This window comes from Schistocerca piceifrons, chromosome 8, assembly GCF_021461385.2.
Source record: "Schistocerca piceifrons isolate TAMUIC-IGC-003096 chromosome 8, iqSchPice1.1, whole genome shotgun sequence".
Taxonomy (NCBI): domain Eukaryota; kingdom Metazoa; phylum Arthropoda; class Insecta; order Orthoptera; family Acrididae; genus Schistocerca; species Schistocerca piceifrons.
The window spans coordinates 333374569-333446657 of record NC_060145.1 but is presented as its reverse complement, the minus strand read 5'-3'; positions in this window follow the sequence as shown (position 1 = coordinate 333446657).

The following is a 72089-nucleotide window of genomic DNA, read 5'->3' as shown; positions in this document are numbered from 1 at the left end:
GCTTCACTGAAAGGGTTTTCTTTAAATAAGTAGCTGTATTCCGCTAGTAGGGTGGCTTGGTTTGAAGTAAGCCTGGGGATATAAGATGTTCGATAGCCGCGAGGAATATACATTCACGAAAATCTCTTTACAGCTACCGTGAAGGTGTCATAGCATGCGAGTATTGGTTCTATATAAGATACTTCAATGTCCAGCAATTCCGCAAATCTTGACCAATCAGCCTTCTTAAAATTAAACCTTCTCCGAAAAGATTCCTTCTGTGGTCTTATAGCAGCAAATAATTGACACATTATTGGTCTATGCTGTGAGATGGGTATTGGGAAACAGACAGATTTTATACATTGTTGGCTGATACTGGTGCTACCAAAAATTAGGTCAGGATTGTAAGTTCGCCTCCACCTGCCGCTGTTAACAGATCCAGTCAGTTTTACATCATGGATTAAAGTCAAGTAACTTGTTTCTATCCGCACTTATACTACTGTCCCATTCTCATCTTAATGGTCATAGCCCTAAAAAGTACTATGGCTGTTGAAATCGCCGATCACAATCTGCAGATGTTTATTTAGAAACTTGGGTAGTTTGTTAACAGTGAATGCAGCACCAGGTGATTTATAAAGCGATGTAATTGTGCTATTAACTGTTTCTAGAGTAAGAATTTCAATGTTGTTTTCCTCCGTGAATGCTGTGGATAAGATCTGGATATCTGGATGAACAGAGATAGCACTTCCATATTTATCGTGTGGTCTTTCGATGGCGCCGAGCTGTTCTAGGCGCTTCAGCACGGAACCACGCGACCGCTACGGTCGCAGGTTCGAATCCTGCCTCGGGCATGGATGTGTGTGATGTCCTTAGGTTAGTCAAGTTTGAGTAGTTCTAAGTTCTAGGGGACTGATGACCTCAGATGTTAAGTCCCATAGTGCTCAGAGCCATTTGAACCATTCTTTCGATGGCGAGACGCATTCCGTCTATTTTTGGTCGGCGTATGTCACAACATCTATATGTCTGTTTTATGCACAGTATATGGCACTGGTGCTGACTGCATAGTTCTCGTAACAGTTCTTCTTTATGCCTTCTATGTTAATACACTCCTGGAAATGGAAAAAAGAACACATTGACACCGGTGTGTCAGACCCACCATACTTGCTCCGGACACTGCGAGAGGGCTGTACAAGCAATGATCACACGCACGGCACAGCGGACACCCCAGGAACCGCGGTGTTGGCCGTCGAATAGCGCTAGCTGCGCAGCATTTGTGCACCGCCGCCGTCAGTGTCAGCCAGTTTGCCGTGGCATACGGAGCTCCATCGCAGAGTTTAACACTGGTAGCATGCCGCGACAGCGTGGACGTGAACCGTATGTGCAGTTGACGGACTTTGAGCGAGGGCGTATAGTGGGCATGCGGGAGGCCGGGTGGACGTACCGCCGAATTGCTCAACACGTGGGGCGTGAGGTCTCCACAGTACATCGATGTTGTCGCCAGTGGTCGGCGGAAGGTGCACGTGCCCGTCGACCTGGGACCGGACCGCAGCGACGTACGGATGCACGCCAAGACCGTAGGATCCTACGCAGTGCTGTAGGGGACCGCACCGCCACTTCCCAGCAAATTAGGGACACTGTTGCTCCTGGGGTATCGGCGAGGACCATTCGCAACCGTCTCCATGAAGCTGGGCTACGGTCCCGCACACCGTTAGGCCGTCTTCCGCTCACGCCCCAACATCGTGCAGCCCGCCTCCAGTGGTGTCGCGACAGGCGTGAATGGAGGGACGAATGGAGACGTGTCGTCTTCAGCGATGAGAGTCGCTTCTACCTTGGTGCCAATGATGGTCGTATGCGTGTTTGGCGCCGTGCAGGTGAGCGCCACAATCAGGACTGCATACGACCGAGGCACACGGGGCCAACACCCGGCATCATGGTGTGGGGAGCGATCTCCTACACTGGCCGTACACCACTGGTGATCGTCGAGGGGACACTGAATAGTGCACGGTACATCCAAACCGTCATCGAACCCATCGTTCTACCGTTCCTAGACCGGCAAGGGATCTTGCTGTTCCAACAGGACAATGCACGTCCGCATGTATCCCGTGCCACCCAACGTGCTCTAGAAGGTGTAAGTCAACTACCCTGGCCAGCAAGATCTCCGGATCTGTCCCCCATTGAGCATGTTTGGGACTGGATGAAGCGTTGTCTCACGCGGTCTGCACATCCAGCACGAACGCTGGTCCAACTGAGGCGCCAGGTGGAAATGGCATGGCAAGCCGTTCCACAGGACTACATCCAGCATCTCTACGATCGTCTCCATGGGAGAATAGCAGCCTGCATTGCTGCGAAAGGTGGATATACACTGTACTAGTGCCGACATTGTGCATGCTCTGTTGCCTGTGTCTATGTGCCTGTGGTTCTGTCAGTGTGATCATGTGATGTATCTGACCCCAGGAATGTGTCAATAAAGTTTCCCCTTCCTGGGACAATGAATTCACGGTGTTCTTATTTCAATTTCCAGGAGTGTAGATATAATCGTTAACTGAGGCCCTGAAAAGGGCTCAGGTATATATATGTTTCTGGTGTGAAAGGATCAGCCGTCAGATTATTTCGAATCATATTCTGAAGTTGCCCAGGGTACACCCGATTACTTTCACCATTCTGATCGCAGATCTCGGAGGCTCCTTTCGTGTACCCCATTTCAACAATGTACAGTGTACAGTTCATCGTTTATAGCTGTCTGAATTGTTCAGTGAGTTTACTGCGATTGAAAATGGAGAAAACTGAGTTTCGTACTCTTATTAAATATTTTCATTTGAAGCCCTGGTCTGCAAAACAAATCAAAACAGAATTGGATGAAGTTCACGCGGACTGTGCACTATCACTGAAGAACATTACTCTTGGATTGAAGAATTTAAACGCGGTCGGACAAGCACCGAAGATGAAGCGCAACTGAGGTCGCCGTGAAGGAAAGCACAGACAAAATCCGTGATATGGTAATGCAACACCGCCGAATAAGAATTCGTGAGATTGCAGAGACTGTAAGGATCTCAAATGAGAGAGTACATAATATTTTGCATTATCGGCTACGAAGAGCTGTCTTCGAGGTGGGTGCCACGATTGCTCACAGTCGTCCAAAAGCGTATCCGGCACAACATTTCAGCACAATGTATGTTGATGTTTAATCGCAATCCGCAAGACTTTCTGCTCCGATTCGTGATTGTTGATTAAGCCTGGATCCATCAGTACACGCCAGAGTCAAAACGGCCATCAAAACAATGGACAAAGGCTGCTGTAAGTGCTCCGAAAAAGGCGAAGACCATTTTGTAAGGGGGTAAGGTGATGGCTACTGTTTTTTGCGATTCCCAAGTAATAATGCTCATAGATTACTTGGGAAAAGGTAGAGCCATAATTGGGTCCTTTTATTCTTCATTGTTGGATCGTTTGAAACGTGCATTGGCTGAAAAAAGACCAAGGTTGGCACGTGAAAAAAGATGCTCTTTCATCAGGATAATGCACCACCCACACATCAGTGTTAACAATGGAAAAAGGCATGAATTAGGTTTTGAATTGGTTCCGCATCCATCCTATTCACCAGAATTAGCCCCAAGTGACTTACTCCTGTTCCCTAAGTTGAAAATTTGTTTTTCTGGAAAGGAACTTTCATCAAATGAATAAGCGATAATTGCAGCCAACGCGTTGTAGAGTTTTTCCGATGCGATGAGAAAGCTGGAGGATCACTGGACCAAGTTTATATCTCTCAAAGGAAACTATATCGAAAAATAAGGTGAGCTGTTTACGAAACGAGCTTTTTTTCTTGCTTTTTTTGGCACACTTATAAAACTACCCACGTATTCGTAATGTTAAAACCTTACTAACTTTACAAAATTTTAACTTGCCTATGTCTGCATAACAGATACCTATTAGAATAAGAAATCGCAGGTAGAAAAACAAACATAATAGTTTGTACTTAACGTGCAGTGACAGCATTAATTACCACATTTCAACATGTACAAACAGACCATTTCTTAGCGGCACAACCAAACTACGCAACAAGAACAAAGACACAACAACTTGTAGTTGAGATATCTTACAAAAGTATGAGTCTTTTACGTTCAGAGAAACTTACATGTAATTAACTGTTCCTGAAAAAAATTTCTTTTAACTTACCCGAAAAAACAATTACAGAAACATTAAAAAAACAAAAATAATTTTCTTTGTCAATGAATTCAAATACAATTAAAATTTTGAAAACATCGAAAATATAAAAAAACTTTGTTTTCAGGACAATAAATTTTGTGTTCAATACATATTTCCTTCTTATAAATGTATGACTATTTTATAAATGTATGACTATTTTACACCAAATGTAAACTATTATTTACATTTTACTGGGTCGCGTTGTAAATTTACGTACGTATCAGACACTCCAGAATATAACAAAGAAAGTTCATTGACCACTTCCATCAGCGGGTGATAAATAAATGCATTACACCTCTCCAAAGGCTTCTCATAACAATAAATGATTGAGGTTCACCATCTGTCATCTGTTTATAACTCGCTTGGAGATGCAAACAACACATCAGGTGAAAATGACTTTTAGTACCGTGTAAGTGTCACGTCGGAAAGCAAATCTGATGATGGAAGTGTAGGGAACTTTAACAAGTATGGCATCAAACATGGAGACATATGTTTTAGAGCATGACTGCCATCCACTACGCTGCTATACGTAACAGATATTCACGGAATGGTGGACAAATACACAAAGCTCTTTGACGTGTCCAGTACATTCATTAGTAAAACTGGTCGGTCTAATCATTTTTAAGAAACATTGTGTAAAACTTGAATAATTTCTAGTTTAATCCACATTCTAGCTAATCTACTTACTAGTTTTTTTAATTAAGTTTCTAGTTCAATTCATTTTCTAGTTTTTATCCACCTTTCAGTCCACAAGCTTACGGTTAAAAAATACGAAACATTCAGAAATAGTAGTGATCTATTCTGCTGAGACTTTTATTTGTCCATATGTCATCTCTTAATTATCTTCTTAAAGTTGATGCCACTGTCTGACAGTGATTATGCTGAGATTAGCGATGAAGCTTATGGATAAAGAATCGTGATACAACTGTGCCACAAATTATATAGACCGCAGAGGATACTGAACTGAGTACAGATTAATCATTACAAAAAAGTAAAAACAGCAATTAACTACAGTTAACAATACCATTTATTAGGAGCAAATGGAGCCATTATCGGCTTGGAACCGACAGCTTCATCATCAGGGGTCTGTTCACGTTTAAAATTACTTTCGGCTTGCACTGTTCATGACATGTTGTATTTTTCGAAGTGACTAGTACAGCACAATTAAAAAATGTTGAGCCGCGCGGGATTAGCCGAGCGGTCTTGGGCGCTGCAGTCAAGGACTGTGCGGCTGGTCCCGGCGGAGGTTCGAGTCCTCCCTCGGGCATGGGTGTGTGTGTTTATCCTTAAGATAATTTAGGTTAAATAGTGTGTAAGCTTAGGCACTGATGCCCTTAGCAGTTAAGTTCCCTAATATTTCACACACATTTGAACATTTTAAAAAATGCTGACTTCTTATGAAAACATTCATATTTCTGTGCAAGAGTAACAAATATTCAGTACTTTTATGAGTTTTGAAGATGCAGAGCACCACATATACACCTAAACAATATATCGTCTATACAAATTGTAGTGTCACCGCCAGACACCACACTTGCTAGGTGGTAGCCTTTAAACCGGCCGCGGTCCCTTAGTATACGTCGGACCCGCGTGTCGCCACTTTCAGTGATTGCAGATCGAGCGCCACACGGCAGGTCTAGAGACTTCCTAGCACTCGCCCCAGTTGTACAGCCGACTTTGCTAGCGATGGTTCACTGACAAATTACGCTCTCATTTGCCGAGACGATAGTTAGCATAGCCTTCAGCTACGTCATTTGCTACGACCTAGCAAGGCGCCATTACCAGTTACTATTGATGCTGTAAAACATGTACCGTCAAGAGCGATGTTCACCAATTATGGATTAAAGTTAAGTATTCTACCAGTTACCTCCTTTTTTCTGAAGCCTAAAATCCGTGTCCTGTTCCAGACCTCACGTCAGCCTGCGTGAGCTTAAACGCGTGCCTTTCGGCTTCCTCATAGTGGATTGGCTGTCTTGCCAATCCACGACACAATCATTACATATTTACGTGTACGTCAAAGCATATGCTATAGTACAGTATGCGCGCGCGCGAGTGTGTGTGTGTGTGTCTTCATGGATGTTAGAGAGCTCTTGACAACTCGCACGTCCCTTATTTAAGACATACTATGAACGTGTTATTCAGTTGATCCCACAGTACATCTCGTTCACTGTTGATCAGCTACAGTGAAGATGACGAGTATCTCGATCTAGGGGCAATCAGCGGCTTGGTTATCAACGCCCATACAGATTCCCAGTCTTTCTACTGCCCAGTCTTACCATTTTCCCGAATAATGATGAAGTGACGAGGACAACATAAACATCAAGTCCCCAGGCGAAGAAAATCCCCGACCGGGCCGGGAATCGAACCCGCGATCCCGTTATCGAGAGGTACCAATGCTAACCACTAGACCACCTACACTCATGAGCCAGACGATTTAGCCACTGCACTTCGTGACACTAAATGTTTCCTGCTGGCGTGGCGAGAACGTGACGCTCTGAGGAAAGTATACAGGGAGTTTCACAATTTCTCTTATATTCTCCTAGGAGCTGTAAAGAGGACTTCGTAGATAAAGTTTTTATAAGGAATGCATGTCCGAAAATGAACCGTTTGCATGTAACATAAGTTTAAAAATGGTATCACTTTCAACCCTCCCGCTTCACGGTACACACACAGAGGGGACAAAGAGCTCTGATCTGTGCTGTAGAAGCACATGTCAAGGGCAATGTTTCGCGAACTCGTCGCCAAGTTCTCTTCTACATGCTGAAGGATGTGTTCTTCAAAGACAATGGTGCGGCACGTTCGTGGAGCACCACAGCCAACCTCCTTCACTGATCAGCCAAACATTATGACGACTGCCCACCACGACGTTGGATGCCACCTTGTGGCGTTGCGGACACGTGAGGCGATAGCAAAATATATGTAAGCGGAGCAGACAGGGACGGGGGATCACAGTAGCGAAGACGTGGACTGCAAATGGGGAAAGCCATTGAGATAAGCGACTTTGACAAAGGCCAGATTATTATTACGCAGAGCCTGTGAACGAGAATCTCGAAAACGTCAAAGATGGTCGTATGTCACGTGCTATTGTCGTGAGCATCTACTGAAAGAGGTAGAAGGGCAGTGAAACTACCATTAGGCCCTAAATAGTTGGATGTTCACGACTCTTCACAGAACGTGGGGTTCCGAGGCTTGTCTGCTGTGTAAAGTAGGATAGATGGCATCACTGCCGAAAGAGCGTGATGCTGGTGCACGCACAAGTGCTTAGCAGCGCACTGTTCATCGTACATTGTTGAACATGGAGTTCCGCGGCAGACCACGCCAAGGGGTTCACATGTTGCACAACGACATCTTCAGTTACGATTGTAGTGAGCATGAGACCATCGGGATTCGACAGTCGATCAATGGAAACGTGTGAGCTCTTCGGGTGAATGACTTTTTTTTCTACTCTAGGTAGCGGGCCGAAGTGGCCGTGCGGTTAAAGGCGCTGCAGTCTGGAACCGCAAGACCGTTACGGTCGCAGGTTCGAATCCTGCCTCGGGCATGGATGTTTGCGATGTCCTTATACCTGAGACGCTTAAACAGTGATCCGACTAAGACCATGACACATCATGACACACATGGATGTTTGTGATGTCCTTAGGTTAGTTAGGTTTAACTAGTTCTAAGTTCTAGGGGACTAATGACCTCAGCAGTTGAGTCCCATAGTGCTCAGAGCCATTTCTAAACTAGGTGCATGGTCGTCTCCACAAACATTGTCATCGAGGTGAACGACGGCTTGAAACGTGCAGCGCGCGATCGGATGCAGGCTGGTGGGAGCCGTGTTATGCTATGGGAGACTGTCCTGTCCTTGCATGGGACCTGTGATGGTAATGGAAGACACGCTCACAGCTCCGAAATAGTTGCATCCATTTATACCTGATTTCTTCCCCGACGGCGATGTCATCTTTCAGCAGTATAATTGTCCATGTATCGGAGCCAGAACCGTGCTATAGTAGATTGAGGAGCATTATAGTGAACTCTCGCTGATGTCCCGGCGATCAAAATCGGCTGATGTAAATCCTATGGACCCCATACGGGTCGCTATCGGGCACCATCACTGCGTACACAAATCAGCGGCCCGTTATTTACGCGAATTACGTGACGTGTGCGTCGACATCTAATGCCATAGACCTCCACACAAAGCTACCAACAAACTGTCGGATCCATGATACGCAGAATCGGTGATGTGTTTCGTTTCAAAGATGGACAAACACGCTATTAAGCATGTGGTCATATTGTTTTGGCAGTTTTGACAGTTGTGTAGTTGCAAACCAGCATCTCAGAGTCGTTGTTGTAGTCGGTAGGAAATGGTACGTGATGCCGTAATTACAACAGACATTGACGATGACGCCCTCTTCTCAGTTTGTATCCATATCGTGTAGTGGGAGATTTGACGCAAACTTATTCTATATCCAAGCGGTACGTTTCCAGACACGGGTTCCATATCAAACATTTCTCTGCTACATCCCATTTACAACTCCTAAAAGCATGTAATAGTAATCGTGAAACACGCTGTATAAGAGAGGATAGGGTAAATATTCAAAAATGGGGAGATGCACTGACATAACCCACATTGACCAAGGGGAGATGGTAACGGCTCGACGCCTGGGAACGAGCATCTGTGTAATGACGAACGTTGTTCGCCACTGGCGTGCTACGGCCGTCAGCATCTGTGGAAAATGGTAAAAGTTCGGTGAAACCACGTGTTGGCGACCAGGTCTCACCATAGAACGTGGAGGTTGGCGGCTTGCCCCTCTGCAAAACAGTATAAGCGGCGATTGGCGTCTGATTTAACGACAGAGTACAATGCTAATGCTTTGCGGTGTTACAGTCCCTGGTTCCGCTGTAGCAAAATTCAGTTTTCAGTTAACCAGCCTTGCACTCAACTAAATATTGGATTTAATCCTCCTTGACCGTTTTCGGATTTCTGTCATCCAGGGTGTAGGCGACAAGTAAATTTTGGAAGTTTTGTGATAAGCAGTTAGCAGATTCGAACGTCGAAGACCAATTTGCTTGTCGACATTTTAACTGAAGATTGAAATACGCGTTACGCTAATTGAAGATGGGTGAAAGGCCGAAACGCGCATTAGTTTAAACAAAAATACATGAAAGATGGCTGGTTGCTGTATTTTTTAAAAAAATAAAATGAATGATAAAACCTATATCTGGAATAGGGTGTGCCGTAAAAAATCTCTGGCGCAACTGTCGGAGTTTGTAAATCTTAAACTAATTTCAAATATCCGCAGTAATTATCATTCAACATAGATAAAATTACTGTCTTAAGCCCTTGCAAAATAAATAGTCACTGCATGTACCTTGTCTGAGACCACGCCAAGGGGTTCACATGTTGCACAACGACATCTTCAACAGACAACTGAGAATTAAGATAAATACTAGGTGGTTATAATTAAACTTTCGCTATTTACAGAAACGCATTTTAATTTCACATGGGAGGGTAATTTTTTGTTAATTGCGTACCATGTTTCCTTTCCAGGCTACAAACGTTGCTCAGTGTGACGAAAATTCTGCATCCATGACAGCCTGTTGCCATTACTAAGGTGGCACGTCGGCTTCCTTCCTCGCTATGCGTGTAATCGACCTCTAACGTGTATTAGTGTACTATGTATAAACCCCACAGCCAGTAATGACATGGATTAAAATCTAGTGATACTGGTCGCCACCCAGTTTCCAAATCGCTAGTTAATTCGAAATCCCGAACCATGTTCTTCAAGGCTGCTGCGGAAAGAGGACTTCTCCATAGACCTTTAATGCTTCGACACTCGCAAAGAGCAGCACTATCGCTGTTATTTTGATAAAACAGAGCCATGTTGGGTGTCTGCAACTGTAACGCACACTGATGCTTATGTTTCAGTCCTACTTCGCCAAACGGCAAGCCATGACAGACCTCTCGATTATGACCCATAAATGTTCGATGGTATTCACGCCGGGCGATATAGGTGGTCAAATCATTCGCACGAATTGTACAGTGAACACTGTGGCCCGGTGAATGACACATTGTCATCATAAGAATTCCTTTGTTGAATGGCTGCAAATGGTCTCCAAGAAGCCGAACGTAACCGTTTTCAGTCAATGATCGGTTCAGTGGGACTAGAGAACCTACTCCATTCCATGTAAACACAGCCCACACCGTTATGGAGCCACCACCAGCTTGCACAGTGCCTCGTTGACGACGTGGGTCCATGGCTTCGCCACATCGAGCCCTATCATCAGCTCTTATCAACTGGAATCTGGACTCATCTGACTAGGCCACGATTTACCAGCAGTCTAGGGTCCAACCAAATGGTTACGAACCCAGAAGAGGCTCTGCAAGCTATGTCGTGCTATTGAGAAAGGTAGTCGTTTCAGCCGTCTGCTGTCGTAGCTCATTAACGCCAAATTTCGCGGCGCTGTCCTAACGGATATGTTCCTCATAAGTTCCACATTGATTTCTGCGTTTATTTCATGCAGTGTTGTTTCTCTGTTAGCACTGATAACCCAACGCAAATGCAGCTGCTCTCAGTTGTTAAGTGAAGGCCATCAGCCATTGAGTTGTCGGTGGTGAGAGGTAAAGCCTGAAATGTGGTATTCTTGACATATTCTTGACACTGGGAATCCCTAAATACTGCATTCCCTAACGATTTCCGGAATGGAATGTCCCATGCATCTAGCTCCAACTACCACGCCGCGTTCAAAGTCTGCTAATTCCCGTCTTGCGGCCATAATCACGTCGGAAACCTTTTCGCATGACTCACCTGAGTACAATAATGACAGCTCCGCCAATGCACTGACCGCTTATACCTTATGCACGCGACACCACCACGATCTATGTATGTGCATACCGCTATCCCATGAGGTTTGTTACCTCAGTGCAGTATGTCATTTTGTTTTGTTGGCGGATAGCGGCTCTTCTCTGGTTGTAAAACTTGCGTTATTTGTATATGCGTTTTATCTGTTCTGTTTATTAAAGTAAATTTAATTTTGTCCACTGACGTACCTGCTCGTATTTGTTGCAGAGAAACCTTTGCTCCATATTGTCTTTTCCTTCATAGTGATGGAACTTAACAGTCTGAATTACTTTAATTGAGTTAAGTTTTTCATTTGTTGCTATTTTTTTCATTTACTTCTCGGTTCAATGTTGATTGCAGCTGACGAGTTAACAATTTGTTGGATATGTAAAATTTGAAATTTTCCCGGCGAATCAACTGTTCATAAAGATTTCGGGCTTGCAGCCGGTCGTCGTAAAATAAGTTCCTGTTTAACCAGGAATATTTTGAACAGTCTGACGGTGTTGCCATGGACAGCCCTCTGTCTCCTCTGGTGGCTAACCTCTTTATGGAGGATTTTGAGGAGAGAGCAATTGAATCAGAGGTCTGTAAACCAACTGTTTTTTGGAGATACGTCGATGGAGTTTTTTCATCATCTTAACTCCATCCATGAGAATATTCGATTTACTATGGAACTAAAGAAAGATGGCTGCCTTCTATTCCTGGATGTTTTGGTCAAACGGAAGAGTGGCGGCACTGTGGGACATTGTGTCTATCGCAAGCCCACTCACACTGATTTGTATCTGCATTCTTCAAGTTGCCATCACCCATCCCATACCATGAGTGTACTTAAAACCCTTGTACACAGGGCACACACAGTGTCGGATGCAGATAATTTGCCTAAGGAACTGGCACATATGAGGACGGTGTTCAGAGACAATGGGTACTCGACCCGGCAAATTAACAGGGCCTTCTCAACTAGAAGCAGGAGCCGGGAAGTGCATAAAGAGGAGGACGCGCCAGCCAATTCCCTAGCTTTTCTTTGTCGGAAATATCTCCTTCAAGATAGCAAGGATTCTTAGTCATTTTAATATGAAAGTGGTTTTTCGTCCGCCTTCTAAGATTTCGGATTTGCTGGGATCGGTGAAGGATGACTTGTTACTGTGGAAGGCGGGAATTTACAAAATACCGTGTCAATGTGGTATGGCCCATATAGGACAGACAACACGTACAGTGGAAGAGCGTTGTACAGAACATCAGCGTTGCACTCGCCTACTGCAACCCAGTAAGTCTGCAGTTGCGGAACATTGTATTTCTAACGGACAAAACTTCGATTTTAGCCACTGCAACAACTTTTTGGGACTCCATTATCAAAGAATCAGTTGAAATACGCATTGCAGGAAATCTAACGAACCGTGACAGTGGTTACCAATTGAATAACGCACGGAATCCCGTCATCTCCGAAATTTGCTCGAGACGAAGACGCCAGAAGACTTCGATAGCTGCGGCCAGCGTCAATACCGACGGCAGCTGAGTATTGCCGTTCCACCAGCGAGGGCGGTGTGGCCCTTCTGTCTCCGCAATTGCAACGCATGCGCGGCAGTACTATCAGCGCACTATATAAGCTGGAGCGGAGAACGTCAGTCCTCGTTCGGCTTACCTGAAGATGGCTGGCAGGTGTCCAGCCGAAATATCGTGCAATGAAGTTTACGACGACCGGCTGCAAGCCCGAAATCTTTTTGAACAATTTGTTGGATATGTTCGCCCATTCTACCGAGCAGTTTCTGTCGGTACATTTTCATTCCATCCCGTTCATTTCGGAATTATGGAGCTTCTCTTTACACATCCGCAGCTTATATGAAAGTTTGGTGCCTTATCCTGTCCAGTATCTAACAGTATTCCATGTAATTTAACCTTTCCCAGTCCAAGACTTATGTGAGATATAGTCACTGGTGGACTCAGGCTTTGTGGTCGCATCTGTTTAAAAATTGCAGCTGCTGAATTATTCGCCAGTGCTTTTACTTCCTTCTGCGATCTGTACGTAGGTGAAGCTTCACATTACCTTTTAACATCCCACAGTCCCAATACTCTTTCACTGTGCGGTAAATCTAAAGACGATAGTTAGACCTGGAAAATATATTGCCAAATAAACCGGTCTACTCCACATTTCATCCTATTTGCGATTAATTTGGGTACCAGTGTTATCTATGCCACATTTTAGCCGATATACAGGGCTATTACAAATGATTGAAGCGATTTCATAAATTCACTGTAGCTCCATTCATTGACATATGGTCACGACACACTGCAGATACGTAGAAAAACTCTTAAGTTTTGTTCGGCTGAAGCGCAGTGAGACAAAATGGCGACAGGAGCCGAGAAAGCGTATGTCGTGCTTGAAATGCACTCACATCAGTCAGTCATAACAGTGCAACGACACTTCAGGACGAAGTTCAACAAAGATCCACCAACTGCTAACTCCATTCGGCGATGATATGCGCAGTTTAAAGCTTCTGGATGCCTCTGTAAGGGTAAATCAACGGGTCGGCCTGCAGTGAGCGAAGAAACGGTTGAACGCGTGCGGGCAAGTTTCACGCGTAGCCCGCGGAAGTCGACGAATAAAGCAAGCAGGGAGCTACACGTACCACAGCCGAAGGTTTGGAAAATCTTACGGAAAAGGCTAAAGCAGAAGCCTTACCGTTTAAAATTGCTACAAGCCCTGACACCCGATGACAAAGTCAAACGCTTTGAATTTTCGGCGCGGTTGCAACAGCTCGTGGAAGAGGATGCGTTCAGTGCGAAACTTGTTTTCAGTGATGAAGCAACATTTTTTCTTAATGGTGAAGTGAACAGACACAATGTGCGAATCTGGGCGGTAGAGAATCCTCACGCATTCGTGCAGCAACTTCGCAATTCACCAAAAGTTAACGTGTTTTGTGCAATCTCACGGTTTAAAGTTTTCGGCCCCTTTTTCTTCTGCGAAAAAAACGTTACAGGACACGTGTATCTGGACATGCTGGAAAATTGGCTCATGCCACAACTGGAGACCGACAGCGCCGACTTCATCTTTCAACAGGATGGTACTCCACCGCACTTCCGTCATGATGTTCGGCATTTCTTAAACAGGAGATTGGAAAACCGATGGATCGGTCGTGGTGGAGATCACGATCAGCAATTCATGTCATGGCCTCCACGCTCTCCCGGCTTAACCCCATGCGATTTCTTTCTGTGGGGTTATGTGAAAGATTCAGTGTTTAAACTTCCTCTACCAAGAAACGTGCCAGAACTGCGAGCTCGCATCAACGATGCTTTCGATCTCATTGATGGGCACATGCTGCACCGAGTGTGGGAGGAACCTGATTATCGGCTTGATGTCTGCCGAATCAATAAAGGGGCACATATCGAACATTTGTGAATGCCTAAAAAAACTTTTTGAGTTTTTGTATGTGTGTGCAAAGCATTGTGAAAATATCTCAAATAATAAAGTTATTGTAGAGCTGTGAAATCGCTTCAATCATTTGTAATAACCCTGTATTATGATTGTTAACAATTTGCACTTTTTGAAGTAGTGAAAGCCTTCTGACGGCATTTTCTTTCAGTTGCTGTTCAACAACTCAACATCTTTCTCCAATTACTTGCAGCCATTTTTTGAGGTTTGGTGTACACCTCTGCATTAGCATTTTATAAGTTTCTTTCTGTTGAAATACCTGATTGTTGGCTGATCTTATACGCTTTCGTAACATACACTCAGGTGAAAAAAATAATGGGATACTTCCTAATATTGTGTCGGACTTCCTTTTGCCCGACGTAGGGCAGCCTCTCGAGGTGACTTGGATCAACGAGTCTTTGGAAGTTCTCTGCAGAAATATTGAGCCGTGCTGCGTCTACAGTTATCCATAACTGCGAAAGTGTCTCCGGTGCAGGATTTTGTGTACGAATTGGCCTTTCGATTATGTCTCATAAACGTTCGATGGGATTCACGACGGGCGTGGCCAAATCATTCGCTCGAATTGTCCAGAACGTTCTTCAAACCAATCGCAAACAATTGTGGCCTGGTGACATGGCGCATTGGCATCCATAAAAATTCCGTCGTTGTTTGGGGAAATGAAGTCCATGAATGGTTGCAAAGAGTCAACGATCGGTTCAGCTGGACCAGAGGACACACTCCATCCCGTCTAAACATAGCCCACGTCATTACTGCGCCACCACCAGCTTCCACAGTGCCTTATTGGCATCTTGAGTCCATGGAATCGTGGAGTCTGCGCCACACTCGAACCCTACCATCAGTTCTGCCATCAGGTCTTACCAACTGATGTAGGGACTTCTCGGATTAGGCCACAGTTTTCCAATAGACTGAAGTCCAATCGATACGGTCACGAGCCAAGAAGAGGCGCTGCAGGCGATGTTATGGTGTTTGCAAAGGTACTCGTGTCGGTCAACTGATACCATAGCCCATTAATGCCAAATTTCGCCCCACAGTCCTAACGGATACGTTCGTCGTAGGTCCTACATTGATTTCTGCGGTTGTTTCACGCAATGTTGTTTGTCTGTTAGCGGTGACACCTCTAAGGAAACGCCGCTGCTCTCGGTCGTTAAGTGAAGGCTGTCGGCCATTGCGTTGTCTGTGTGAAAGGTAAGGCTCGAAGTTTGGTATTCTCGGCACACACTTGACATTGTGAATCTTTAAATACTGAATTCCCTAACGGTTTCCGTAATAGAATGTTCCATGGGTCTAGTTCCAACTACCACTCGGCATTCAAAGTCTGTTAATTCCGTTGGGCGGCCATAATCACGTTGGTCACTTTTCCACATGAAGTACGAATGACAGTTCTGCCAATGAACTGCCCTTTTATACCTTCTACACGCGACACATCTGTATATGTGCATATCGCTATGCCATGGCGGTCTTGTAGCTATTATTTTTAGCATCTGATGCTGCGCTGCAATTATCGAGTATTTTCATAAATTTCATCAGATCTTCTCATCCTTTATTGCTATTGTGACATTGTCAGCATAAGGTTTACATGTAACATCCGCACCAAAGTTATCTAGTTGTGAAACTTGATGTTCTACTGCTAGCAAAAGGGAATCCAGCGCCATCATGAATATCATCATGGATAAGGGACATCCTTACTTTACGGATCGATTTATATCCGTCAGTTGACAGTTTATCGCAATGTCGCGCGTGACGAACTGCACAGCACGCTGTAAAGGTAATTGTGACTCATTTTCTCAATCGCTTCAAGAATTCGACTCGTAAAATAGCCGCACTTGCTTTTGTTACTAACGTTTCCCCTGTCAAATTTTGTAGTCAATCAAACCCATTAATATAGGTTTGTCATGTATAGCACTTGTCTGATACATTCTTTTCATCTTCTGTTGCAATCTAATATTTAATGCTCTGTTGAATATCTTACGATCAGAGTTCAGAAGTGAGATCGACCTGAACGTACAAGGATCACGTATTTACTTCAAATTTTGTACACTGTTAATAGTCCAATTTTCGGCATGAAAATATGCGAAAATGTTGCGTTAGGCATGGTTTGCATCCACATTGACAGTAGAAAGAAATTTTTTCAAGATTTCAACAAGCTTGGTTTTTCCTTGGAAACTTTGAAGAGTCATTCATTCTATGTAGTAGATGCCATATTAATTTATGTTTTCCGTGTCTACATGAAAAATATCATCCTGCAACATCGAAAGCACATCCGACGATTAATCGTACATTTCCCACATGTTCTGGCATATTGTAACTCGTTGTACTATTGAATAAAGTTACTTCCACCTTTATTTACCGATATTTGCCTTGGGCTACCCAAGACTGTCCTTCAATCCTCCTGTCCAAGACTGTCTTTCAATCCTCCTGTCTCTGCAGATCGAAGCGTCCAGACGAAAGTATAAGGGATTTCGGTAATCGCGACATTTTCAGGAAACTTAATGGGTTTATTCGTTTACTTGTCGATAGTTATAACATTTCGTGTGCTAATAAAATTTAGCAAACTGTCAAATAACATTGAAGATTAAATAAAAGTTCTTGTAGGTACACGTGTCTTTTCATAATATTACGTTTAAAATGTGATATGTATGAAATAATATGACTAGTGTTGGATAAATATAAACTGAAAAAAAAAAACCAAGCGAGACTCAACTCAGCGATAACGGAGCTTGAACGATAACCACATGACCGACGTGTTCAGAGTCACAAAGCACCTATGTATCGCTGACGCGTGAAACTTCCATTGCGAATCGCCTAAGTAGTACGGTCTTACTATTTGCTTTTTATTTTCTCCTATTGCGCTACCAAAAGTGTACGAAGTTTGAAGTAAATCCGGCGTCATTTCCCCTTATTAGATAAATTTTTCGCCTTCATCTCTCTTGGAATGAGCATGACTAGTCCTCCTTTAAAATCTCGAGGCATATCTTCATGTGACAAAATACAGATCACGGCATCAGTGACACACTGTTTTACGTCTCCAAAAACAGCACATAAAAGTCGGTGGGTTTTCCATCAGAGCCTGGTGACTTCCCTTTTACTGCTTGCCTTATTGATTCAACAATTTCCTCGCGTTGAGCTTGTCTGTTACATGAGCTTCTTTCGCATGGGTAACATTCTCTCCATAGAGATGGTGAAAATATTTATGATCTCCTTGTAGAATGCCTTTCTGATCTCTTACCACACTGCCTTCCTTCGTTTGTTCATATTTTACTATCTGGTGATCTCTCCTTTTGTTGTATCTTAGAAGATGGTGAAAGGCTGTTTTTCTTTATCGACTTCGTTGTTTACTTTGGCTCTTACTTTCAAACCATCCAGATGTTGAGATCTGATCCACTCAATTTTAGCCTTTAATTTATTGATATTTTTTCTATCACACACTACACGTGTACATCTGCCGTGTTAAGTCGCGAAGACATGAATAGTAGAAGTTCAAGGTGCCTTCTCGTTCTCTCCTTTTGCAGGTTGGAAATCGTATTAAAGACTTCCTAATCTTGCCTTGCCAGTTTTACCCACAAGTCCAGTGTATTGCGATAATTCTGCATTTGCTTTGTACAAGTCGGCCATACACCATAAAATTCGTGTTTTAATTCTTCGTCCAAGACATTCAGCTTCGATATCCCTTTCGCACATTTGATTTGTTGTGGTTGCATCTTGACACATGTCATGTCACAGCAGTGGTCACAAAAGACGAGAGATAGTATTCCAGAATAACTACATTTCCAGAATGAGATTTTCAGTCTGCAGCGGAGTGTGCGCTGATATGAAACTTCCTGGCAGATTAAAACTGTGTGCCTGACTGAGACTCGAACTCGGGTCCTCTGCCTTTCGCGGGCAAGTGCTCTACCATCTGAGCTACCGAAGCACGACTCACGCCCGGTCACACAGCTCTACTTCTGCCAGTATCTCGTCTCCTACCTTCCAAACTTTACAGAAGCTCTCCTGCGAACCTTGCAGAACTAGCACTCCTGAAAGAAAGGATACTGCGGAGACATGGCTTAGCCACAGCCTGGGGGATCTTTCCAGAATGAGATTTTCACTCTGCAGCGAAGTGTGCGCTGATATGAAACTTCCTGGCAGATTAAAACTGTGTGCCCGACTGAGACTCGAACTCGGGACCTCTGCCTTTCGTGGGCAAGTGTTCTACCATCTGAGCTACCGAAGCACGACTCACGCCCGGTCTCACAGCTCTACTTCAGCCAGTATCTCGTCTCCTACCTTCCGAACTTTACAGAAGCTCTCCTGCGAAGTTTGGAAGGTAGGAGACACTGGCAGAAGTAGAGCTGTGAGACCGGGCGTGAGTCGTGCTTCGGTAGCTCAGATGGTAGAGCACTTGCCCGCGAAAGGCAAAGGTCCCGAGTTCGAGTCTCGGTCGGGCACACAGTTTTAATCTGCCAGGAAGTTTAATAACTACATTTGTTTGTAATGGCCCTGTTACATATATTACACCCAGCCTCTTCACAGATGTATTTGTTACGTGGGTGTATATCGGTCCTGATTTATTTGTTGGTTTCCATGTGTCATGGCAGCCAAGGTTTTCAATGAGAGTCTTTAGTTCTGCAGGAGTGTTGAAGTTTGGATGTTGATCTAGTTAAGGATCTATAGGGAGGGGTGGGGGGGCGGAGGCGGCAAACCGGGCTGTCTGCCCCAGGTGGCAATTTCAGAGGGCGCCAAATTCATATTCTTGAAGGAAAAAAGACTTGTTTCATGAAAAGTCTATCGATTATTCATATGATTTTGAAACGCATCCCTGTTGGCTTTTCAACATTATAACACATTCCAAGTTGATTTCTGAACGAATCACTAGTTGATTTTTGAATACATACACAGTGTGCGTGGTGTCTTTGCCAGTGCAATCACCATCGCCTCAAGAAATAAAAAAATTTTCCTGCACACAAAAGGAGACGGGGCTGTACGAGCTGAGCCCAATAAACCCGCTGCTTGTTATGTGGTTGGTTGGGTGTGCGAGTAATCAGCTTGGTTATAATTATTAGCGAAATCCATAGAGTCAGACTCCCAGTGAGGAAATAAACGACTGATAGGAATAAAGGTAAGAAAGGTTACATATAATCTACTCGGTGTATCCAAGAAGATGAGACTGTGACAGAAAATTTTTACCAGATCGCTACGCTACTAAGGGCCAGTTGTAAAGCCCCTCCGGTTTGCAGCCGCGTAAGTTCTGTTCTCGGAATAGCACGGAAAACGCGTTGTACGAAGACGTAAAAATGCCTAACCGGAGAATAAACGCGCGATAATTGAACCGATGATCCTGGCAGGGTTAGTGAAGTTGACCAGGGAATAAGTTTTGACAGTGGCAGGAATTTATATGGAAGAATATGACGATTCCAAATTCATATAAAAATTTCGTACTACTACTATTTTTCGATCTCATGCTTGAGAAACTGAAGCATATGAACGAAATGTGAAACTATTTCCTAGCATAAAAATTTATGCTTGTAGTAGGTGTTGGATATTGGTACTTCGTCAATTATATTCTGTCGTGTTATTTATGTAAATGATGTAGATAAAAATGACCATTTGTGCCGAAACAATCTCGCTTATTTGGCGTGTACTACAACTGCTGCAATATTAGAGAGGCTTACTTCGTTTTATCTAGCAGACAGTAACAAAATAGATGTAATCAAACCGAGAAACCACACCAGTCTTGAGTACTATCGGTATCAACAGCTTTTTCAGTATTAGACAACGACATTTTGATTTTTCATGTAGCAAAACTTTTGAGATAACTGATTTTTTCGCAGAAAGGACAGCAAGAGGGTGTTAAGATTAGAAAGAAAGAAAGTGCTAGGACCTAAGGATTGAAGAAATGTGTACTGTCTTGTTTGTGTCTTGACTTTACTGGTTTTCTTTCCATATTTAATTTTATGTTACGCAAAAGAGAAAGTTGTTAGTTAATAGACAATAAAGAGTGAAAATTTTCGGAAGAGTTCTTACTCTCCCAGTCACAAATAATCCCGCCCAGTATTAATTGTAAGTTTATTTTTGAGGGGGTAGGATGTCAAACCGGCCGACTGGGGGCAGGAGAGGCACCACAGGACATTTTAATTTCCACTGTCCTGAATATAGGTTTGATGGCTTCCATTACAAAATAAACACTTTCGAATTCCACGGAGCGAAATAGTGACGTGTGATAGAAGAATGCTGTGTGCAGGAGCGTGGCACTGTACGTTGTTACACTTAAGACCAAATAACATGTCTTACATTTCCTCGAACATATATTTTTTTATGGATCAACCTCTTCAGAAAGATGTGCGGTACAAGATGAGCATATTTTTGAAAAATCGATTTCTTAAAAATTTTTGACGTCCTATTTCAGACTCTAGAGTGGGAGGGGGGCGGGCACACTAAGTTTTTTTTGCCCCGGTTCGGAAATATGGTAGATCCGTGGCTGTGTTGATCAGTAACATTTAATATGCAGTTGAAATCACCGGCTACGATGATTTTCCGCAAACTTTTGCGCAACAAGTGTAATACTCCCTTCTTAAAATTTTTTGCTGTCTCTGTTTTGTTACCTGACACGGAAGAGGCATATTATTCGGTACTTTTGTAGAAGAAGTACAGATATTTCACGATCTGAATCCAATTGTTTTATTTCAAAGCATGGAATTCCTTCTCTCACTACTATAACCGTCCCGCTACGTCCAGTCCGGGCCATATTCGAGTGAGATTCGCAACCTGTCACCTGGATTTGCTCTGTACAAACTTCGTGCAAGAGAACTATGTCCATAGCTGAGGAATACAGAAAATCAGGAAGTAATGATATTTTTAATTTGCTCATTACTTTATTTACAGTTATTGTGACAACGGTACAGGTCTATTACATTAAATCGTGACGTGTTTGGGATAGATTTTACAAGAGAAATTAAAAATCTTCCGGTGACGCCCGAGGTTCATTTGTCCAGGATCCGTATTTATGAATGCCACTTATTTGTCCTACGTACTGATACTCCGGTGCATACACAACTTTGACTGATGCATCTACTTGATCTTATTCTGCAACTTACTGTTTCCTTTTGACAGCCCCTGGAGTGTCAGTTCCCTTTCCCATTGTTTTTCCTTGTTTTTGTGATGACTCTATTTGATGTCTGCTTTTGGGTCTTCCCTTATAGCGACTGGTGACGTTGACCTTTTTGGTTTTATCGCGCCGTTGTTCTCTGCGTCACTAGCAAAGGGGAGCTCATTGATTTCACAGTTTACGTCGCACATGCGTTTCCTCCAATTTCTTCGTTCCTCCAATTTCTTCGTAACGTTTTCGCCTGTTCGCTATTTTTTGTCACTTGTAGTTTCCGTAATTTCATGCCCCCTTTTCCGTGGGTTCTGACGACTCACTTATTTGTTGATCAAAGGTACCTGTCATGTCGACTTCATCGATTACTTGGTGAGTATTTTCAGCTCGTTCCATTCTAGTCGCTTTCAATTTTGTTACCGTCTGCTCATTCGAATTTTCTTGACACTTTTGAATCAAATTAACTTCGGCAGTTTGTGGTGTAGTTCTACTCCCTCCACTTGATTCTCTTCACTGGACTGCAAAACAAAGACTTCATTTCATCTGGACAAAATGGTTGCATACGTACTTTGGTATTTGTCTGTTTGTAGCCCGTGTCACATGGAAGCTGCAAAGGCCTTCTTAGATCACAGTAATACTCAAATGCTCCGTTGAGTTGGAGACAACAAGCATGGGGCTGATTTTTGTATGATGCATGTGCTCTGTGGCCACAGATAACCAGATGTGAAGGGACATACTTCTTCAAAACCAATCTAGCTACATTGATTCCATTTAGTTTGCCACAGAAACTTTTCTACGACTATGTATCCTCACTGATATCGAAGTCAGTGCCATAAATCTTGAAAGTATTTCGTATTTTATCAGATATAATTTCAAAGCGCAAGCTCTAAATTTTGAAAGATCATAAATCTAAATTAGCATAAGCACGACGGTATGCTGAAAAGCAATGCCTCTGGATTTTTTAACATGAAAACTCTTAAAACTTTTTAAAATAAAACGAACGTTGCAAATCTTCTACGTATTTATTCTTCATGTCTACATATTTGGTGTCCTCTGCCGCTAGAGGGCTACGAGTTGTAGCGTTTAACGTGGCGGTTTGAAACGTAACTATGTCGGTACATAAGAAATATCGTGCTTTAATTAAGTTACGAAGTCGAGGAGTTCGTCCTTCACCACAACAATGCCAGAACTCAGTGTTACGATATATGCTTCAACCCGACCCCTCGGGTTCACTGTCGTCGACCATCTTCCATATAGCCTCAAATTAACCCAGTTAGATTTTCATCAGTTTACAAAGCTTAAAGGACACCTTTGAGGGCTATATTTTGATAGTGACAGTGATACAACCAGAGATAAGGTTGCGGCTCCATCAAAACAAAGTCAAGCATTCTACAGTGACAGTGTCAACAAACTGGCCTGTTTGAAGAAATATGTTAGTCAGCAAAGTGACGAAGTTGAGAAATAAATACATAGACATGGAGGATAAAGATGTAGATGTTAACAATGTTTGTTTCTATAAAATGCTTTAAGAGTTTTCACATAAAAAAGTAGGAGGCATTACTTTTCAGCACACCCTTGTAACTGCAACTGCTTACTGAACCATCATCGTGCTTAAATTTACCGGTACCGTTAGTATTTTGAAAGATTCTTTCACAAACTTCAGCACTGATACACTTGACAAATACGCTTTTTAATCGTGTCCATTTGAACAATGAAAATTTCCTCGTCATTCCGTTTTACTTCGTGTACCAGCCAGTTTCAAAAGGATAACGCAGATAGACTTTGTAATATCCACGACACTATGTTCTAGCCACATGATGTTAAAATGAACTAAGTGTACAAACTTCAAAAAATATTATCGATACTACGTGTAAAAAAGACTGTATCGTGTAAAAATGACGATAATTATTTCATTATTTCTGTAATAATTTAATTTCTGTGTGAATTAAAACTCTTATCAGAGAACTACATTCATAGACCACGATAATTATAATCTTTTTTGGTTATCTGTGATAATTGTGGTTCAGTTGTTCTTCCTGTGCTAACGGATGAACTGTTGGGACGTGAGACGTGTGACGTCTGTAAAGAGAAAACCTGTAACTATAATGTTAATTATCATTTAAGAAAATATAGTCGCCATTGTCCAGACCTGGATTTGTATTTATTTCAATTGTAATCCAATCTAATTAATGTTTTTAAGTGTTAATTTTCAGCTCCGCAATTAGGAACGCAGCCATCAGCGCTAATAACTTACAGTGGAGTTTACTAGAAGCTGGTATAAAAAATATGACGCAATTTTCATTGAAAATAATTTTAAATGCTAAAGAATAGAGATAAAAGGCTTAAAGAGTTTTATCTAAATATATTAACTTGATATAAAAGGAATCGAGAATAACAATAGACAAATTGACTATCGTCTGTCTGCTGTCATCTTAGCAAAAGTATCTCGGCGGCAATTTTGAATCGAGAATTTTAACAAACGTAAATGTTGTTAGATATAGATGAATGGAAATAAATGTGGACCGGTGGTCCCGAATCTACTTTAAAAGACAGAATTCAACTCAGATTGAATCTTTAAAAATAGTGCTCACAGCACGTTACGTAATATCAATTTCTTATTTGCTATTTGCTATTTCGGACGGTTTACATGAAATATTTTAATAGGAGACATAAGTCCGTGTTGTGCGCGGGTAGTATTTTGTGACTAAATGTTCCTTTTGCTAGAGAAAGGTGCTTTCATCTAAAGTAACAGTTGTGTAATATCTGATAAATGATACGCAATTTAGTCCCACTCAAATGACTTTACAGACAACATTTCTACACAACATTTCTTTAGCGGAGTGACAAATAAAATGTTCAAATGTGTGTGAAATCTTATGGGACTTAACTGCTAAGGTCATCAGTTCCTAAGCTTACACACTACTTAACCTAAATTATCGTAAGGACAAACACACACATCCATGGCCGAGGGAAGACTCGAACCTCTCTCCGGGACCAGCCGCACAGTCCATGACTGCAGCGCCCAAGACCGCTCGGCTAATCCCGCGCGGCAGGAGTGACAAATATTAGCCGGGATAATCATTTTTGAGATCAAACAAATTGTTGTGCTGACAATAGGTAACTGGTTTTATAATTTTTTTGATCTACCTGAAATGTCATTTATAAGTAATTAAAGTCACGAAATACTATAAACCGGTTACGCCACAACGTACGCTATTCGTCTCGATGCTAAACCTCAATGTTGTTTCCCATGAGTAAGATCTTTTCGCTGTACTTATACAATTACAATGGTACACCACTGAAGGAAGCGACGGGTCGGTCCGTCAGGTAAACAGCTGCGCACCACAGCACGCCACGGAAGCCGGGAGAGGACTCGCGGACTCAGCTATCCAAGCTCGTCTCCCCGCACATCTCTACTGCTGCCAGTACATCTCAACGACATTCCAAACTTCACGGCAGTTCTCTTGCACACCTTGCGGGACTATCACTCCGAAAGAATGGATATACATTGTTACCTAGAACATTATGACCATCTACCGAAAAGCCGGGATGTCCATATTTGGCACGGATAACGGCGGTGACGGGTAATAGCATGGAAGCAGTGAGGCATTGGTAGGTCGCTGGGGGGGAGTTGGCACCACTTCGCACACAAGCCATCTAATTCCCGCAAATTCCAGGGAGGGGAGAGATGAGATCTTGACGCGTCTGTTCAAGCAAAATTACTAAAATTTTAAGTGGAAATTGAAATTAATCACAAGATAGAAAACTGTTAAAATCATTTGGAGCAGACGGTCACTGTCGACGGTGGATGCATTTTCGTCAGCGGTCGAACTGAGTTCTAGAAAAATGTTGTAAAATTTAGAGAAGATTTCATCTTTTAATACTACCATCAATTTTACGGGGCCGATATATGTTATCTACGGGCGAAATGGGATCATAGCTTGGAGAAGTGGCCAGTTCACACTTACGGTTCCGTGCTTGAACTCAAATTTGCAAAACGCTTCGTGATGATCGGCAGTTAATCTCGGGGACGCTGTAGTGAGATGCAAATGAATAAAAGGCAGAATACTAATCGTATTCAGCCATTGCATCTCTAGGTCACGATCATTTAAGCTCGAATTGGTCGCTGGCTTTAATAATAAAACAATGCATGTATCTTATATCTATTAGGAGAACTGCTAAATTGAGAACTCACGAGACCTAACTAATTTACGTTAATTTAATTACCAATGGTTCTAAAGCTAATAATGACATCAATTTGTCCATACAAACTAAAGATTAGTACTGATACGGAAGGAACATAGCTATAGTGCGTCCTGTCAGTACAAAGGCTAACAGACAAGATAGAGAAATCCGAGCAGGAACGCTCTTCCCTTACATTCTAAAACAAAAAAGAAGTATTACAATCGATCGCAATCAGCCACAGGCTGATTGCCACTATATCTTTGAAATATTATTTATGAAGTAATAATCACATTTCACAAAATTAATTGACGTAAGTTATTTAGACTGGAAGTTATTTACAGAAATGAATAGATAACTGCACATTTTTCTGCTTTCCGTGGGTTTTGCGACGTTAAATTTGCTAAAAATTAAGTGGATCTGTCCAGTAATGTTTCACTCTGACGACACGTTCAACCGTATCCCAGATATGTTCGATCGGTTGCAGATCTGGGGAGTTGGGGGATCAGCATATCAGTTGGAACTCGCCTCTTTGTTCCTCGAACCACTACATCACACTCCTGGCCTTGCAACGTAGCGCATTATGTTGGTGGAAAATGTCACAGCCGTCGAGAAATATGATCGTCACGAAAAGATGTATGTGGTCTGCTACCAGTATATGATACTCATTGGCTGTCATGGTGCCTTACATGAGCTCCACTGGGCCCATGGATGATCATGTGAATGTTCCCCAGAGTATAATGGAGCCGCCGCAAACTTGTCTCCGTCCAATAGTATAGGTGTCAAGGACTGGAAGACGATGCATTCGCGCTCTCCCATCGGCGTGATGAAGAAGGAACAGGGACTAATCAGACCTTGCAACTCTCTCTCACCACGCCAATGTCCTGTGCCGATGGTCACGTGCCCATTTCCATGGTAGTTGCTGATGTCGTGGTGTTAACATTGGCACGTGCATGGGTCGTTGGCTGCGGAGGCCCATCGTTAGGAATGATCGATTCACAGTGTGTTCAGACACACTTGTACTCTGTCCGGCATTAAAGTCTGATGTTAGTTCATTCGCAGTTCGCCGCCTGTCCCGTTTAACCAGTCTACCCAGTTCACATCCGAATTCTGTAATGGGGGGTGGTCGGCCAACCCCACGACGCTTGGACGTGGTTTCGCCTTGGTTTCATCACTTGTTGAAGACACTCACCACAGCGCCCCTCGAACACCTGACGGGTCACGTAGTTTCCGAAATGCTCGTGCCGAGCCTCCGGGCCATCAGAATCTGACTGCCGTCAAACTCTGAAAGATTGCGCGCCTTCCGGATTCTACGAGTACATACGGACAGCACGCTCACCGATACTGTATGCACCGTGCGTATGTCTGACTATCAGTCATTCCTCGCCATGTGATGCTTACCGCCTGGACGGGCACCTGCCCGCGAAAGGCGCAGATGCCAAGTTCGTATCCCGGCGCGGAACACATTTTTAATCAGTTTGTTTATAGAACTGGAGTACGAGAACGATTCTTATTTCCCTAACCTCCAGTTACGATTCTTATAAACTATTTTCAGACTAGGAAAAATTTTAATTTGCTAAAGAAAACGATACAGCTTGTGACAAATAGGTAATACGCTGCGAATGAAATGGTTTCTGCGGCAACTGCAACACCACTGTGATACAAACAAACTGTGCTTAATCTTTGTTACCTAGTATACAGTATTTTTTTTATTTTCCATCAACAAAAAATGGCTCAAGTGGCTCTGAGCACTATGGGACTTAACATCTGAGGTCTTCAGTCCCCTAGAACTTAGAACTACTTAAACCTAACTAACCTAAGGACATCACACACATCCGTGGCCGAGGCAGGATTCGAACCTGCGACCGTAGCGGTCGCGCGGTTCCAGACTGAAGCGCCTAGAATTTCATGTTATTTTTCCTTTAATTGTACTGTGAAACACGATTCTAGGTCAACGGGAGGTTTTGATAAGTGAGTTTTCGAACTCAAGGGGGAAAAAATGGTTCAAATGGCTCTAAGCACTATAAGACTTAACATCTGAGGTCATCAGTCCCCTAGATTTAGAACTACTTAAACCTAATTAACCTAAGGACATCACACACATCCATGCCCGAGGTAGGATCCGAACCTGCGACCGTAGCAGCAGCGCCTAGAACCGCTCGGTCACAACGATCGGCTGCGAACGCAAAATATATGGCATAAATAACCGTATCTTTTGATTGCATTGACTTCTGAAATTTTTTTACTCCGCCAAAGCACCGTAGATGTACTTGACTTGATACGTGTAACCGTTTCTGAGCAAAAGGACTCTTAGCAGTCGGACAGACAGACAGACAAAAAGTTATGCTATAGTGGGTCCATTTTTACCGTCACAGAGTGATCGCTAACTGGACTGAAAAAATTTCGGAGGGTTTCACGGATATTTTCTGAGTATTTTGGTATTAGGCACCTTTGGTGTCCGGTGGCTCGTTGCACAGTAATAATGTCATTATGAATTATTGGTTTTGTTACAGCAAGTACCTTTGTTTGTGTGACGATAACCTCACAAACGTGAAGGAGCCGGTAATATGCAATCACCGAAAACGTACGACACTAAAATCAGAGTAACGTACAGACGCTAAAGTAGTGCTATGTGGCTGCCTTCGCCGCAGGAACAGCTCGGCATAGCGTTCTCCCACTGCATTCAGTGAACCCATACAAGACGTACATATCAGCCAATTCTTTAACCAGTAAATCTTTCCGTACTGCTGTGTGTAACTGGTAAGGTACAGCTAACACTGCCGGAAAAACTGACACGAGACGGAACCGGGCACTAGTGAACCCAAGCTTGAGGACCACTAGTAAACTGGTCACCACTGTTGTCAACAGCAATTAAACGGGACATGTTTGTCGCCAAACTAGACAGAAAGTGCATGCCGTCGACATCTGCGCTGCTGTGTAGATTTTATCAGTGTAGTACAGGCACAAACGTAAGTGGAGGTAAGAAATCAAATGTAATGCAATTATTCCGCAGGGAGACACTGGAGACATCATAACTCCTACTCCAAAATATTCAGAAAATATCTCTGAACAACTAATGTAATTTTGTCTGCAGAGTCAGGGTTCATCCTGTAATAAAATCTGTATTTCACTCTCAATCCCGCTGGATGAAAAAGCTGCAGTAATTTTCTGTGCGCCTCGTACTTAACTATGGCTGCAAGCAACTACCTAGTGCATTATCAATGGCAAGGGAGAAACAGAGTAGTCTCTTCGTCCACCAATAACCCGAATTCTCTTTTTATTTCTGTATTTAGCCTCCAGAATTTAGCCATCTAAAACATATCTTTACGTTATATAGTTAATTATATGGAGAAAATACATAAATGCATATTTACAGATTTCAGAGCTCTAGCTATCTCAATATTTTCCACAGTAAATTTTTAAAAAATGGTATTAGAAGTAAATTAGACATTTCTGTGCTATCTCCTCACACTATTTCTTAAATTTAATCATGAGCGATACATAAAATGAATATGCATATTATTAAAACTTATAGATTTTTCCCTGTAATCTTGACGATTTACAATCACTTTCTTAAGGCGATTGTCTTAAGTAAACAAAATAGAAGAAACCGATGGAATCAGGTAGTATCCCATAGCCATCATGGTCTTCAAAAATTCGTGTCTTTCAGTCAAATTTGGGGCACGAAAACGAGGTATGGTTTACATCAGCTTCTTACTCGCACTCACACTCACAAACAGGAGAACCGTAGGTGTTGATTCTAAGTAGAGGTACAGAAAAACGGGTGTAGTTAAAGTGGAGTAGAATGACGTTGAAAATCATTGATTGGTCCAAACTTCTTCTCGTAAACCACTGCCTTGTAGCAATTTGAGGTCGTAATGTCGTATAATATCCATCTTTCGTTTGTCGGGACACGTTCCACATCTCTTGCTATTGATGTTTCCCGCAGTTCATAATCTCACGCCGCGCGGGATTAGCCGAGCGGTCTTGGGCGCTGCAGTCATGGGCTGTGCGGCTGGTCCCGGCGGAGGTTCGAGTCCTCCCTCGGCCATGGGTGTGTGTGTTTGTCCTTAGGATAATTTACGTTAAGTAGTGTGTAAGCTTAGGGACTGATGACCTTAACAGTTAAGTCCGATACGATTTCACACACATTTGAACATTTTGAACATAATCTCACAAAGTAGTCTGTATATGTCGATTTCAAAGCGAGGAAAAATTCCTACAGCTTACTTCGCTAATACGTCAACGTCCTCATTACAGCGGATAACAGCTTGGAAATAAACTGAAGTCGTTCCTTTCGCATAAACTGAGCGATTTTCCAGATTATAAGTCTCATAAAGTTTAAACATAAGGATCCACTTCAAAGGTGGTAAAAAAAGGGGAAGTGCAAATATTCTTAACTGTAACTGAAATTGTTGTAAATGCTGATTATTTTTACTTTAAATGAAACTGTATTCATTGGCTTTAATGGAATGGATAAAATGATCTCCAAGCTCAAAAGTTGGTTAACAGTACGTTTGGTGACGAATGATAATGTACGTGGTTTACGTTCATACAAAAGAAATCGTTTTGTAAAAAGTTAAGCGGGCCTCGAATGAAGATGCAGACTAGACCTTTTAAGAATGATAATAAAATAACTAACGATAGAGCAAATGGCGCTCGATCGTTACGTTACCAAGCAAGTCGCTTACAGCTTAATTTAAACAGCAAGGAATTAATTGCATATTTAAATTAAAATAGGAGAGCAGGGGTTTGTCGTTTCACAAAATGAAAACAAGTTTGAAATATAATGGCTCAGTTATTATTGGCAAAATGATGCATCCAGTACACTTACATCCGATACCACAACAAGACATGGGCGTACCCAGCTGCCCCCTATCCCCCCTTTTCAGAAGATATTCGCAGTTTTTTACTAGTTTACTGTTTTATTTAATAAGAAATGCTGCATGTTTTCTCGGATTGTACAAGTGCATTCTTGTATTTAAAATGTTTATTAAAAGCAGTTTTTCACTGGTTTACTGTTTTATTTAGTAAGAAGTGCTGTATGTTATCTCGAGTCCTTGTTTCCTGAGACTAGTATGACCTGCCCCCCCCCCCCCTCCCCCCCCCCCCCCCTAGTTCAGATCCTGGGTACGCCCTTGGAACAAGAACAAGAAGGCACTCTAATGTCGCATCTTTCTCAGATAAAACAACTACAAATATCGAAGAACAAAGTTTGGTATAACATCAGAGGTTTGCAAGATTATGCGTTTTCATAAATGCAACGAAAAGAAATAGTTGCTACTTTACATTCAATGGAATTGATATTATCTCACAAATATTTTAACTGAAATAACATTAGTGATACGTAGCAGTCCACAAGCGGCAATATTAGTTGACATCAGTAATAGTTGTTTTATTCATCCGTAGATCTCTTTTAAAATGGTGTTGGTCGTGTCTTGGTATTACAATTTAAGAACAACAAAAATAAAGTAACTGGCATGTACACATACAATCACAGACTGACTGGTCTACGATAACGAGGGTGGGACACACTATGCTTACAAGTGTCCCAAAACCGGATTTCGTAAACGAATTTCCCAATACCGGTTCTGGTTGGACAGGTAAACAGTCCAAACCGATTCATCATCGCCCAGGTCAAACCGCTAAGGATAGAACTTGAAATTTGTAGATGGTGTAAGCATACTGCAAGCGTCGTTTAAGAAGGGATTGTTCGAAGTTTCTCTCCTAATGGGGTGAAATAGGGGACGAAAGGCATCTTGAAAATGTGTCAATATTGAGGCAATTTTGAAGCTAGAACTACTAAAATCGGTATTTGATTTCTCAGTCAGAAATTAAAAAAAAAAAAAAAAAAAAAAACGTGTTTCAGCAATGTGGGTGCAAACTGTTGTGTCGGGTATCTGGGCCGACACCGTGAAGTGGAGATGGCTGAAAATGCACGCTAGACTAACGCAGACGGGCGTGAAGTACTGGAACAGGATACGTAATTAATGTTAGGAAGAAAAGTACGGAGCAGGATTAATACTTATCTTTAATATCATGGTAGTACATCGATCTTGACGATACACAGTAGACTTTAAGTTCAATCACTGTATGGCTAATGGCGCCTTGCTAGTTCGTAGCCATTAACTTAGCTGATGGCTATTTTGTCTCTCGGCTAATGAGAGAGAAAGGCTTCGTACATCTGGTCGGTAGCTAGGTTCTCGTACAACTGGGCGGTAGCTAGGTTCTCGTACAACTGGGGCGAGTGCTCTCTCGTATCACGAGACCTGCCTTGGTGGTGGCGCTAGGTCTGCGATTACACAGTGGCGACACGCGGGTCCGACATGTACTAAATGGACCGCGGCCGATTTAAGCTACCACCTAGCAAGTGTGGTGTCTGGCGGTGACACCACATTCCTCCCCCGCAAATCGGCGAACGGTCGTGTGATAAGGCTTCCGCCCGCCGTGGGGAGGACCACATGTTGACGTATGCGATGAGGTGGGGAGCCTAACAACAGGCGAGGCTGTGCCACCCGCACCCGGCCATCCGGTCCGAGGGGAGCTAGGAAACGCCTGAAAAACTAGTCCAGGGTGCACGTCAACATGCGGTGTATGCGCCCGTAAAGAGACAGGAGGTACCGAAGGGTCGACCTCCATTGCGTCGGGGTAGCCGACGCGCGATGACGTCATGTGGTCCGGAGCGGTCGGGAGTTCCATGGCGGAGGACAGCTGGTCACGGGAAGCGATCGGCGGCGCGTGACCCTGGGAGGCGCTTGGCGGCTGCAGCGAAGCGTCTAATGCGGGCGACGCCGGCGGGAGAACAGGCGGCGGCGGCGGCGGCTGCTGCTGCTGCTGCGGCGGCGCGTCGCCATGGGGCAAAATGGAAGGCATCGTCGGTAACACCTGGGGATGAGGCGAGCCAGTAGATGGGTCCCCAGGGCGCTGACCGGACGGCACCGTCGCTGAAAGCAGACGGGGAGCGGCAGAACCCGAGCGACGACAGAGGCGCAGCTGATTGAGATGCCGACGCACCTCACCAGAGGCCCCCAAAACCAAATACATCGCGCGGCCGAGGCAGCGAAGAATGCGCCCTGCGAGCCAACGCCGTGAACCTCGATAGTGGCGATAAAATACAACGTCGCCTGGAGCAAAAGCAGGAGTCTGCCGCTGCACAGTAACCTGATGCGGCGGATGCAGCAAAGACATCAAGGTGCGATGAGGACGACCGTGGAGCAACTCAGCCGGCGAGCGACCATCTCGGGGCTGAGAGCGATACGAAGACAAAAAGAGCAACAATGCGTCCTCCCGAGAATGCGACTCTTTCAATTTCAACATCTGCGACTTGAAAGTCCGGACCAATCGTTCAGCGGCACCGTTGGACTGAGGCGAAAACGGCGCGGATGTCAGATGTTGAATACCATTGGCCTGGCAGAATGACTGAAATTCTGCGGACATGAATTGTGGGCCATTGTCGGAAACAATAGTCTGCGGAAGACCTTCAATGCAAAAGATAGCAGTCAACGCTTGGATGGCGGCGGAGGACGTCGTGGAAGACATCCGGACAACAAAAGGAAAATTACTGAAGGCGTCGACCAGAACCAACCATCGAGCATTCCAGAATGGACCAGCAAAATCAATGTGCAAGCGTTGCCAAGGGGAAGTGGCTTTTGGCCATGCAAAGACTTTCCGCGGCGGTGCGGATTGTTGTTCGGCACACGCCGGGCACGAAGAACACATATTCGTAATCGCAGCATCGATTCCGAACCAAGTACAGTGCTGACGAGCAAGTTGTTTCGTTCGCACTATACCCCAATGTCCTTGGTGAAGAAGCCGTAAAACAGAGGACTGTAACGAACGTGGGACCACGACTCTGGACTGATCATTATCAGAACGCAACAACAAAACACCACGTCGAACAAAAAGTCTCTCCTTGTGAGCAAAAAATCGGCGAACCAACGGATCCTCGATCCGAGACTTTGACAAAGGCCATTGCGTAGCAACAAAACGCAACGGTAGCAAGGACAGGGTCAGCAGCTGTGGCTGTAGCTACACGACGAAAATCAATCGGAAACGATTCGACCACTTCATCGGTTTCCGAATCAATGAACATGCAAGCAAGTTCGGAAGAATCGAATGCTTTATCCTCAGCAACAGGCAAACGGGACAACGCATCGGCGTTTCCGTGCTTAGCAGTGGACCGATACAAGATATCGTAGCGGTACTGCGAGAGGAAAATAGACCAGCGAATGAATTTCTGCGCTGTACGTGGAGGTACAGGCTTGGTCGGATGAAAAAGCGATGTCAAAGGTTTGTGGTCTGTGATGATGGTGAAGTGACGACCATACAAGAAATCATGGAACTTAGTAACACCAAACACGAGAGCCAAAGCTTCTTTCTCTATCTGTGAATAATTTCTTTGCGCAGACGAGAGCAATTTGGACGCAAAGGCAATAGGGCGATCATGGGAGCCAACTTTGTGCGCAAGCACAGCACCGATCCCGAAATCCGATGCATCTACCATCAACAAAAGGGGTTTCTGGGGATCGAATGGCGTAAGGCAAGTATTAGATAGCAACGCCGATTTCAACTGGCGAAAGGCGCGTTCACATTCCGTCGTCCAGACGAACGGAACACCTTTACGGCGTAAGCGATGAAGCGGAGCTGAAATGGAAGAGGCATTGCGCACAAATTTATTGTAATAATTAATTTTACCCAACACACTCTGTAGCTGTTTCACATTTTGAGGGGAAGGCAATTCTTGTATGGCACGGAGGTGCTCTGGACTCGGATGTATGCCTTGGGCATTAATGACATGTCCCAGGTATGGTAAGTCACGAGCAAAAAACACACATTTGTCCTTCCTCAAGCGAAGACCATTTTGCCGCAAGACCTGAAATAATGTTCGTAAATTCGCAAGATGATCTTCTTCTGTCTGTCCGGAGATCACTATATCGTCCAGATAGTTTGCTGCAGTAGGGACCGACGCACAAATAGTTTGTAAATATTGCTGAAACAAGGCAGGGGCGGATGCACACCCGAATGGCAGTCTTTTGAAGCGGTACAATCCAAGATGCGTGTTAACCACCAATACGCGCTGGGATGCGTCGTCCACCGGTATTTGCAAGTACGCATCGGCTAGGTCCAACTTTGAAAAATATTTTCCCGGGCACAGTTTAGCAAAAAGATCTTCCGGGCGGGGCAAAGGAAAAGTAGCAGTCACTAGCTGTGGATTCACTGTGGCCTTGAAGTCCACGCAAAGTCTCAATTTTCCGGAAGGTTTTGGCAAAATTACTAAGGGTGAGGCCCAGAGAGAAGCTTGCACACGTTCAATTACACCCTGTGATTCGAGATCGTGTAACGTTCTGGCGACCTCATCACGCAATGCGTGGGGAACATTGCGCGCCCTGAAAAATTTCGGTTGCGCGTTTACCTTCAGTTCTAAATGTGCTTCATAGTTTTTAGCGCAACCTAAGCCCGGTGCAAAAATGTCTGCAAATTCGTCACACAGCCGAGAAACACTGTCTGTAGGCACAGTCTGATTCACTGATAGGACCTGATTTACAATAGACATGTTAAACAACTGAAATAAATCTAGACCAAACAAGTTCACTGGCGTAGAAGAACGAAGAACGTAAAATGACACAAGTTTGGTTTGTCCCTTGTATGTTGCAAGAAGGCTGCACTGTCCTAACACAGGAATTTTCTGTCCGGAATACGTAGTTAACTTAACATTTGCGGAACGCAACGGAGGTTTGCCCAGTTGTTTGTACGTGTCGTGATTGAGCAATGAAACTGCAGCTCCGGTATCGAGCTGGAATGGTATCACTTTGCCTTCAAAGTCTAAGTCCACAAAAAGTTTATTGTCCTGCTGACGACAAGAGCGACTGTTTTGTGCAATTTGAATAGACGCTGGTACAGAATCACTTGCTAATTGACGTGATTTCCGGCGACGTCGACGCACAGTTTTTGTGGGACGATCACAGTCACTGTTAGAGAAAGTGTCACTGGACGAAGTGGAATTAACGACATGAATGTCCATAGGCGAAGGTCCACGAGTCTGAGTGTCCTTGGTTCGATTCCGGCGCGAAGCAAAGGGCCTGGAATGATGTTGATTGTCTGATCTGAGCTTTTTCTGGCAAACACTTTCAACATGTCCTTTCGTATTGCAGAAAAAGCAAATAGCTTGGCGTGACGGGCAATGTTCACGCGAATGTCTAGTAGCACACCGCGGGCACGATTTCACTACATTTGTGGGCTGGCGCGGCACACGTGGCTTAGCGCGCGGTGGCAGCTGTGCGGACGTGCGCGAGGCCCGGTGACCGGGCCGCGCAGCGCGTCCAGCGGGCCGGTTAATGTTACACACGGCTGGCGAAGTTTCAAAAGATTCCTGAGCACAGTCAAGTGTGTCCTGTCTATCCAATATGTCTATCACTTGTTGAAGGGAGGGATTAACTAGTTTCAAAATTTGCTCCCGTATGCGAACATCAGAAACGTTCTGTGCAATTGCATCACGCACCATTGTATCTGAATAAGAAAGACCACAGTCACATTCAAAGGCACAGTCCCTAGTAAGTCCTTGCAATGGTGCTACCCACTCCCTATTAGTTTGACCGGCCGTACGTTTTGTACGAAAGAACGTATACCGTTTTGCAACCACATTAACTGTTTCTTTGAAATAGGCATCTAATGCAGACAAAATTTCCTCGTAGGACAGAGTTGCTACGTCGCGTCTGGGAAACAATTTCACTATCACACGGTATGTGGACACACCGACACAAGAAAGCAAAAACGGCTGCCGCTCATTACCTTGAATTCTGTAGGCTGCTAGATGAAAGTTGAACTGGCGAGACCACTCGTGCCAGGTCTCATCGGCTGCCACGTATGGTCGAAAGGGAGGTGCAACAGCGTTTAGTGGCAGCGGTAGCGAAGAAGCGGCGGCGGCCGCATCGGTTTGAAGGGTACGTTGACCCTGGACGAGCTGTCCAAGGGCATCCAGTAACGCCTGCGTCTGCTGATTCTGCAAGCGATAAAATTCGGACAGCACATCTGGAGAATGTGGCGAAGCCATGACACAAATGTAAGCAATCAGAAAGAACACTTTAAATCGTCGCCAATGTTGTGTCGGGTATCTGGGCCGACACCGTGAAGTGGAGATGGCTGAAAATGCACGCTAGACTAACGCAGACGGGCGTGAAGTACTGGAACAGGATACGTAATTAATGTTAGGAAGAAAAGTACGGAGCAGGATTAATACTTATCTTTAATATCATGGTAGTACATCGATCTTGACGATACACAGTAGACTTTAAGTTCTATCACTGTATGGCTAATGGCGCCTTGCTAGTTCGTACCCATTAACTTAGCTGATGGCTATTCTGTCTCTCGGCTAATGAGAGAGAAAGGCTTCGTACATCTGGTCGGTAGCTAGGTTCTCGTACAACTGGGCGGTAGCTAGGTTCTCGTACAACTGGGGCGAGTGCTCTCTCGTATCACGAGACCTGCCTTGGTGGTGGCGCTAGGTCTGCGATTACACAGTGGCGACACGCGGGTCCGACATGTACTAAATGGACCGCGGCCGATTTAAGCTACCACCTAGCAAGTGTGGTGTCTGGCGGTGACACCACACAAACAGTGGGTGAAAGATTTTTTTGGCAATAAATCATTATTAAACAACTACTAAATCAGCTTCATTTATGAAAATCGGTATTTTATTTCTCTATCCGAAATAAAAAATACGTGTTTCATTGTTGTTGGAAACACAGCCCGATTAAAGGGAGTATACTATGGGCTGAAAATGTTTATAAAATTATTTCATTGTCAAAGCATTTTCAGCCTTAAATATTTGAAAATTTGTGTTTGGCTTCTCAGTCAGAAATTTAAAAAAATACTCGTGTTTCACTGCTTTTGAAATTCAACCACTAAGGGGATGATTGAGGAGATGAAAACTTCTTAGAAAATATTTTTTTGTGTTAAATATTATTAAGGGGTAATCTATGAAAACTAGTATCTCACGTCTGGGTTAGATATAAAGAAACATGTGTTATGGTATGAAAGTTTCTATGGAAATATCAACACAAGAACGCAAAAGATATGATTAACAAAAACTTTGTATTCCAGCTACTAGAATCGCTTACTTGTCAGAAGTACATTCGGAAAAGAGCTTGTTTCTATTACCTTAGTTGGCGTGAAAATCTTAGAAAGTTCTGAGGAAAAAAAGTCTGTGCAGGCCATGTAGTCTACGCGAGCCAAGCAATGGGCGCTAAGCTAGTATCTGGTTATACAAGATTTAATAACTTCACAAACAGAAGAAATGACAGATCGTCCCAACCGCATTTGACATAACAACTTTTGTAATGTACAAAATAGTAATGCTTATAGAAGAACCAATGACTTTACAAAGACAAGAAATGACAGCTCGCTCCAACCGTACTTGTTGGTTGGGGCTAGCTGTCATTTCTTGTCTTTATGAAGTCACTGGAACTTGTACGTGCGTTACTATTTTATACATTATAAAAATACCAGTTATGGCTATTGCATACGTGTGCGCTTGTGGAAATGTATGTTAACGTTTACGACGAAGACAACGGTTTGTGAACGGGCGATGTAATCTGGAACTAATCAGCACAAATAAAAATTTTTGAATACGACTTTGACAGAAACTGGAAAAAAAATTAAGTGTTGGGTCGCCTTTTTAATTTATTTGTCTCAACTGTAGACTTGCATCGAAACAAAATGCAGACGGTAAATTGTACGGACAAGAAGAGGGTAGAGGCTTTTGTAGTGTGGTAGTAGAGAAGAATGCTGAAGATTAGCTGGCTAGGTTGAGCAGTGTAAGAGGAGGTAGCGAATCGAAAGAGAGAGAGAAGAGGTTGATGGCACAAGTGGGCTAAAAGAAGGAACTGGTTGATGCGACACACTCTAATGCAGCAGGGAATAATTAATTTGGTAATGCACGGAAGTGTGAACGTTGAAAACTGCAAGGAAGCAACAATGCTCGAATACAGCAAGTAGCTCAGGTGGATGTACGTCGCTATAGCTACGCTGAGGTGAACAGGCTTTGCTCACAATAGACTACGTGGCCAGTTGCCGGACTACTGATAAAATAACAACAATACTAGCTACAACAACAACAACAACATAAAATGATGCAGCCGATTTGAAAATTTATTTTTTACTTTACATAGAACACTAAGGCTATCTTAGAAATGTGAAAAACTGAGTTTGATATTGAAATATGTAAATTTCGGTGCAGGGCAATAGAACTATGCGAAAATTTAATTTTGTATGGGAATAAGTAGCGCTCACGCTGGCATATCAGGCAGATCGTCTGTGAGAAAGCAAGCCGTTTTCAATTAAATTTACATATGCCATTTGACTGCAAAACAATATGACTCAGTTAAAATGGTGGCTCTGAATATTGCTAATCTTTATCTCTAGTCTTGCAAACAATCACTGTACGAGAACTGTTAACAATCTGATAAAACAGCTTAAAAATTCACAAGACAGCACTTTACTGAAATCTCCTACTGGTATTAAGCCTCTGAACTGATTTGTATATTTTCACAAATACACTCTGACAATCACTGTGTCCTGCAGTGGATATGAACTTCGATGGTAATTAAGTGTATTGGCCTAACTGTGCTCACGGAACGATCGTCAGTTTTGCAGCTCGTTGATCTTAGGAATGACAATGTGACTAAAAAATCAAATTTCATTTGCCGTACTTGCGATGTGCAATGCAACACGGTATCTTGCCAATTTTCACAAAATGCTTCTAAGTACACAACTCACGAAGTGCAATGCGAGAGTGCAAGCAGAGTCACGAAAGGAAAAATGAAAATGAGGAAGTAATCTTATCGACTGATAAATGAGAAAAAAAAGACTCCAAGTTTAACTACGCTTCACTAAGCCATGACAAAAATACACCTTTTCATAAAGTTCTCACATCTAGACAAGTTAAGGAAATATTTCTTATTAACTCTCCTGTGTACAACTGGCTTTCTTGACACTTATTTCAACTGTAAGGCAAAGCCATGTACTTCATTACAAAATTTCTACACCAGTCTTCAACCATACGCAATTTTCTGACAGTAAGAAGCTACACAGTTACAAACATAAAAAGACTGGATTACCTTAAAAGTTGGCTTTTATCATTCTTCCATTAATATAATCTCATTTACTCAATATCTTCCCTCAAAACAAGTACATTGTTAGGCTGTCCAACACACGCTGCTACTGATACTCTCCGACTTGTTCTGAGCAACATCTCTGCTTCATACTGAGTCTTATCAAATTCACAACTTCATTCACATTTACGGCCAAAACTTCCTGAAAATCGTCGTGGGAAATAGGACAGCCCCCTTTCAAACTGCCAAAAAAAAAACGATCTTACTCAAACTATTTTATACGTTTGTTCCTGTAGCAAAGGTTTGTGTATAGTTCAAAATAACGTTTTGCTCCCACATACAAATACTCAGTCTGTAATGCATATCATTTTATTCAAGGAAATCTAACAATGTGATCTCTCAGGTTTCCTCGGCATCTTTATTTAATGATGTCCTTTTGAGTGTTCGGACCAGTTCTTGATTCCTTTTTTCTGCCATGAAATTTCAACGACCAACAAGTCATCGTCTATAGGTGCTTCACCTAAAGACTGCGACTATGTCGGTTGTCGAAATATCGTACAGAATATCGTCTGAACACCAGAAAGCACAGCATTAAAACTGACGTTGTACGTAAAAGTTGCAAGTGGTTTTGTTCCTTCAGAAACGACGTAGGCTGTATATCGCAACTCGATAAATTGTTAAAGAGTTCGATGACTTATATTAAAGGAAGTATGTACTTTATGAAACGCGCATGGAGAAATCTCAAGTTGAAATGTGAAAAACGGACGCATCACACTCACAGACGTGCGGTCAAGCTGTATTATGTAGAAAGTAATCGTAATGATCGATATGTTGTGCAGCAAACTTTGGTAAAAACGGGGATATATACCAGCACGCACAATTATCATACTTGTGATTGCTTTACTAAAACGTTGCAGTTATTTGTCAACGAAACTAAAAAAAGAGACAGTAAAATATAACAATTGTATGATTAACACAGTACATCATGTAGCAAGGTCATTGTCACGCTGTCAGCGCCAGAGGAAAACGACGTAATGAGGTATCAGAAATGGAATCTAAATGACGTGGAGTTCTGTTAGGAGAAATACATTCTTACTGTATATTAACCTAATACTGACAACATATACGTACTTAGGAGCAGTAACGTATCAGAAAACCTAGTATTTGATTGTGGTACGTACCACTTACAAAGTGTTAGGAAATTCCCTTACAAATTTCTAGTACTTCTAGAGGGAAGTAAGTACGTAATATTTTGAATAAGAACGCATGTCCGGAAACGTACCGTTTCCGTGCTATACCCGTTTGAAAAAATGTTTGCTACGTAGCTAAGCAACAGGATAGTCATAGTGGTTGATGGTTACGTCGGGTCAGCTGGTGTCATTTGACGTCTGTCATGTCTCTCTGATGTGGTTCGTGCCTCATTCACGTGTCCGTGAGTGTTAGACAACATGGTTGAGTACACGTTTGCAGAACACCGATATGATCCTTCTGAATGGCGAAGCTCACAGCAATGGAAGAGCAGGTCTTCGCCTATAGGATGACCGTTCTCCACAACTTCCGACTCCATCGCATACCCTTTCCGCCACAATTACGCAACGGCTTTAAGAAAGGGTATCCTCTCCGTCAACATGCGTGACTGTTGTGCTCCAAGGAGACGCCGCACACCCAATCTGGAAGAGACTACATTGCATAACGTTGAAGAGAACCCGTCAGCTAGTACACGAGCAATTTCTTTCGCTGTCAATGAGTAGAACTGTAAAACAAGTAACGCACTGGGTCACGCCTAATCAATTACGTGTAAAAGTGGTCGCGTTACCAACATGTTTTCAAATGGGTGTAGCACGGAAACGATACATTTCCGAACAGGGGTTCTCGTTCAAAATATTTTCTACTCACTCCCCACCACAAGTCTTAGAAATCTGGGACAGGAATTTCCGAACACCTTGTACGCAGAGAGAGACGTAAAATGAAAGAGATATTTTGATGAAAATATATCACCAAGAGCCTGGTTTATTATTTAGTCTTTCGAATTCATATTTCGTAAATGCATCTACAGAGTAAGTGGGAAAAACAGAAATTTTTCAATTGTAAAATTGTAGCTCTGCTTTAATATATATTTTAATACGAGAACATATTTGATGTTGTCATATAGGATCAGTACCACAACGAGGGTTATACTTGACACTAGCGATATTCTCCATCCCACTGCAAGTAGCTCCAAGAAAAGCCTCATTTGTACGATGCAAACTGCTTTTGGGAACAGTTAACAGCCGGCCGATGTGGCCGAGCGGTTCTAGGAGCTTCAGTCCGGAACCGCGCGACCGCTACGGTCGCAGGTTCGAATCCTGCCTCGGGCATGGATGTGTGTGATGTCCATAGGTTAGTTAGGTTCAAGTAGTTCCACGTTCTAGGGGACTGATGGCCTCAGATGTTAAGTCCCATAGTGCTCAGAGCCATGTGAACCATTTGAACAGTTAACATCGAACAAATTAAAGAGCCTTTGGATTATTAGGTATGATTATTCCAAGGAAAGGAAGGTTGTCAAAATTTCAACGGGCGAGTTTCAACTATATACGACGAAGTACCAGAAGAAATTTGTGCTAGAAGGATAACAGAGATAACTATACGGCACGACATTACAACGTAAGGAGAGAGTAGACACACTGTCTGCCGAGACGAAAGAACTGCGGATGAAATCTTTTTATCGTAAACCGTGGCAATCTTACTACTATTGGTAATGGAATAAGTGCACGAAACATACTTCTCCCTCCAACGCTTCGCTAATGAGAAGAGACTTAAAAATTGCTGATGTACTGTTTTATTTCCTGATCTTGGAGCATTTGGGCTGTTTGTTACATGTAGTAATAATAACATTGGTAATAGTAATAATAATAATAGTATTAACAGGAACAGTAATAATAAAAGCAACAGTTATAAAAGTTGTAATTATGACGGGGCTGTTACCATTGTCAACTTCACGCATCCCATATGCCTCAGCTAACAACACTTGGAACAAGAGTTAAAAGATAACAGACATTGCAGCTGATTCGAATTAAATTACAGCCAACGGATGGAAATGGTAGGTGTTATTGGATAAGAACAGGAAGAAACAGGGACTATTAGAGTAGAAAAGTAACAAAAAACGAAGAAGAGGTACGATAAGAGGAATGGAAAACCACATAGTCAAATGGGGCAGAGATTCTGATACACTGTTGGACATGACTCATGACACATGAGGAGCATTGCTTAGATCTACGCCAATATTATTTTCTTCTTTAATGTAGCACCAGTTTGAATCTACGTAATTAGGATTTTTTGTCCCAGATGTCCATAACTGAAATGAACAAAGAGTCAGAGGAAGTTTTAGTGCTATGATGAGGTACAGCTACGACACTGGCCGTATTAAATATGGTATTATGTTGGATGTTTTTACTGTGCATCCCCGCTTTGCACATGAAACGCTGACCCGAAAAACGCAAAAGCTGTAACCAATGTGTCTTACCCAAGGGTTGATAGCGCCTTATACCACGTTAAATTATAAAAAGATTGACAGGATTAGTAACTAAGTAAGTATTTGGTGTAAGTCTGTTCCTAATTTTTGTTGGTCTATAAGCAGTAATGTGTTTGTACTCTGCGGTCGTTCGGCATGTTTTTTTTTCCCATACGCTACTATTTCACTGCGTGAGTTAGTACTATGGCTGAAGAACAGAGATACTGAACGCTGGAAAGACGGTCCATTGCATTCCTGTGACAGTGGAAACTGTTTCGCCACTATCCTACCGGAAATTTCTCTAAAACGTCACTTTTTCGATCATTATATTAGCTGAGTCTTATTAGCAGAATATCAATAATTACATCCAAACATGTTACAAACCAGCTCTTCTATTCATAATTGGTACTATGAAAAATTCCCAATGTGACTACAGAAATGACGTTATTGGAGGCATCAAAATATGTCAAATGGAAAAATCAGAAATCCAAATAATCTGTGATATGCCCAGATTGTTGTTCAGAAATATGTACGCCTTTGTGAGATATTACACAAATCAGCTACATCGTGTTAGCTTTGTCTGTAACTGCTTTAGCCTTCTGAATATGCGAGTGGGTCACCCTAACAGCACTGCCATCACTTATGGTTCGCTTAAATTATAAATATGTAGATATTAAAATGTGAATTGTGGAGAGAACTTACTGATTGCTAGGTTATGAATAATTGTCAATTATGGCTGGGAGTAAAAATAAATTATTTTTAGGTAATTTATAGTTCTTTGCTATAGAACTGTAAAAGAAGCGAAAATACCCAGCACTTACTTTATTGTGTACGAAGTGTAGTAATATTCGATTGTATGGAAATGAGTACCAAAACATCAAACAAAGAAGAAAATGCGGCTAGAAAGGGATGTCTCGTCTTTGTTATGATAGAGCAGCACACTAACAATAAGAAGGGTTCGTTTCGGGTACAAACTATGGGCCGAAAGTGTCTAGAGAAAAATTTATAGATATTATAAGTATACACTGCTGTTACCCATCAGACAGGTAGAAATAAGGAAGTCAGTGCAGATGAACATTTGACAAGTCATCAGGTACAGATGAAATAGCTGTCAGTGCACTGAAAGAATGCATAGACAACATGCAAGCTCATGTAACTAACATGATAAATGAGACCCTCAGCTCAAACTTGAGAGACGAAGCCCATCTTGGTTCAGTCCTAGATTGGTAATTGTTGGTTCTACCGGCTAACCTGTTTACTGTTTTGGGAGGATCGAAAGCTGTCGGTGTGTTGCACTTTACCGAAGTACCCCAAAATAGTACCTTTCAAAAAACATTTCTTTATTTTCAACATCAAAGAATAAACCAAACGAAATTGGAACAATATATCTATTAATATGATCGCATGCGAAGTTTTTAATCAAGCATTATTAAGTATAGATGGCATCAAAGTTGGTTAAATTTTTTTGAAGTTCATTCCCTTTTTCACTTTGAGGAATGTAAATGGCACTTATCGATGGTTACCTTTAATATCTCACAGTGTTTTCTCAGTCTGATCTTTTTCTGCTTCATATTTGCAATATTTATATTCAACCTAACATTACTGGCGAATGAATAAACTTATCTTTAGTGAATATGTTCTAAACAAATTTCCCAACTTTTAGGGTACGCTGGAATTTATTGTATGAAGGTATCATTTCATATGGTTAAAATGAAAACCATATCCTCATTCATAGAGCATAAAAATAATTACTTTGATACTCAAAGTTAAGCATATTTTATTGGCATCTTCGAAGTAACTTACTATTAATATACTGTATAGTAAGTGGATAAGTATCAGCCTTTTGAGATAGAATAACATTTGTGTACATTCCGTCAGCCTTTATTCTAGGGGGGCGATATTTTCTCAAACTCACATAATGAGTTAAACAGAAAAATGTCAGTTTTAGAACCTAGCCCCATCGTGAATAAGTTTCTGCAAACACCCATGTTGCAGAGTTTCTAAAACAAGGAGTCGTCTTACCTCCAAATAAGAGATATTGCTAAAGTCGTAGATAATTTGCTTCTCTGCTCTCGTCATTCCTAAAAATTATAGAATCTATTGTGAAAGGCTATTTGTGGTTGTATTTACACCTGTGCCGTTAGTCCCGTAATCAGTGTGTAACAGTAAGTATCTCGTACTTCCATATTATTTCTGTGTACACTCATTCCTTAGCTATGGTAAAATTTTTGAGTAAAAAGTGAACAAAATACGGCTACAACATTCAAACCACATAAAAGGACCATTTGAATAATAACTAAAAGCAATAATCAGGCTTATTATAAAAACTGTTTAAAGTTTTGGGGATGTAAGTGCTGCATCCGATTACAGAATTAAATACAGATTAACTAGCACTTATCGAGAACAGTTAAATAAAATACTGAAACCAGTATTTGTTCCCAGGGCATTAAACTCTTGCCCAAGAAAATGAACACGATAACTAAAACCAAAGTTGTTAATAAGGCAGTTAAAGGTATATCTCTTAAACGATACATAATATACAGTTAAGGGTTATTTAAATACGAAAATACAGGTCGGCAAACATTTTGAAAATATATTATTCCACAACACACTTAGAGTATAGCGCATGCTGCTGAGAAATTGTTATGTTCAAGTTCTGCAATGGAAAATGGTGATCTTTTTCTATTTTATGAGCTCAACATCTGAATGGACGGATGCTGAGTCAGCTATTCAAATAGGCAAACGAAAGCGCACCACTAATGTAAAGGAGGAACAGTGATATATCTTGGTCCTGGCGTCAGTCGATTGTGTGTGTGTGTGTGTGTGTGTGTGTGTGTGTGTGTGTGTGTGTGTGTGTAGTGAATCGTGATGGGATCTGAATAAATGGTGTAACATAAGTTTTGGAGATAATTAGACTAGTATGTAATTATACATGTACGTGTTTGTTAACTTTTAATTGAGTTTTTATTTTTCTTCAACTAATATGTCCTCTAATTTTTTTAAAAAGAGGAGTGGGTACATACGCGAGTAACTGATGTGCAGTATTATGATTGCTGGCGATATCAGAATCCAAAAATTTGCGAATATCACCCGTCTGCTTTTTCCCTCGATTGTAGTGTCACGTTTTAAGAAAGTTCGATTCCACAGGGAATGCGGGAAGTTACTTTAAGCAGCGGAGGAACTTCTAATGTTCTCAGTATACATAAATAATTCGTCAGACAGGGTAAGTGGAACCACAAGATTGTTCGGTGGTGACGTTGTTGAGTACAGGAAACTATCGCCTTTGGGAGACGTAAGGGGCTGCAGAAAGACTTTAACAAAACTGCCACTTTGTGGAATGAATGGCAGCTATATTTAAATGAGGGTAAACATAAGATAATGATTGCAATAAATAGTAATTACTGCAATAGAGTATCTAATGCAGCCTACATCCTTCTGCATCTGCTTACTGATACCTTCTTCTAGTTAGATTGTGCCATAAATTTTTTTACTCTCCGGTTCTAAACAATACCTCCTCATAGTTACATGACCTACACATCTAACGTTCAGCATTCGTCTATAGCATCACATTTCAAAAGCTTCTAGTCTCTTCTTGTCTGAACTGTTTATAGTCCATGTTTCGCTTCCATACATGGTTACACTCCATACGAATACTTTCAGAAAAGACTTCCTGATACTTAAATCCATACTTGATGTTAACAAATGTCTCTTCTTCAGAAACGCGTTTCTTGTTATTGTCAGTCTATATTTCATATCCTCTCTACTTCGGCCATAATCAGTTATTTTTCTGCCCAAACAGCAAAATTCATCTACCATTTTAAGTGTCTCATTTCCTAATCTAATTTCCTCAGCACCACCTAGCTTAATTCGACTACATTCCTTTATCCTAGTTTTGCTTTTGTTGATATTTATCTTATATTCTGCTTTCGAGACACTGTCAATTCCGTTCACTTGCTCTTGCAAGCCATTTGCTGTCTGTGATATAATTACAGTTTGATCGGCAGATCCCAAAGTTTTTATTTCTTCAATTCCTTTAATTCCTACTCCAATTTTTTTTGTTTGTTTCCTTGACTGCTTGCTCATTGTGCAAACTAAATAACATCGTGGATTAGGATATAACCCTTTTTCATTCCCTTCTCAACCACCGCTTCCCTTTCATGTCCCTTGCCTCTTATAGCTGCCATCTGATTTCTGTACAATTTGTAAATAGCCTTTCGCTCCCTGTATTTTACCCCTGCTACCCTCAGAATGTCAAAGAGATTATTCCAGTCAACAATGTCAAAAGCTTTGTCTAAGTCTACTAAGTTATAAAAGTAGGTTTGCCTTTCCTGAGCCACAGTCTGTGACATATCGTAATGTTCCTACATTTCACCGAAATCGAAACTGATTCTCCCCGAGGTCGGCTTCTATCAGTTTTTCCATTCCTTTGTAAAGACTTCGTGTTATCGATTTGCTACCGTGACTTATTAAACTGATAGTTCGGTGATTTTCTTACCTCTCAGCACCTGATTTCTTTGGAATCGGAATTATCATGTTCTTCTTGAAGTCTGAGGGTATTTCGCCTGTCTCATACATGTTGCTCACCAGATGGAAGATTTTTGTCATGGATGGTTCTCCGACGGCTATCAGTAATTCTAACGGAATATTATGTTCTTCTGGGGCCATGTTTCGACTTAGGTCTTCCAGTGCTCTGTCAAATTCTTCGCACAGTACCTTACCTCCTACCTCGTCTTCATCGACGTCCTCATCCATTTCTGTAATATTGCCCTCAAGTACATCTCCTTTTTATAGACCCTCCGTATAGTCCTTGAGCCTTTCAGCTTTTACTTGTTTGCTTCGTACTGGTTTTCCATCTGCGCTCTTGTTATAAGTTCAAGAGGTTCTGTTTCTCCAAAGGTCACTTCAAATTTCCTGTAGGCGGTATCTGTCTTTGCCGTAATGGTATATGCTTCTAAATCTTTACATTAGTCCTCTAGCCATTACTGCTTAGCCATTTTGCACTTCCTGTCAGTGTCAAAATAATAACAAGTGAAAATAGAAACAGTAATCCTGTTCAGTTTCTTAGGAAATACTATCTCACTCGTGACAGAAATGGACATACAAAAGGAATTACAAAGATTTGATTGCATTCACGGAACAATCTGCAATATCCTCAGAACTCAAGTAAGAAAAAAAATCTCTACTTGACTTTTGCAAAAGGATGTTAGTTCAAGTAGTGACGTATGGAAGTCAGTCGCTTACTGCTACTAACAGAAATGGACAAAGAATACAGGCATCGGGAATGCGATTCCCCAGAAGATTACACTATTCGATCGGAGTAGAAGTGCTGAAATCAGAGAAGAACTGAGTGTGTAAAGCTTCAATGAGTAGATTTAGGAACACGGGAACAAGTCGAAGGACCATGTTACGAGAATGGAAGATGACAGAATACAAAATTAATGCTGAATTATCAGTCAGTGGGCAGAAAAAAATCAGGAAGGCCGAGGAAAAGGTAGAAAAATTAACAGTTTCAATGAAGATAGCGCAACAGGAAAATGCCTAAAACATGCAGAAAGACGAAGAAAAAGAATAAGAAAAAGAATGGGGTGTTAACCATTAATCTAGAGGAACCAGAATACTTAATTATTGGAGAAACTGGTGAAGACCTGACTATAGATTTTAGGGTATTAAAGTCTGTGCACACTCATAAGCATTTTCGAGTTATCATCAACAAATATAAATCCAATAAAAGCGAAATTAAGAACCGCATTGGCCAAAGTAGAAAGGCAACCAAAAATTTAATGGAGTTTTATGGAGCACACATCAAATCAGAAACGAAGATTAAAATATTTAAAATTGTTATACAAAGTATAGCAACGTATGGAGCAGAAACATGGGGAATAAATTAATAATTAAGAGAAATGTAAATAAGTTATACAAACCTGCAATCAGTTACTTTTTTGAATAATTATGTTTTATTCCATGAACCGACTTTCGAAACTTTTCGGGTCCCTCTTCAGATGGTTTCAGGAAGTTATATCATTATTGCTAGCATAATGATGTAACTTCCTGAAACCATCTGAAGATGAACCTGAAAAAGGTTCGAAAACCGATACATGGAACAAAACATAAATATTCAAAAAAGTCATGGTTCTAAAATATCCGTAATGGATAAGTATAATTAAGAGAAAGTTGTCGTTAATGGAGATGGGATTTTGGAGATGTTGCTGTAGTTAACACCAGTGGATAAAACTGAAAATGAAGACATATGTAAGAGAACGAACCTGGGCACCATTGTAATGGATGCAATAGAAGCGAAACGATTGAAATGATATGGGCATATGCCATCTTCAGGTGGACAGATGGCCTAAGACGACACTGGAATGAATACCAAGTAAGGTCCAAGCTTACAGTCTAGATTCCCAGATATATGAGAGGCCCAAAGGCTTGTTAGTAGAAACCAGTACGTTGTCCTCGACTGTTCATCAGAGACCAAGAGTGCGCCAGGAAAGTGTAATAGAAGAGCTCTTATTCTGTTCATACGTAAATGACCTGACGCACAAGCGAGAAGCAATTTACGGCTGTTTGCTGATGACGCTGTGGTGTACGGGAAGGTGTACTCATTGAGTGACTTTAGGACTAAACAAGATGACTTAGACAGAATTTCTAGTTTTTGCTACGACATGCAGCTTGCTCTAAATGTGGAAAAATATAATTTAAAGCTAATGAGTATAAAGCAGATGACGTACATAACGATTGTGCAATCAGTTCTTTATTACTGTTCGAGTATTTGGGACCCACACCAGGTGATTTGAAGGGACACATCGAAGGAATTCAGAAGCGGGCTGCTACATTTGTTACCGATAGCTTCGATCAGCACTTAAGTGCTACGGAGATGCTTTGTGAATTCAAATGGGAATCCCTGAAGGGAAGACAACGCTACTTTCGGGAGGTACTATTGCGGGAAATTAGAGAACTAGCATTCGAGTCGTTACTATGCGTTAATTTACTCATCGTAGTTGGCAATCTGTCGCAGCAGAAGTACTGGAAAACAGCAACTGTAGGTTTTTACTACAAAGAAAAAACAATATTTAAACCAGTATAGTGTTTCATCTGAATATTTATTACAGTCTCAAAGTAAATAAAAGCATCTTGACAAATCTGAAATAAGTTGTATCATACAATAATGGAATGAATTATGCTCAACAAGCTACATGTTTTCTGTCCAAATACACACAAACTACTGACCCCTTTGCCAACGTGGCTGAACTATTTATACTTTCTTAACAATCCCGAACAATCCTCGGCGTTGTTTAGAATCATTTTGTGATTAATTAACAATTAAAATTGACATAGAAAAACTGAAAATACGTATATAAACGTATGTTTACTCAAGAACAGCTAGTACACTACGATATTAGTACATGTCTGTTAGTTTATTCGAAAATAACTTCTCCAATATGTAATTACAATAATATATTTAGGTTTTTAATAATTACTAGAGACTCCCTTCATGGGAATTGTTCCCTTCATTTACAGAGCTTCTACACTTCGAAGTGAATCAGATTAAACACTTATTTTTTCAGTTATAATCTTTTCATGACGAGTTACATATTTTGTTTACATGTGCGATCCTGAACTATACTGGAAAATGTTCGTTTTAAACGGGTCTTAATGGGCTGTTACGTTTCAAGTCCGACTGCAGAACGACTCTACTGCCGTTAACGTACATTTCGCGTAAAGATCACGAAGATAAAATACGAGAAATTAGGGCCTGCACGGAGGCTTTTAGACAGTCGTCTTTCACTCGCTCTATTTGCGAATGGAACAGGAAAGAAATGAATAGAAGAAGAAGTAGAGGAGGACATCCGAAAAGACATGAAGAGAGAGTCAGCAAAGATACGTCAGAGAGAAATTTGCTAGTAGAAACTAGGAGGCAAGAAACGACTGTAATGTCGTTTTAAATCGAAAAATAAAGTGTTTGGCGCTGAAACATTTCGCAGAAGTATCCGATAAATGTCGTGAAAGTAAAACGGAAGGCGGCCGGAGTCAACTATTGCGATGTAAATACCGCCAATGGGGTTCTCTATACGAATTGACTGGGCTACGCTACTAATATTAAACAATATTTCTCTTGGTGCTACTTGTACAACGTAGAGACAGGGTCAGCTAAGACTGATATAAATGGAACTACGAGAACTACGATCCGAGCAGCAAAGATTTAGAATGGCTATTTCGAATCTGTGTACGTACTCACGTTTGAGTAAGCAGTTTTTTATTTGTAACTCGGCGGCCGACCTTCTCCAGGTGGGGCACCCGGCCGTCATTGTCGTTCGATCTATCATGTGGAAACAAGTAAACGCTCGAAATGCTTGGTACGACCTTGGAGCCTGTCACCAGAGCCTCATTTGTCGGTGATAACAACGCAATAGTCGACTCCGGCCGCCTGGTCTTTCAATTTCATCACATTTATCGGATACATTTGTAAAAAAATTCAACACTAACATTAATAAACGATACACCACTGTACACGTATTAAAAAAGTATACTTTTCCAATAAAAAATGTTTGCTTCAATAGATTTCTTGATACAAGAGTTGAGATATTAGCCACGCCACAATCATTCGGAGAGCGAAAATAGAAAAGTTCTTTGTTGTATTTTTTCACAAAACGCTTTTTTAGCGCTAATGTGGACTCGGTACTTCGTTTCACGTCTCTAGACATGTCCAGCTGTCAAGTCACCGAGAAAATGTTTCAAGCATTCGTTGCTACACAACGCCTGGCCTATCCGCCAAGCGGTATAGAAACGAAGAAAGATAAGCGAAAGATTTACAGAAGGTTATTGAGTTGACTAAAGCTACGAACCCTTTGCATGTAATTCCAACGTATAAAAATCACTTTTTTTTATTTGAAAAATGCTATTGAAATATTTTTTTCCAAAATAGGCGTGTAAAATCTCCAAGTGCAGTGTGGACAAAGTGCTTCATATTCATCTACGTTAAACAGCTACATAAAAATCTCACTCTGAAACAGAAGAATGGAAAAATGTCAATATATTCAAAGGCGGAAAGGTAATAATTCATATATCCCATGCCGTACTTCAAAATAATACCAAAGATGTTTATTAGCCGCAAAACAGAAAGACCTGATGACGATGTTGCCACTTGTTCCTTACCAGCACAGTGAGTTTTACAGAAAATTTCGCAACTGCTGACTGCAAGAATGGAGTTGCGTCAGGGACAGAAGTCAATATTGAAAAGTTTAAAGTACATGAGAAATAATTTTTGTTGTCTTCAGTTCTACTTATTTACATTACTACTACGTTTCGGTACTTGTATTATCACAAATAATACGTAGGGCCTCGGTATTAACGGCACTTTAAACAAAAACGTTTTTATTGGCGCTTAGAACCCGTCCGTTGTCTGGTATGGCACATACAATAATAAATTATTTATTTTCTGGTTTATCTCATAACTTTTTATAGTTATAAGGTAAGCAGTATAATTCTGTTGTATCAGAAAAACTAATCAGTTTTTTTCGATATACTTAGATTGTTTACAAAGAGAGATACATTGTTCTTTGATTCTCGTAACAAATGTGGGATTAAGCACTGAGTATGTTGGACATTTCGGATCACTTCTAGTGTCCGATTACACCCTCATCTTTGACCTTTGACGTTCTGTGTGACGTAATGAGTTGTCCATGCGACGGATGTAAACCGCCCCCTAGGCGATCTATAACGCTGCATAATAATACCGCGGTTCGGCATGCTTGACAATAAAGACGCTCCTGCCGTGATAATTGCTCTACTTTGTTGCTAGCGGAGAAAGAAGGTCGGTGAAAAATTCGTTCAGGAACCATCAAAGAACACTCACGAGAATTTGCTAAGAGAATTGAGGCTGTGCGAAAAAAAAAAAATTATCACAGATTTTTACGTGCTGATCGTCCACCTGATACATTACTGTATCTTCCGCCCTCGAATCCGGAGTACAGAACTTTCATTCATTACAAAATTCTCCCACACTTCTGGGAGTTATTTCTTCCGATTTCGGAAAACATATCGTTCAGCCAAATATAGTACTAAGTGGCTGATCGCAGGCAAACGATGCTGTGTATGTTTCGGTGAAAAGTTACCAAGCGGATCCCCCTTACATGCTTCGTAGTTTATTTGCGATATATGTTTGTTGATTTTAAGTATCACAGTAACCAGCTCTAGCAAATATAGACCGAATAACCATCAATTCCCTGGGATATAATAAGTTTTTTGTGTCACCTATAAAATTTCGATATACCGGTTCTTTTAGTTTCCAGTTTAACATAACTTTCAAAACCGCTCGAAACAAACTGTTTATGAAATAGCCTTTTTATGTTTTTTTGTTGCTATTACTTCCAGCAACAATAGGATTGCCTTATCTATCTGGGACCTCGTCGGGACACTCTTCGATGGGGGTGTGTAAATGAAGTAAATTTTCCAGAATGATAATTTCACTCTGCAGCGGAGTTTGCGCTTATGTGAAATTTCCAGCCAGATTAAAACTGTGTGACGGAGTGAGAGTTTCATATCAGCAACACACTCCTCTGCAGAGTGAAATTATCATTCTGAAAACATACCCCAGGCTGTGGCTAAGCCGTGTTTCCGCAACATCCGTTCTTCCAGGATTGCTATTTCTGCAAGGTTCGCAGAAGAGCTTCTGTGTAGTTTTGAAGGTAGGAGACGAGGTACTGGCAGAACTGAAGATGTGAAGACGGGTCGTGAGTCGTGCTTGGGTAGCTCATTTGGAGCCGGCACGGTAGCTGAGCGTGTTCGACCAGACTTCAAGGAACGACATTGTGCAATCGTCAAGAACCTTAAATACTGCCAATATTTTTCTAATTTTCTTTGGAGTCCATTCCGTAGCCCTCCTCTCAGTTGTATTATCCGTGACATGAGAAGATAACCTTCGAACCTCTTTCCAGTTCCTTTTATTAATGAGCTGAACAAACAACGGAAATAACACAGCGACGAGACGACAGTCATCGGAAAATCCGCAGCGGGCTATAGCACGGAGCATTCTTAACGTCGTAACGGGACGACCTTCATTATTATGGTTATATCGCCGAAGAGGAATGGCATTCCTTTACCCATTTGCGTAAAAAAAATTAAAAAACGTGATCTAGGTAACCAGCTGGGGAACTGTTGACTCCGGTTCGATTGCCACTCCTGCCAACACTCTTTTTTATTTTATTTTATTCCTCATGTTATTAGACAGTTAACTACAAAATTAAAATATATATAAACAGTTGAATTGGTTATTCAATTTAGTTACGTTACTACCCTGTCAGCCAAAAGTTGTAGATGGTCATAAAGAAAAGAGCATACACACAAATTTATTATGAAAGTTTGTTTTCATAGCGAGTATCACAACGTTGAGTGTATGTTCAGAAAAAAAAATTAAAGAGGTATTCTTAATTTTCAGAAAAAAGAGGGTTAGTCGCCCTCCGCAACAAAAAAACTAATTTAATGAAATGACGATGAACTTGAACAAGCGTCATAGTACGTCCGCCCCGGACAAACAGAACGAGCTATCACGAACAAAATGAGATTTAAAAAAAAAAAAAAAAAAAAAAAAAAAAAAAAAAAAAAAAAAAAACAAAGGTCCCGAGTCCGAGTTTTGGTCCGGCACAGTTTTAACCTGCCAGGAAGTTTCATAAGTAAAATTTTATTTAGTATATTTACGTTTGGCTTAGAAACCAATTACGTAGAACTTGGGGCAGAAGTAGTTGGTAAACCACATTACTCGGAAGATTTCACATTTTTCAGCAAGTCTTTTTTCCCTTTTACATATTTATAAAATGCCATGCAAGTCAGCTTGAGGTTATACTGGCACTGTCAGACTGATTCCACAGCCCCTGACAGCAGTTTATTGCTTTCATCAGTCCGCTGGACCGACATCAGTGAAAATACTCTTTCCACAGTGCCGTTGTGAGCGGAAATAGAAAACAGAACTTAAACAGAATGAGATTTGCACTCTGCAGCGGAGTGTGCACTGATATGAAACTTCCTGGCAGATTAAAACTGTGCCGGACCTAGACTCGAACTCGAGACCTTTGTCTTTCAAGGGCAGGTGCTCTACCATTCTACCATCTTTTTTTCTTTAATCTCAATTTGTTCGCATTTGTTCGTTGCATCTGCTCGGGGCGGACGTCGTAAGACATCCGTTTCAGTTTGTTGTTGATCGATTAACTCAGTTTTTTTTTTTTTTTTCATTACAGAGGGCAGCTAAACCTCTGACCGAACACGCTGAGCTACCGTACCGGCGTCCTGCAGGTTCGCAAGAGAGCTTCTGTAAAGTTTGGAAGGTAGGAGATTAGGTACTGGCAGAAGTAAAGCTGCCAGGACGGGGCGTGAGTCGTGCTTGGGTAGCTCCGATGGTAGAGCAGTTGCCCTTGAAAGGCAAGGGTCCTGAGTTCGAGTCTCGGTCCGGCACACAGTTTTAATCTGTCAGGAAGTTTCAGAACTTTAACAGATGACAGATCTAGAAGGTGGTTGCATCGTCGAAACAGGATTATGCAAAAACCAACGCCGTCTGTGAAACGACTTTCTCAGCTTAAACTTGTTGACAAAAATAAAACCAACTGAGGCTGCATTTTCATGCTGCGCTTTCAGATGTCGCTACTTCAGTACTTAAGCTCGTAACACTATTTTGCGAAATCAGGACGAAATTGGGTCCTGACGGGATATCGAGACAAGAAAGTCCATAACGGTGACGGTTCCGATACGTCGGGACGGCTGGCAACCCTGAGTAATAAACGTAGACTTCGCAAAAAAGACCGAAAATTTTTTGTGAAGGCGAAGTTGAAGGTGAACGTGAAGGAATTAGGGATCATAATCGACAGGGATTGAAGCTCCTACAATGACTGTGGTGATGAAGGAGACGGGCGCGGCGACAGAGGTAGCGAAAGGTCGCAAACTGATGACTTCCCCACATCGTCACTTTTGGATGGTATTAATGTTTCACCCTGAAGCAACCACAAAATTAAGGGTTCAGTTATTATCCCAAGTTTATAGTATGTCAATTAAATTATAGGCACATCAATCAAATTTACCTTTTCTTCCAAGGAACGTTGTGGATATTTTCTCCTTATATGAGATCGAAAATTTGTTGTGCTTCCACCAGTTTTTAATCAGCTTAGCAAATGGAGCAGTGTACTTCATCGCTGCCACACTTCGCAGAATGCTTCCAAATTTGGGATGGCACCTTTGTGCAATACGACTTATGTCCGAGAACGACAGCAAGAAAGTGTCGTATACACGCGGTGGGGGGAGGTATTCCACTTTGCACTCGAACGTGTGGCGTCTGATTGGTCACACCACACTTCAGCGGGTGTGTTACCGTTTCTGCAGTGTTACACCGATTGTTATATAATGTGTACTTTTTTTGTTGCTAGTCTCTAACCGGAGGCGCTGTTATTAAAATGGTGTCTACAACTTTTCCAAATTCCTATAATCTCCCAATATTTCAAAGCAATGGAAATTTTTTCTTATAAACATTACACATTTACAAAGAAAATTAAATTAAACCAATGATTTTAGTGCCTCTGTGACGGCAAACTAATATGCCGGTTTTCGTTCCTGGTTATTTGTTAAAGTGAAGAAACATGCTAGGCCAAACAAGTACCGAAAGTTGCCAGTTATCTGCATAACTAAAGTAAAGATATCGATTTCAACCAGTCGGTTTTTCCCATCCCTATAAGGAACCACCAATACTACCCACAGCCGGTACAATATTTCTGGGAAGCGCAATATACTTCAAAAGTACCGGTAGTTGATGTTCTGAATATTATTGTGCAATCTCTCAACCTCACCCCTACAAATTCAAAAATATTGTGCATCACGTAATATTGCACACTATTATCGTCCGCCTAGGGGCCGCTTGAGTGGTTCAAATGGCTCTGAGCACTATGGGACTTAACATCTGAGGTCATCAGTCCCCTAGAACTTAGAACTACTTAAACCTAACTAACCTAAGGACATCACACAACACCCAGCCATCACGAGGCAGAGAAAATCCCTGACCCCGCCGGGAATCGAACCCGGGAACCCGGGCGTGGGAAGCGAGAACGCTACCGCACGACCACGAGATGCGGGCCCGCTTGAGTGGCCTCTTATTAAATGTTATCTGTGATTGTCTTAGTATCTGACGTAAACTATGATGTTTATTCCAAATACGTCGCGATTTCCGATGGTGTGCTTCGGCAGGACCCTAAAGGTACAGCTTAAATTACTGCGAGTGCGTCAAGTAACAGTCATATTCATGGTCTTAGTTCTCATGAATATTTGACTGTTTTTCCGAATGTAACACAATTTCCGAGTGTCAAGTTAGGCAGCTAAATAGGTCAATTCTAGTTCGCCATTCCATGGTTCGCTATTTTTCGTGAATTTACACTTGGTATGTATTGTTATTTCTTTTAAGATTTATTGTTTTGGATCTTATCTCTGTACTTCGGGTAGGCCTATAAAGGTTAGGTCTAGTCGTCGATTCTAACGTTTGTTAATCTCGCGCTTTACATTAGCATAGAGTGCGATACGGAAAAGTCAAATCTTTAACGAAATAACAATACGCAACTAACAAAAAAAATCACAAAAAAATAACGGAACAAGGAATCGACAACTAGAATTAACCTATATAAATTACATGTCAATTAAAAATAGCGACATCAGTACTTAAGACCCTAAAACAAAGACCTTCACAGACCTATTTCAAAAACGCGAAAAAAAAACAAACCGTGGTAAACGACAACTATACTTACCATATAAAAGTGAAATCTACTTACTGACTCCAAGGTTTGTTACTTTCCGCGTTTTTGTGGTTGATGTGTGCACTGATTTCTTTTAAGATTTTTTGGGCTAGTTATCTGGACCATTGCCAACAACAATAAAGAGCCTTGTAATCGACAAGTAGATTTGATCTTTATATTCTACTTACCAATTTTAAGGTCTATTATATTGGCGTTTTTACAATATGTGCCTACAATGATTTGTTTCATCATTTGCATTTTTTGTGTTGCTCTCTGTACTACTATGAGTAATAACGAACCTAGGAATCAGTAACGACATTTGATCTACATAGATCGATTCTGGTTGTCGATCGCAAGATTTGTTATACATCGTGTTTCTGCAGTAGGACAGAGAGCGATACCGTACAGAATTAGACTTAAACCTTTAACGAATTAATAATCCACTTCCAATGAAGATAAAACATAATAACAAAACGTGGAATTGACAATTACAGCTGTTCCTTTCTTTTTCTTTACCTCAGTTTAACTCCGATGTAATTTGTGGCTATGTAGTTAATCGCGTGAACTATGCAGAGTATAAACACACATGCGTGTGTAGCACAGGAAGCGACACCGAAAATAGAAATCCTATAACAAATCACTGCACATATCTAATGGGAAAACGCGAAAAGTTATGTACCATGGATTCGGTAACTAGTTGACCTATAAGTTCACCTCTAGCTTCCAGTTCCAAGATTTGTTATTTTGCGCTGCAGTACAGAAAGCAATACCAAAAATATAAATCCTGCAACAAAGAACAGCACATACCTACTAGGAAAATGCTGATAATAATGAAACTTGGAATCGGTAACCAGTGTCGACCAAATACAGTCGCTCAATTCTAATTACCGATTCCAAGACTTGTTATTTTTTCATGAATTTTCGTTACTTTTATAGTGCCTTTTTTAGGATTTCTGTGTTGCTTTTTGTTCAAGATCTTTGGGACAATAAATCAACAACAGCCTGCATTCAAGAAGTTAGGGAAGATTTAGAAAGAAACGACATAAGTAAAAAAGACGGAATGGAAACACATATTTCTAAGAAGAAAGTGTTAAAAATGGAAGGATCCAAGGCAGGAGGCAGAAGACAGCGTCAAAATGGTCTGAAGATAGAAAAAGATTACATAGCGAGAAGATGAAAGAATACTGGAGGATGAAGAAAGAAGAACAAACGAGGAAGTACTGAAATTCTCGATTGGCCCTTAGGTGACCCAAACGGAAAGAGAAAGAAAGATAAAGAAAAAAAATTGTTTAAGATTTAACTGAAATCACGAACGGGATCAGTTATGGCTCTTATCGTTCCCCGAAAAGAGCCAATAAATTTAGTTAAAAAAGAATATGATCCGTTTCTGTGATAAAATCAAAGGTGACGCGCTAGATTTGATGAAATAAATTTGACGAATGCCAACAACTGACAAAAGTTCCCTATTACACTACGTAAAATAAATTTGACAAAAGCAATTTCTTTAAAGAAATTTGATACTTTAACAGTGGTCTAAGCCATTTATACTCTATTCACAGTTCACGCGATTAACTACATAGCCAAAAATTACATCGCGGGGAAACTGAGGTACCGAAAAAGAAAGAAAAAGCAGGAAAAAAAGAAAATACACATGAGGGAAATAAATTATCATCATCGTTTACGCGAGCAAATGAAAGAACCGCAGACGACCTTTAAAGTCCACAACAATACCGTTCATCGTAAACTTGTAAAATTATGGAATAGCGGTAATTCTTAGTAACAAGTATTGAATCCGAGGGGACTACAGCGGGAAGTGGGAATTTTGGGTGGAGACGAACTAAAATCTAACACAACAAATCCAAAGTGAAATAAATAGTAGCTTAATGTGTAAGAAACGAAATAGGACATAAAACTGAATCTCTTTGGTTAACCTGCTGCTGTTCATTCTGTGTAAATGACCAAAAACATAGCAGTCGCCTCTTCCCTAGCGTTGCAATTATGTTTTGAATGTTGTGATACACTTCTTCAGTACTTCTTAATTTCCAAGCGTCCGTATTTCTTAACAGGCTGTGTATTTTTCAAATAATTCTTCTTTGTAGGGCTTCAAGTTTGCGTAATTTGTAATTCAATACTAAACGTTCGCTTGCATAGAGAGATTCTTATTTCACTTCTGTGTCAAATTTTTAGCCAGAGACATTTTGTTGTGAATGTTCCTGGTTATATCATATGCTCTCTCCAGCTTACTTACTCTTTCTTCTACAGAAAATTTTTCTAAGTCATCTTCTTGAATCATTTCTACGAAATATTTAAATTTATTGACTCTCTTAATCTGTCAAATATCGGTTACTAGGATTTCGGGAGCACTTTTTATGTTTCTCGTACATTTTGTTTTTTCTACAGTAATTCCTAAACATGCTTCTTTGTTGTTTCTTCCAAGAGATTGATTTTTATGTCTGTTTTTGTCGGGTTTTCAGAAAGAATGACAAAATCATCCGCAGACGCTAGACAGTGAATTTTAATGCCCTTGTACTCAGTCCCATGTGTCATTGGTGATAGTTTATGTCCTCTTATTTTTGTTCTCTAGGACGCAGTTGAAGAGGAATGGAGACAGGCCGTCACCTTGCCTTACACCTGTTTTTATTTTGAATGCTTTAGGTATTTCACCGTAAAATTTTACTTTTGATCTGGTATCTGTGAACGTTTCACAAATAAGGTTTGCTAGTTTAGATTTAACGCCAAATCCTCGGATCACTTTATCTAGTGTTTACCCATAAACCAAATAAAATACCTTTCTTAAAAAGTATAAATGTTACAACTATGACTTTAGAGTTTGTAGGTGTGTGACGCAATATGGACTTCAGGCTGAAAAATCTGTTCTGAGCATGTTCCGCCCTTTCTAAATCCACTCGGATATTCTCCGAAATGGCTGTCAAGTGTTGCTTCTACCTTGTTTAATAATATTGTTGAAAATATTTGTAACCCATTGTCAACAAGAGTTATTCCTCTGTTGTTAGTTACAACATGCTTATCACTTATCTTGTGGAAAGGATGGATAAGAGACATCCAATCTTCTGGAGTCTTTTCAGTGTCCCATATTTCTTCAAACATAATCTGAAGTTAGTTATAATGTTTGGTTGAAATAATTTTATAAGTTCAACTGTAATACAGTCTTTATGCGTGTTCCAACCTTATTCTAATAATTGATGTTACATATTTCTTTGGTAGATTTTACTATTTCCTTTGCTGGCATCGTATGCTGAACTGAAGCCAACGAAATGCCCTTTCTCCACTGCGATGTTTGCCACCATGGTTCCCATTGCTCGTAAGGATCTTTTTGTAATATGTGGACAAAGTCGCAATACGAAAGTTATGCAAACTATGACTCCACTTTTTTGATACTTTCTTTTGCTAGACCATCTTGTATTTCACTATTGCCGAATACCCGAATGCCCCTGTACCCATATCTGATGAACGGATTTATTTTCTTTGCTGTGTTTCATTATTGGTTATATCACGTTATAAATACATATAGCAGTTGTCAGCGTTCCACTTTCGTTGTTATAATTGCTCCGAAGCACTTTTAGAGTCAGAGAGTTCAAATGGTTCAAATGGCTCTGAGCACCATGGGACTTAACATCTTAGGTCATCAGTCCCCCAGAACTTAGAACTACTTAAACCTAACTAACCTAAGGACATCACACACATCCATGCCCGAAGCAGGATTCGAACCTGCGACCGTAGCGGTCGCGCGGTTCCAGACTGTAGCGCCTAGAACCGTTCGGCCACAGAGTCAGAGAGAATTAGAGTTTTGTTTTCTTTTTCAGTTTCAAACTTAATTGCTTCTTTAATTGCTGTTACTTCTGCACTGCAAATATTACTTATCGGTGGTACTAAAAACTTTTTAACTATCTGCAACCTAGGGCAATAATAAGCGCAACCAACTGCCTCATTTGTTTTAGATCCGTCAGTATATCCAGAAAATTTGTTACATCCAAATTAGCTCTGATCTCTGTATACTGTAAGCGTCTGACATCTATAAACACACTGAGAAACTTTTGTGTGTTGTGTATATGGATTAGAGAAACACATTACAGATGCAAAGGAAGTCATATTCTGGAGCTTGTTGTTGAGCTACAAACATAGAAAGGGTTTTATAAACTGGGATGAAATAAGATGTTTTCCCTTTTTTGGGCAGGAAGATGAAAATCCGCTATTTTTGTTCAAAACGAATCGGAATAGTCATGACTGACGGATTTGTGTAAGAAGTCAAAATCAGGAAAGATGTCACCATAAATGTTTAGCTGTTCATTGAAAAGGGAATTAAGAAATTGTTGTTGTGTAATCCCACAATTTATCAACATCATCATCAAAGATTCCCGATCTAGCAGATAGGTCCTATGACTTTTTTTTCGCCTCCGAATTTGTTTTTAGGACAAATGCTAGTGTCTCAATACTGTCTTGCACTCTCTTCCTTCGTATTCGTCTTGGTGAACGGATGGAATGAAAGACATTGTCTTATGACGTTATCTAAAATACGCTGAATTACACTAATATAAATATTTATGTTATTAATTTGAATTGTTTGTTTTACCCCTTTTCCTCATCTGATAACTTATAATGTTCTCAGAAAATATTCATCATTGGTAGTCTTAATAAGATAATGCAATGGTTCGGCCGCCATTGACGCAGTCTTAAGTGTCACAGCACGATCCAGGAAACGAACCTTTCGTTCACTTGCACGATTACGAAATCCGATGTCGATATATGAGCGTCATTTTATGACGTACAAAACTGATTAATCATCATCCCACGGTCGCTCATCATCGTGTTAAAGATAGGCCTACAACATAGGTTTCGCCGATTCTTGTCGTTCATCTCATCATTATCACCGCCGTTTCTCTATTTTGCCTTTTATATTCACTACAAGCAGCAGTAACAACTTACTAAACGGAAAGAGCGATTATAGTTTTTTTGTCAAGGATAGAAAGTTAGCACAGTACGGTTCATCGGTGCAGCAATGGTAGCTAAAAGTGGATAAGAATTGAGTTCCATGTTAAATATGATGGAAAATGTGCTAGATGTAGACTAAGATATGCACATAAAGAAGAAAGCGTCACAGGCGTACGCCCTAGAGGACTAGATTTGCAGGCGGGAAGGAGAAACTTGATACGTACACGCAAGGCATACGAGCAAGGATAATCCCATAACGTCTTTTATAAGAATAAATAGCTAATGTCCAAGAATGAAAAAATTGTGCCTAGTTTTAAATGTATTACAATGAGTCTGATATCCACAACGAAATTCGCTATATACTTGACAAATACGCGGATATAATCATAATTAGTTCCTTTCGAACTGAAACACACCACGTCACTATTTCTTTCTCATGTAATTTTCGGTGATAGAATTGCAACTCGGCCGTTGTGTACCGCACATTGCACTAAAATTTTATCATTATAATTAACAAAAGGAGGGATTTTAGTTTGATCAAATTTTGTATTCGCGTCTCTTTTAGTGATCTGGGATTATGAAACTAACAGAATTAAAAATAGCAATTTCTCAGTTGGTACCACGCGGCTGTTCTGTGGCGAATAATGACAGCGTGATACCCCTTTTTGGGCCACGTCAAAGACCTTTGTCAAAGAAATATGATGAATATTAGATCAACTTTCTTTCTCAAAGAAATTTGAAAGTGTAATACCGGCCTTAGGTACGACGTCATTAGTCAAAGCCGACGAGTGGAACTGGACACTAGAATTTATCCGACATTTCCACCCTTTCATTTGCCGAAGGTCTCATTTCGATACCTTGAAATATTCACGAATTACAAAGGGTGCTCATACATCTCGCGAAGGGGTCGTGCAAATAAGAAAAGAGATCAGGTCAAGTACAGAGGGATAGTCATTTTCGTCGTTCAGTACGCGAATCAACACATATTATAAAAGTGTGTGCATGTGTTTAAAAATTATATCCTGGTAGTACACATAGATCAGGAGATACGACGTCATAAAAACTGAGATGTGTGGAAAAACAACCGCATTGCTAGTAATTCTATTCGCAACATATTTCGCAGGCAGTATCCACGTATGCCGCTGAATGTATTTACAAAATTATATCATTGTACGACACGTTGTTCAAGAGACATCATTAACACTGAAAGCGTGGAAAAATGCCGCCTCATGCATGAAATTTTAGTATGTACTTTGTTCGATGCTACTAAGACACTGCTACAGGCGACTCACTTTAAGCAAATTCCTGACACCAGGCAGCGCTTTTGACAGCTTTCAGCTGAGAAGTGCAATCGGCTTTAGGCGAAATCAATAGCCTTCTATAGCCTATGAAGAAGCGATGCCACAGAGGCGTTTGCAACACGTTGTAGACAGTTGCTTGTTGCTTGGCCATGTAACTTGAAGTATTGTTTATGACTCTAAATAAACATCACAGGGGGTATGTATTTTGCATATTGCGTTTCTTAATTTGAATACTGTGCTTACACATTTGTACATTATGCATATTTCTTTGCACTATTGTTTCGTAATTTCAAAGGCGTTTTCACGGATACATGAAAATGAAATTTTTTCGATATTATATCACAAACATAGGTCTTTAGGATTCCGTAGTGCCTCTGTCGGTAAAAACGGAAGCCTTACAGGATATCATTGTTGTCCGTCTGTCAGTCCGGCTGTTAAAAACCCTTTCTCAGGAACGGGTAACGTACCAAGCTGAAATTTATGTCACTAGGCGAGGTGTACAGGTCCCTCACGGTGTAACAAGTGTAGATTTGTAAGTAAGTGCAACCAAAAGCTACGGCCATTTAGGTCACATACTTTGATACTCGCAAACCCACTCATCAAAACCTGTAGAGTACTTCTCGTTTGCCTAGAATTCTGAAACCGAGGGAAGTGGAGAGGCGTTTAGCACGTTGGAATCGCATTGGGGTTCAAATCAGCGTCCAGCCATACAGATTCAGATTTTCCGTGATTTCCCTAAATTATTCCCGGCAGATACTGTGATGGTTCCTTGAACGGGCACGGTCGCCTTTCCTTCCCCATCCTTGACACAATCCGAGCTTGGGCTATGTTTCTAACGACCTCAAAGTGACGTCCTTCCTTTTCCGGTTAGAATCATGACGTTTGGCAAGAAGTAAGGTTTCACGGTACAAGTAAAGGAAAAAGTCCGAAAACCTTTAATATATTATTAGATCAAACAAAAAAAATATCTCTATTATCATTGGTTATCCGACTTCAAATCTGAAATTAATACAATCAATAGTCTGCTTTCGGGATGACTGGATCGCAACGGTAAAAGTTTAACGTCAGGCAAGGGACAACTTTGATGCTCATATGATGCGTTTCGGAATTTATCCAGCATCAATATCTAGGAGCACGTAGATATGACGTTTTAAGTTGTATGTGAAACAAACATTCGTTAACTGCGCTCATGGATATTAGATGACGGATAAATTCTGAACGTGTCTCACGAGCAATAAAGCCTATCCTTTCCTGATGTCTGACTTACTATTGCGACCCAGTCAGCTTGAATGCAGAACTGCTGATTATTACAATGATGGTCGCCTGCCTCTTGCGTGACTTCATGTCAAATTTATATTAGTGAAATTAAAAGTGTCCCGAAAACCTTGGAAACCCTGCGACTGACATCCTGCCGGTATCAACATCGATAACAAACAAAAATAGTCGAGATTCTTGATATCCGGAGTAGTAAACTATCTACATATATAATAACTGGTAGAAGCCGACCTCGGGGAAGATCAGTTTGGATTCCGTAGAATTGTTGGAACACGTGAGGCAATACTGACCATACGACTTATCCTAGAAAATAGATTAAGGAGAGGCAAACCTACGTTTCTAGCATTTGTAGAGAAAGCTTTTGACTTTGTTCACTGGAATACTCTCTTTCAAATTCTAAAGGTGGCAGGGGTCAAATACAGGGAACGAAAGGCTATTTCCAGTTTGTACAGAAACCAGATGGCAGTTATAAGAGTCGAAGGGCATGAAAGGGAAGCAGTGGTTGGGAAGGAAGTGAGACGGGGTTGTAGTTTATCCCCTATGTTATTCAATCTGTATATTGGCCAAGCAGTAAAGGAAACAAAAGAAAAATTCGGACTAGGAATTAAAAACCCATAGAAAAGAAATAAAAACTTTGAGGTTCGCAGATGACATTGTAATTCTGTCAGAGACAGCAAAGGACCTGGAAGAGGAGCTGAACGGAATGGACAGTGTCTTCAAAAGAAGATATAAGATGAACATCAACAGAAGAAAAACGATGATAATTGAATGTAGTCGAATTAAGTCGGGTGATGCTGCGGGAATTAGATTAGGAAATGAGAGGCTTAAAGTAGTAAATGAGTTTGGCTATATGGGGAACAAAATAACTGATGATGGTCGAAGTAGAGAGGATATCAAATGTAGACTGGCAATGGCAAGGAAAGCGTTTCTGAAGAAGAGAAATTTGTTAACCTCGAGTATAGATTTGTCAGGAAGTTGTTTCTGGAAGTATTTGTATGGAGTGTAGCCATGTATGGAAGTGAAACATGGACGATAAATAGTTTGGACAAGAAGAGAATAGAAGCTTTCGAAATGTGGTGCTACAGAAGAATGCTGAGGATTAGATGGGTAGATCACATAACTAATGAGGAGGTATTGAACAGAATTGGAGAGAAGGGATCGGTTGGTAGGACATGTTCTGAGGCATCAAGAGATCATCCAATTTAGTATTGGAGGGCAGCGCGGAGGGTAAAAATCGAAGAGGGAGACCAAGAGATGAGTATACTAAACAGATTCAGAAGGATGTAGGTTGCAGTAAGTACTGGGAGATGAAGAAGCTTGCACAGGATAGAGTAGCATGGAGAGCTGCATCAAACCAGTCTCAGGACTGAAGACCACAACAACAACAATCCGACTTCAAATCTGAAATTAAAACAGTCAATAACCTGCATCCAGGATGACTGGATCTCAGTGATAAATGTTTAACATCAGGCAAGGAACAACTTCGATGCTCGTATGACGCATTTCGGAATTTATCCAGTATCAGATATCTAGGAGCACGTAGATATGACGTATCAAGTTGTATGTGAAAGAAACATTCCCTAACTACGCTTATGGATATTAGGTGACGGATAAATTTTGAACGTATCACATGAGCAATAAAGCCTACTCTTTCCTGATGTTTGACTTACTATTGCGACCCAGTCAGCTTGAATGCAGGACTGCTGATTATTACAATGATGGTCGCCTGCCTCTTGCGTGACTTTATGTCAAATTTATATTAGTGAAATTAAAACTTTGCCGAAAATCTTGGAATCTCTGGGACTGACATCCTACCGGTGTCAACATCGATAAAAGGCAAAAATAGTCTCTTGCTTTCCGGAATAGATAAACTATCTACATATATATTTAAGTTCGTACGGAACCTTCAGTGTGCGACTCATACTCGGCGCTAGCCATGTTTTTATTTTGTTTCTAACAGAAAATTTGCAAAATGAATATCCGAGCAATGCAGGGTTTGTCATCTACTGAAATATTAAAATTAAATCGATAATATTGGTCTGAGATATCCTCCGCCACGCAGAGTGCAGTGGTATGCGTGTCGACAGTACATGTAGGAGAGCCGCGAGGCGCTGGGAACCGGGCCGCGGCGAAAGTGTCTGTGAGGCGGGCGCGAGTGAGAGGGGCCGTCGCCGGGCAACGAACCCGGGACTCGAGGCCGCAGTCGCCGGCCGGTTCCCGCCGCGCACGTGCCGAGCAGCCGCGCATCGCGACCGCCGCCGTCGTAGCTGTCTCGTTTTCCCAGTTCCGTTCATTACGTAAATTATTACGTACAGCTGGTGAATTCAGGATTTGTTATTTAGTCACGCAGCGTTTCGCACGATTTGTAAGTCACAATCAGAGCTTACGGAACGCCAATACCGGTGTAAATATTAATGTAGTATGAGCAACACCGAGTAACCAAAGATTTCAGTGTTAAAACTAAATGCTACAACAAAAAGTGATGTGCAGCATCTGCCGACAACGTTGAAAATACGCAAAATGTCAAAAAGTTCATCTGAGAACACAGTTTTATTCCAAAAAAGGTGCTCGTAGAAAAAACATGTGGAAAATCGTTGGAAAAAAATCTAGCTTCCAGAGTGAGCTTCAACTTTGGGGCTTTTAAATTTACAGCACCGTGTCAAATTTGTGTAGTTAAATATGTAATTAAGTCTTCTATGGATTAAGTTCATTTAGTTCGCGTGAAGATTGTGTCACCGTCAGCTGTGTGCTCGTTTTCATCTCAGCTGTCTCTACGTCAGTGTTGCTATTCGGCAGTGCACGAACGAGAGAAGTACGTACCACATTTAAATATTATTTCTTATTCGAGGGAATTGTCCAGCCCAAGAAAAGGTTCCGGTAGCGTAACTTGATTTTATCCGTAGTGGTTATAGTTCAGAGCGTGACTTGTTTATAATTTAAAAAAATATGAATGAAAGAAAGTCAGTTTGAAGTGAAAAAAAATTAATTTTTTTTTCTTTTCGAGCACAATGCATTTAGAGTCTTACAGGCACTTACTCAGGCTCTTAACAGAACATTACGTTATTATTTTTATGTGAAGCTTCCAGTGGATCTATAACAAATACATGGTAGTCTGATGATGAAACAAATGTGACTAAAATGAAACAAGTACAATGTTATAAAAATCAACTAATGTCAGTAATTTTACAGACTTATTTGATAAAAAAAAACAGATTATGCAATTAAAACTGTTTACAGCACACACGTCACTTCTAAATATGCGGGATGCAATCATCTTAACTATAGTCACGTCTTAGAATATAACATATACGGTATGTTTTTATATAGTTCTTTTTCTGCATATTTATATTTTATAACGAACACAATATTCGTAATATTAGTTCATGAAAGAAAATTTTACACTTCACGTTAGCTGTACATGTGGTAACAGAAGAAGTTATCTTTGACAACTGTTCTACTTTATTCACATTTGTTTCCGTCATCATACTAAAGTGTGTTTGTTAACAATAACCACTTGGTAGCTGCCATGTAAGGCTAATGGCAGAATATTTTAAACAACTGTAGAGAAACCTGCAAGGCTTGAAATGCATCGTGTTTAAATGAAAACCACATTTGGAACACGAAACAGACGTTTTTCCTTTGACACAGATGTCAGATAATTGTAATTTTACCTTATTTACAGCTTCTTCGAGTCTATTAGCTTTCCCTTACTTTCCAAATATCATTCAGTATGATGGTAGTAAATGGCTTTGGTTTCCTTGAGATAAACGTCGATAGTTACATCCATGTACTGTGATCGAAGCATTCCTCTGTTAACAAGTTTGTGTGTCAATTTAAACTAAGAGCAGGAACTTCTGTCTAACTTTAATTAGGTCTAATAAAACACAACGGCCTGTTAGTGCTTCGTAGAAAAAATGTATGTAAGAGATGTTGGTGCAGAAACAGGTCATTTTTGTGTCACTGGAAAAGTTGATAGTTTCCATATATTCTTGATGTAAATATAGATGTTTTCTGTGGTGTACAAACCACAGCTGTTTCACTGTTAAATATGAAAAGATAGTTTTCAACATCCATTAATTTTTACCCATATGTCGTTTAAACCCTATCGAATAATTGTCGAAACGCAAGATTAAATTTTCAAAAAAACTGTCCGTCGTTATCTAAGAAAGTTTTCAGTTACCTTGATTGTTGCGTTGTTCTCTCGTGGAGGCTCAAATCTGAAGGATGACAGTAACAACTCTTAACTTGTTTGTTAGTTTAGTTTTTTCGTGCATGTTCCGTGGGTCAAACAGCGGCAACTCGACATGATGGGGGACGCGTCAGCAGTTTCAGGAATGAGACACACTTTGTCTCAAAACATCGTTAGTCGCTCGCCATTCACATAACTAGATTTTTTGTTTCAGTCTCAATCTACAACGCAGTTTTAATAATATAACCCAACCATATACATGCTATATACGGAGAAACTCATTATGGAGTAGGAGTGGATAATTTGTTTTTAAATCCTCTTCATGCAACAATTGGTGAAGTCGTGTGTAGTGGAGGCTATTTTTGTTTGCAATGTCATATTTATGACTGCTGCTGTTAATATTAAGTTGTGCATCATACTTTACAAAAAAAACTTCTTAAGATAGTAAATGTGGCACTATGGTTAGTATGCCTAATTTTTTTAAACAGTTGCCCACATGAAGTTAAAGGATGGGCAGTAGATAATATTCGTACACCATGTTTCTATGCATGGTCTGTCTGTGTGTCGAACTGCCCCAGAAAATTATTCCTTATGAATCAAAGTGTAGAGTATGCAAAGTAACTAATTTTCAGAGGTATTAAATGTCAAAATCTGCAAAGAGTCGTAGAGCAAACGTTACTGAACTCATGCACACTCAGGGACGTTGAACAATCAGTCTTGCGTGTTTTCTTTCCTCCGTGATGTATTGTTGTTGATGATACACCTTGTGTCTTGTTCACTTCTGCTTTTTACGTCGTGATTTACGTCAGTTCACCATCTGTGCATCTGCAGTTTGCTCCCGAGCGTCTCGGTGGCCATAAAATATGACTGCCACGGGCAATCCACTCTTCGGCGTAAAGCAAAACAAAACAAACTCTTCGGCGAATGCTACTTAACTGAGAAATCAGTTCACAGCTGGTATATGCAGAGTTCAGTTGTGCTGAAAGAACTTGTCACTGTTAACAATAAGAGAACCTGTTAAATGATACATGTTCCCTGCATGACGTTTCCAATGATTTATCGCTTCACACGGTAACGAAAAATGCTGTTGTCTCTCAGCAATTAGACTATCGATAGTTTGACTGCGAAATGAAACAGTTGCCGACAAAAACCATCACCTCTTGCTTTTCCTCTGTGAACAATTTCAGAAGGGCTGGTCAACTATCTAGTAATGACTGTATACTGTATTGGGATAAGGAATAATTGCCTTCCGTGGCCTAATGACAAAATAGCTCAACAAAAGTAATTCAGGCATTTAACGCCTGTTAAATTGCGCTTAAATAATCAGTGAATTTTTAAGTTCTATGCTTGTAGTATTTATCGCATGTTATTTGCAGGATTTATTTATTCTCTCTCTATACTAAAACTTGAATTTAAATGCTCGTCGCTGTTGAATGATCTGTTAATGTCTTTAACTAAAATTGTTATTTTCTGTGCATATTTTACGTAAATATGTACACAGAACATGATTGTAGCTTGAGGGACCGACTCGGATCACCGATGTGCATTATGCTTGTTCTGCATTTCGCGCCGAGTGAAAGATCGCAATATGTGAAGAGACTTAAATAATTCATGGGTTTTCCCATCAATAAAATTCCAAATAACAAACGCCCACATGCTTACGCAAACATTCCAGATTCTTCAGTATTTTCGATTCCTTCAGAGACACGTCATATAGATACGTTCCCGTTTGTGTGTGATCGAATGTTTGGCTGTAAGAGAGCTATGGAACTTAAGAGCAGTTGCCATAAAACAAGCAGCTAACAAGGTAAGCAAGAAACATAAGTTGTAGCTTTGATCTACATGTCTCTATACCAGAGTGGTGCCATACAAATAACAGAAATGGACGCCAAATTAAAAAAAAATTGTGTTTTGGATTATCTTCGAGATACGTTTTGAAACATAGTTTTAGGAAATGCCAGTGGTAATAAAATTATATTAAAATATAATAAAAACAGTCTAGACCACCTAAAATATTTTGATTTAAAAACCGTGACCGGTTTCGATCAACGTCTGATCATTATCAGACCGTTACACATGCCTTGCTGACTGCTGGAACTAAAATTGTTATTTTCTGCACAAATGCTCTTCACACCAGCCTAATGCAGTTAGTGTTACATGCTATCAGTTTCGGCAGTCAGAAAGCAGTATGTAGCGGTCTGAGGATGATCAGACATAGATTGAAACCGACCACCGTTTTCTAAAATAAAATATTTTATGCGGTGTAGACTATTTTTATTATATTCTTAATATATTCGTGAACTTTTGTTAGAAAACCGTAACTAATCACAATCATG